Source organism: Leucopleurus acutus (genome assembly GCF_964270905.1).
Source record: "Leucopleurus acutus genome assembly, chromosome: 20".
Lineage (NCBI taxonomy): Eukaryota > Metazoa > Chordata > Mammalia > Artiodactyla > Delphinidae > Leucopleurus > Leucopleurus acutus.
In genome coordinates, this window is record NC_139162.1 from 57,115,071 (window position 1) to 57,187,159 (window position 72,089).

The 72,089-nt window shown below is 46.7% G+C and overlaps 1 protein-coding gene across 4 annotated transcripts; it reads right to left on the minus strand.

Annotated features, from left to right (window-relative positions):
- Positions 1-16,424: 16,424 nt before the first annotated feature.
- On the minus strand, positions 16,425-45,173 carry PEG3 (paternally expressed 3). 4 transcript variants are annotated; one of them, XM_082862980.1, is made up of 11 exons: positions 45,026-45,173; positions 41,505-41,575; positions 31,111-31,189; positions 30,446-30,508; positions 28,225-28,477; positions 27,621-27,704; positions 26,786-26,926; positions 26,594-26,703; positions 22,781-22,883; positions 21,964-22,056; positions 16,425-21,758 (listed from the first exon to the last, which is right to left on the minus strand). In XM_082862980.1, exons 4-11 carry the CDS (start codon positions 30,494-30,496, stop codon positions 17,512-17,514), a joined length of 5,082 nt encoding a protein of 1,693 aa, XP_082719106.1. In that variant the 5' UTR covers positions 30,497-30,508; positions 31,111-31,189; positions 41,505-41,575; positions 45,026-45,173; the 3' UTR covers positions 16,425-17,511. The 4 variants fall into 4 exon arrangements, with proteins under 4 accessions (XP_082719106.1, XP_082719104.1, XP_082719105.1 ...); XM_082862978.1 differs by having other exon boundaries at positions 28,225-28,704; XM_082862979.1 differs by lacking the exon at positions 45,026-45,173 and adding an exon at positions 42,988-43,055 and having other exon boundaries at positions 28,225-28,704.
- Positions 45,174-72,089: the final 26,916 nt, after the last annotated feature.

Sequence of the window (72,089 nt, forward strand, 5' to 3'; positions counted from 1 at the left end):
CACAGAAGAAAGAGGAGAACGTTAGTGCCCTGGGTAGCATCCCCTCTCCCAAGTGTGAGGGCTGAGCACGTGCACTCAGCGGCAGCCCACCTGGGGCTGAATTACAACTTGGCTACAAACAGCTGGGGATCCTGGGGCGAGCGACCTGACCTTCCCCTGCCTCAGTTTACACTTCTGTATAATGAAGTATAAATAAGTGCTTTCTCAAAGGGGAGTCGTGAGGATTGAACAGGATAATCCAAGAAGAGCATCTTTAACAATGCCTGCTGCTTAGTGAGAGGGTTTTTCTTCTACTCAGTGCCCTCATCTTTGCAAAACAGTTCTTCCCCAAAATGGCCTTAGTGTGGGTTTCTCAACATCCACACCACGGACATTGTGGGGCGGGGTCATCCTTTGCAGGGGATGCTGCACGCTGTGCATTGTAGGAAGTTGAGAGGCAACCCTGGCCTCTACCATCCCTGGCCTCTACCTGCTGTACACCAGCGGCATCACCCCTTCAGCTGTGACAGCTACAGATGTTTCCAGACACTGAAGATGTCTGCAGGGGGGCAAATTGCCTCTGGTTGAGAATCACTTCCTCATCCATACTTCTGTTCTCTGAGTTTGGGGAAAGGTAAGGACCTTCTACCCCACACACTCCCATGGTCATGGGACCCAGGCTGGGGCAATTAGGGTCCTGCATCCCCTCAGCTGATGATTGGTTCAGTGGTGGGCAAAGTACCCAAAATGGGCCAAACAGAATGCTGTCCGCTTCTAAGATTTTTGCTTCATGAAAAATGTGTCCCAACTGACCTCTTATTAGCTAGCTGCAGGGAGGAAACAAAATCAGAAAGTATTCAGTAGAGAAATCGGACAAGTATTTCTTCCGAGTACATCAGCAACGATGGCAGACACACCTCGTGTGCACCTAGATGTGATGTCTAGAAAAGGACAGGGCATCACTTAGGTGGTATTCCAGAGATCATAGCTACCCTGAATCTCATTCACGGGGAAATGGTTAAAAAATAAATAAACAAACAAATAAATAAATAAAACAATATGGGGTGGGGTGACTCTGGTCTTCAAAGTTGTCATAGGCAAGAAAGGTTGAGGAGATTTTCCAGATTAAAGAGGTCTAAAGATACATTACTAAGCACAATACCTGGACCAGAACGGACTTGTGCTGTGGGGAAAAGAACGAAAAAGAAAAGGTAGTATGTAGCTAATTCACAAAACAGGAATATGGACATAGATCAGATGAAAGTGTGCATAAGGATAAAAGCCTGAATGTTACAACAGTCCCACACTTATGTAAGAGTATATTCTATATCTAAGGGGATAGACTGAGGAAGGTATATATAAATATATATATTAGAGAGAACATGAAAATACAAAATATTAACAATTGGTGAATCTGGATGATCTTTGTACTGCTTTGCAAAATCTGTGACTCTTACATTCTTTTCTAATAACATTTCTAGGGAGTCCTCCCTGGGACTGCTGCAGGCACTAATAGGAAACGTGTTCTTGCGAGCATCCTCACCCTGTGCCTCCCCTGACCTCTCCCCGTGGCACCCCTGGTTCCCCATCAGGGCCGCTCCAAACTCCCCTCCTACCTGTTAAGAATCCCAGAGACAGAGCAGACGCCTCATTGGCCAAGGTGAGCCACGTGCCCAGCCTGGAACAATCACGGGGGACCTTGGCATTGCCGGCTCTGATTGGTCAGGGGCATACCTGGAGCTGGTCTGAGGATGGGATCAGATCCATCCGAAGGGCATGGAGACAGGTGGTCCCCCAAGAAAAATCAAGGGTGTTAGTAGCAGAAGGAGGAATGGTGTCCAGGTGGACAAAGCCACAGCTGCCTACGCAGGAGGGACCCTTACGAAACTCATTCCCTCACTTAATCAGCCCATGTGTATACGGTGCCTAACGCTGGCTACATCTGTTCTAGGCAGGGGGATATGCCATTGAACAACAGAGGAGGTTGCTGCTCCCCAAGAACCACTCCAGTAGGGAACACAGATGATGAACACACAGACACAGGTGTGCTCTCAGGTAGCAATAATAACGCTGAAGAAATTGAGCAAAGCAAGGGGTTAGAGAGAAATGAGGCCAAAGTGAGCAAGGGAGGCTTCATGGAGGAGGTGACATTGGAGCAGAGGCAGGAATTAGGAAAGAAAAGAAGGCAGGAAAGAGGGCAGCATCTCCAAGAAAACCATCCCCCAGAGCTGGGGCTACATCCTCAAGGGTACAAGGGGCACCAAGCCACCCAAGGGTCTCTGCTGGGCAGAGGGGATGGTGGATGTGCCTTTCCTCTCAGAACCCAGGGGACTCTGGTCAAGCGAGGAAACAAGCAGACTTACCAAGGGACAGATCGGCAGGAGTTTGGGTGACATCGTTCCCTCTGTTTTGGAGGGATTGTTCAGCAGATCATCAGGAACCTCAGAAGGCAGGGCTGAGGGAGGAGGAAAGAGGCATGAGGCCATCTTGCCCTCTGAGGCTTGAGAAACAATAATAATAAAACCTTCATCACGAACCCTTGACAAGAGCTAATATGTGAGGAGTACTTGCGATGTGGCAGGCACGCTTTTAAGCATTTTACAATTATTAGCTTGTCCGGTTGTTCATTATAACTCCCTGAAATAACTACTATTATCATCTCATTTTACAGATGAGGAAACGGAGGCACAGAAAGGTTAGGGACGTTGCACAGCAGTGCCTGCAGACATGCATTAAATTGCATCCTGTAGTCTCACAGGGAACAGACAGGGAATGTCAGTGAGTGAAGGGGCTGGGGTAAGACACCAGGGGTGTCCAGGCCACAAAAAGAAGCTCCAATTCATTCAGCTCCCAGGAGACACTGCTGTAGGCTCTGAACAGGGGAGAGACAGGACGCACTGACATGAGGGGATGTCAGGGAGGTTCCATCCTGGGTGCCCCTCAGGGCCCTCCCTCCCCAGCAGGAGCCAGTGGGAGATATTTGGGGCTGGGATCAGTCTTCAGGGTCAACACTTCCCCATCAGCCGTGCCCTGGAGACCCTCCCCACTGCCACCTGCCCACAGTTTTCCACTCCGTGTGTGTCTCACCTCCTTTCTCCGGCGGCTTGGTCTGCACCGCCTCAGTTTCCTGGCCCTCGATGGTGCTGAGAGGTAGCATCGTGACACCACAGGTGCTCCCTATGGACAGGAGACCAGAGCAGTCAGTGCCTGGGCTGGGGACCCAGATGGCCTGGGTGTGAACCCCAGCACCGCTCTCAGATGTTGGATGGACTCAGGCAGCTCCATCCCCTCCCCAAGTCTCCAGGTCCCCAACATCCAAGGGGAAGTGTTGGCAATGCCTCCCTCCTAGAGTGGCCTCCAAGGCCCAGTGTGTGATGTGGGGAGAGCGATTGCCATGGCACCTGGCAAGGACAAGACCACGGCTAATGATGCCTGGGTCTCATGTCCCTTTAAGAAAAGAATAGAAATATTATGACACAAAGTGCTGGGGCCTGAAGGTGCAGCTCAGTTAACTTTATATCAAAAGGGCCTGTGGTGTCTGACATACAGCAGGCACTCAATATGGGCACTCATGGCCAGCATTCCCAGTGTTGTATTTCAGCTGTGTCCTAAGGCTACACTGCAGCTTGACCAAATGGTTCAGACCAGGACCCCTCTTCCCTGTCCTCGGGGGCCTCTTCTGGTACAGGATGCTCAAGGGATGGCCTCTCAGGACTGCTGTGAAGACGAGGGGGCGGTCCACAGACACCTCACCACAGTCCCTGGGGAGCGGCCAGCACTGCAGCAAGGGTGCCTAGCAGCAGGCTCAGCTGAGGGGTCCTGGGACCCCGCCTCCACCCCAGCTTTACCCTGGGCAGGACTTGGGCCAGTGTGTCTGGAGGGTGCACTGGGGGGTTCCAGCATTCCAGTCACGAGCTGAGAGACCTCAAGGATCAAGCTCGCCAGATTTAACAACAACAAGATTACAAGAGATACACAGCAAACTGAGATTTGAATTTCAGATACACAAATCATACTTTAGTATAAGTAGCTCCCAAACACTGCATGGGACGGGTCTACATAAAAAAACCACCCTTTATTTATTTTGCCAAGTTATGTTTAAGTATAGGCAAGAAATATCTGGGACATGGTTACACTGAAAGGTAATTCTTGTTTGTCTGGAATTCAAATTTAAGTAAGCACCCTGCATTTTACCTAACAAGCCCCGATTCAGCGGGTATTTAACCTCTTGTGCTGTCAGGTGTCCCCTCCATAGACATAAGGACAATGAATGATTAAACAGGAGGGTTGAATATGATTAAACACATGTCAGGTATTGAGAACACAGCCTGACACACAGTCAGGCAGTTTATCTGTTGGATCCAACTCTGTTGTTATTGCTGGGGGGGAGGGCGGTTAGGAGGCCTCTTCCTCCACCTCCTCTCCCACCCCCACCTTCCCTGCATCACTGTCCCTGATGCCAGGACCTTCCAACCTGGCCTCTGACCTCTGATCTCCTGCAGCACCCCTCCCCCACCCATCCAGGCCCTGGTTCTGGGCCAGGTCTTCCAGGGAAGACAGAACCTTATGGAAGAAGATCCCCAGGTCACAGAGCTTCATGCTTCAGAGCATCTGAGGCACAAGGGCCTGGCTGCCAGTTCAAGTGTGGCTGGGGAGTTAGGGCTGGCCCAGCAGGACCATCAGACACACGATGACCTCCCAGGAACTTGGTGATCCCCCATCAGGGACTCACACGCACACTCCAACACCCCACGATGTTCTCTGAAAACCTCTGAGACACCCTTGGAGCCCACAGACCTATTTTTAAAAATTGAGACCCACCAGTAGATACACACACACACACACACACACACACACACACACACACACACACACGCTTGGGACACACACAACGGCAGATGCACAACCTGAAAATACAAGTCACCCTCTCCAACACAATTCCCCTCTGGCTGACACCAAGGGCCGATCCCCAGTCTCACCCATGGCCCAACTCCCAGAGGTGCCCCTCTAAGATGGGCACCCCTGGCATGCTCCCAGCCCTAACCCGCAGCGAAGCAAGTGCACGCGCAGAATCACTGGAGGCTGCACTGCCCTTTGCCAAGTGTCCTTCTCTTAAGTGAATCTCCATAAGCTTCCTCAGGCGCCCCCCCAAAGCCTGCAGGAGGGGCTCCACGTCCCCCGAATGGCCCTCTGGTTATTCTTTTAGGCCAATTCCGTACCTGGCCCCCTGATCCCGAAAAGACCTCTCCCAAAGTATCCCCTCCCCCCATACCCCGGCCTCCTCCATCCAAGTACAGAGTCCCCCATCTGCCCGTCCTACCCCCTAAAACCTCAGGACCAGGACCCGGGCTCCTCCTCCACCTGTCCTGGACGGAGTCCCCGCCACCCCTACTACTGACACCCCAGCCTCCTCTGTCCCCTCCACTCTTCCCTCCTCCCAGTGGCCAGAGGAATCCTGACCTGGAGTCACCCCGCGGCTCACAAGGATCTGAGCATCCCGACCGCCCTCAGGGGAGACGCGGGTTCCTCAAGGGGCCCCACCGCGGGCACCATCGGGTCTCAGGGGCTCCTAGGCAGCAGCTCCTGCGCCCCATTGCTGCAAACGCAACCGCACATCCCCGAGGAGACTCTGCAGCGCGATCCCGCGCTGCCCTGGCCCCAAACTGTCCCCGCCCTGATGACAGGGACCCTTCAGAGCTGTGGCCGCGGGACTGACCTCCCGACCTAGGTTCTGGCTGGGCCGCTGGGCAGGAGCGGGCAGGCTTGCTCAGGGCTTGTCCTCGGCACCGGAGCAGCGCTGGCTCCAGAGATGCCCAAGGAGGCGGTGGACAAACTTGGGTGAATGAACGGGACCGAGTTGCTCAGTGATACGCACAAACCCCCAACCCCCGCCCCCGAACACAAGTCAGGTGGTTAAAACAGTCTCTGACACCAGCACAGGCGTCAGAGTGTTGGCTACAGTTGTATTTTTAGGGGGGAGGGTCGGGGGCCTCTTCCTCCACGAAGGCCCCCAGCCTGCCAGCATCACTATCCTTGTTACTGAGGGGTTCCTACTGGGCCTCAGAATCCGTCTGCTCCCCCAGCGCTCCTCCCCCACTGCCCAGGCCAGGCCTTCCTAGGAAAGGCACAGAGGCTCATGCATCAGAGGCACTGGGGCCTGGGGACCCCTTGGGGGTGGTTGGGGGACAGGGTGGGTCCTGCAGGGTCATCAGGCGCACAATGACTCCCTCCCACGAGGTGGCCTTCTGCCCAGGACTCACACTCCTACTCACAGTGGGATACTTTAGAAACTCAGAGACACCCCTTTGGCCTCGGTGTTCTACTTGTACAAATTAAGACCCACTTGTAGACCCTCAAATACACACAAATGGGCAGTAACACAACCTGAGGCTCAGTAACACTCAGGCACGTGCACGCACACACACACACACACACAAATGTGCATATACACACAGCTTCAAATACTGGGCACACCAGGCACACACACACGCAGGACACACACGTCTGCACACTTAAAGCTCAAAGGGCACCCTATGGGATACTCAGACCACCTCTGCCTGACACCCCAGGGTCCACCCTCAGTCTCACCTGGGGACCCAACCCCCCAGTAGCCTCTCACCTCAGATGCCCCCTGTCACTCCCCTTTGGACCCCCCCAGCTCCTACTCACAATGGCTCACTTTAAACCTCAGAATCACTCCTTCAGCCTTGTAGGCTTGAAAAAATTGAGACCTCCTAGCAGATCAGACAGACAAATATGCAGAAATCCATCCACAGAAATACAGACATGCAGACACACAGACACACACACCTGGAAAATCGGAGTCACCCCCTCAGCCTTGCAAGCCTTTTAAAAACAATAAAACCCACTTGCTCCCCACTTACAAATGTGCAGATTCAGATTCACACAACTTCAAACCACAGGTAACCCATGCAGACACACCCACACAGACATACACACACACACTGCTTTCAGATAAACAGGTTGGACACTGGGGCATAAAGACACAAACACACCTGCAGCCACATCTCAAAACTCAAAATCACCCTCCAGACACATGATTCCCTCTGGCTGACACCCAGGACAGACCCAGGTCCCGTTGCCCAGAAGCTGCCTCCTTTCACATGTGCGGACCATTCATGCTCCCAGCTCCCCGGACAGCCGGACACTTATGTGCATAACCACTGTTGGCTCAAAGGCCGTTTTCCAAAAGCCCTTCTCATTCCCAAAACTTCATATGCGTCCTCCGAGAACCCTCTTTCCGCAGCTCCAACGCCCCCTAAACTGCTTCAGGTATTCCCTCCAAATCATTCAACCATGCCCCCAGCCGGCCAAGTTCGTAAGTGGCTCCCTTAACTCCCAACTGACCCCTCCAGGGTCCTGGAGGCCCCTTAATAACCGTCTGCCACCGCCATCAGATTAGCATGCCCCTCACATAGTGAAGACATGAGCTCCCCAAATTCAGACACACAATCAGACTCTGCTGCAGTCACACACCCACACAGAGACACACACACACCTAAGTACCCATTGACTCCACCTGTCAGACAAAAATGCACACCCTTGGGCACAACTCCGCAGAGTCAGACGCAGACTCACACAGACGCCTCACAAAGTCAGAATTCGTGCTGTGTGGAATCCAATTAAAATCTCCCACCCTGGGACGGACAGACAAGGCCACACACTCCCCGGACCCCCGCAGAGCCACACCCCCCACCTTGACACAGTCACCTGCTGGCAAGCCAGTCACTCACTCACACCCACGCCCAGACCCTTCACCCTCAGAGACACAACAGGTCAGGAAGGGGTGGCCGAGGACCCGCCCGCTGTCAGCCCCATTAGCGCGCAGCCGAGCCATCCCCGCTTCCTCCACTGGCCGATACAGAGCCCTCCCCCCAACACACACACACACACACACACACACACACACACACACACACACACACACACACACACACACACACACACACACACACACACACACACACACACACACACACACACACACACACTGTTCCTCTCCCAACCCACCTCCCATCCTCCCTGCCGAAAACTCACCGCTCGTCGTACTGTCTGCCTTCCCTCCGAGCCGAATGCGGGTGGGCGGAATTCAAACCTGGACCAAAGCGCTCCGAGAGCCGCCCACCGAACTACCTGTCCCAGAAGGCACCGCGCCTCGCCGCGCTAGTCGCTCCGTGTCTGCTAAGGAGCTCGAGCCCGGGTGGCGCTCGAGGACCTCTGGGAAATGTAGTCCCGAGACCGAAGGGGGCGGTCCAGGGACGCCAGAGTGGCGGAGGTGGGAGCAAGAAGTGGCACGCCTCACTCCTTTCACCCCAGCCCTGGGTTCCTGCAGATGGAGGGAGCATGGGGGGGAGGGGGCCTTCACGCTCTGCACCTCATCCCCTTACCAGGAGGCAAAGTATTAAATAGCATAGAGGTCCCTAGAGACCCTGCCTCAAAACTTCCAGCACCCCTCGGCAGCCTTGTGCAGCCAAGAGCTACGTGCATCCAATGAAAAGCAAAAAACAACAAAAAAAAACTGCGTTCAACAAGATCACAAGTTTATGCTCATTTTATATGAGTAATTTAAAAAATAGATTTAAAATAGCACTTTTAAAATAGATTGCCGTTTCTGATGGAGAAATTTGAACACGGGGTATTTGGAGATATTAAGAAATTATTTTAAGCGTAATAGTGGTATTGGGACTAGCTTTTTAATTTTTATTTGTTTATTTATTTATTTATTTATTTATTTGTTTTTGTGGTACGCGGGCCTCTCACTGTTGTGGCCTCTCTTGTTGCGGAGCACAGGCTCCAGATGCGCAGGCTCAGTAGTTGTGGCTCACGGGCCTAGTTGCTCCGCGGCATGTGGGCTCTTCCCAGACCAGGGCTCGAAAGAGTGTTCTTCTTATGTTTTCTTCTAGGAGTTTTATGGTTTCCAGTTTTACATTTAGGTCTTTAATCCACTTTGAGTTGATTTTTGTATATTGTGTTAGAGAATGCTCTAACTTCATTCTTTTACATGTAGCTGTCCCGTTTTCCCAGCAGCATTTATTGATGCTCTATTTTATATTCTTGCCTCGTTTGTCATGGTTTAATTGACCATAGTGTGTGGGTTTATTTCTGGATTCTCTGTTCTGTTCCATTGATCTCTGTGTCTGTTTCTGTGCCAGTACTATGCTGTTTTGATTACTGTAGCTTTGTTTACTGAAAATTTTGAATCACTTGCCCCTAAGTATGCTAATTCTTTCTTATCCTTGATTAATTCTGCTTCTGAACCCCACTAATTAATTTTTCAGTTCAGTTATTGTATTCTCTAGCTCCAGTGTTTCTACTTGGTTCTTTTGCTTGTTTGTTTCTCTTTGTTGATATTCTAATTTTGTTCATGTATAATTTCCCTGGTTTCATTTGGTTGTCTACCCACGTTCTCTGGTAACTCACTGAGCTTTTTAAAGATGATTATTTTTAATTCTTTGTAAGACAGTTCACAGATTTCCATTTCTACCATGTTGGTTACTGGAGATTTGTTTTCTTACTTTGATTGTGCTGTGCTTTCTTGATTATTCATGTTCCTTGTAGGTTTGCTTTGTTCTGTACATTTGAACAAGTAGCTACCTCTTCCAGTCTTTATGGGCTGGATTTGACTTAGAGAGATCTTCACCAGCCAGCAATTCTCAACTTGAGGCAAGAGAGAAGCCAACCCTTCAGGGAGCCCTAGTTGAGTCTCCAGATACATGACTATAACACATGAGTGACTGTAGACAAGACAGCAGAAGATCCTAGCTGGGTCCAATCCAGTCTGCAGAACTGTGAGCAAATGTATGATTGTTGGTTGTTATTTTAAGTCACTAAGTTTTGGAATTGTTACATGACAAGAGATAATCAAAATAAGCAGTGACCGACCATATTTCTACTTGTTAATTAGGGCCAACCTCAGTTATCATCATAATCTTCTTTTTGCCTATTTGTCTAGTGGTCAGAGAGGGAACCCCAGAAGGCTAGGGGACAGTCTAGCTCCAGTTATATGGAACTATTGTGTCTCCAGCTGTAAAAGTTCCCTTGGGTAGTAAGAGTTCTAAATCAACAGGCTCCCTGAAACAAGAATTTGGAGATTGGGTAATGAGATGCAATGGAAGAAAGTACACCTCTGTTTTCAATTCTTTGTTCCTGGACTTTTGTCTTCCAACTACAGACAGTAGGTTTGGGGCATATATCACATTTGGCAAAACAGCTTTCCAAAGTCAGATGGTGGCTTCTCTCATCGAAGACCATGGCTTAGTTTTCCTTAGGATATACCTAGGATGTTTTTTAGGGATTATACAGGTGTGTGGGATATAAATCATGGGAAGAGAATTCCTTGGTTAACAGCAAGGTATTGAGGTTCCATTAATGTCTCTGATTCTTCACTCCTCTCTGTCATGTGCCTTTAACTCCTTTCCTAAAGGTGGAGTATATTCCCCACCCCAAGTGACTTGCTTTGGCCAACAGAATGAGATGAAAGTGACAGTATACTAGTTCCAAGTCTAGGCTTCAAGAGGCCGTGGGTATTTTCACTTGTTCTCTTGCATTTTGCCGCCACCATAAGGAGGTGGTCCACTAGTCTCAGGAGGATGGGAGTTGCTTGAGTCTCCCAACCCCAGCTATTACTGGCCGACGTCAGCTGACAGCCAGCCAATCCTCAGGCACATGAACCAGCCCAGCCAAGGTAAGCAGAGCCCTCTCACCGACCTGATCCTAGGTGTGGGAGAAATAAACATTTATTGGGTGTCATCGAGGTTTTGTGGGTGCTTGTCATGAGCATCATTCTGACGGATGACTGCTACATATGGTGCCTAAGTGCTGTATGCAACACACAGGAAGCCCACAGATGTTGAGAAGAGGCTGGTGGGGAGGGAAAGGAAAATCTAAATCCAGAACACATCACTGTTCCATTGAGGATAAAACATTGCCCTCTCTGTGATGAAAGGGGCTTGGTGTGATCAACCTACCCCCAGATGTCTGGCTGTTTGGAGGGTGGACATAGTACCAGTCCTGGCTTCATCCTCACTCATGCCTTCCCAGGGGAGGAATGAGTTAAACCAAGTGAAGAATCAGGAAGGTACAACTAGGAGATGTAGAGCCCAGTTCTCGGGAGCTGGCTTGCCTGCAGACAGCACATTACATCTTAATTGCTGTTCACCTTGCAATGCTCCCAACCCCAAGGATGAGTGTTTGTTTAGGTGCAACATCCACTGGTCCTTGGAAGGTTTGTTTATCAACAAATGGATTATCTCCATAAGGCACAGGTGTTATGTTTAACAGAGTCCTTCCTCAAGGGTCCCTGGACTCTAGTGACATTGTCTATAAACAGACTCAAGGACGTTGTGACTCCAGTATGGTGGCCCTAGTCAGCCTCTTTTGGACCTAGACTTTGGCTTATTTTGTTATATAAATCCTTTGTGGGGGCATCACATCCATGAATCTGTGTCAGGACTCCCATCCCCCCCAGGATCCGATTACACCAGCCATGCTTCCTCTGAGAAGCGGCCCCCTTTTCAATACTCAGTTTCTTCCCATTGCCAAGAACATCAGAGAGCATTTCAACGGCTGCCCCTCCCACGGGCAGCCCCCACGACTTCCTCTGTGTGGGATGGAAGTGGTGAATGAGGAGTGTTTTCAAGGGTTTGGAGCTTCAGGGTGGTCTCAGTGTTTCCGAGTCTCCTAGACCCACCATTCTGATCGCCAGGATCATGTTTCCCTAGGGCTGCCCAAGCTTTTCACATTGGGAATAGGGCAAGGCTATGGGTTTAACGGACCAAAGTCAGAGCCCTGCAGGTTAAAGGTAGAAACCCACCTGTACCTCTGATCTCGACACTCTTCATAGTCTTTTTTTTAAATTGGAGTAAAATTGCTTTACAGTATTGTTAGTTTCTGCTGTAGATCAAAGTGAATCAGCTATATGCATACATATATCCCCTCTGTCTTGAGCCTCCCACCCCCAATCCCACCCCCAATCCCACCTCTCTAGGTCACCACAGAGCACGGAGCTGAGCTCCCTGACGACATCCTTCATAGTCTTTGGATTTGTTTGTGACAGCTGCCATCAAGCCCTTCACCCCAGGAAGCAGGTGACTCCAGATGACCGACCATGGGCAGTACTTAAATATTTTAAGGCCACATGCCTTGGTCTTTGAGTTTCCCATTCCAAGGCCCAATACTGCATGTTTCCAAGTATCCCAATTTCCCTCAGGGTTTATTATCTCCAACCCATTTCTGCATCCATTTCTGTATCAGTTAGGACTCTTTGGGGTTATAAATAACTATCTATGGCCAAGTAAAGCAAGTAAGGAATAGCCTGGAAGGATAATGGGTACTCAGAGAATCAAAGGAAGAACTAAACAATCAGGCCTCAGGAAGGACAGTTACCAGAACAGCTCTTGGCTATCTCTGTAGCAGGAATTCATGTATGGTCAGTGCTGCCACTGGGATGACTTCTGTGTGCCCTTCTGCTCAGGGAGCCTGATTGGCACAGGGAAGGGGCAGGGCACTGTGGCATTCCCACAAGACTCGGTGGTTCCCAGAAAGGGGAAATGATTTGGGGCTGCTGAAAACAGCAAAACACTACACTAATAACAAAGCCAGCTCAAGTGCAAGGACGATTATTGTAATGAGGCAGGACTTCTTAGGGAACCCAAAGGTAGGCAGTTCAGCCAGGATCCCCAAGGCACTGGGGTGGGTGAAGCACCAGGAACTAAGTTTCCCTCTGGCACGTGGCCTTGTTCACCAACACACCCAGCCCCAGCCTGTGTGACCACCCAGGTGGCCCTCAGTCCGAGTCTGACTGGACACGGGGAACCCATGGGTACCAATAAGCTGAGGCCAGGGAAGGGTCAAACCTCAGGGAATAAACATGGCAGGGGCATAGTTACCCCTGCAAGTGAGGTGCGGGTGGAGAAAAGAATTCCCTAAATGCCCGTCAAGCAACTCCAACGACCCTCACTTCCTTCCCTTCCTAGACTTCCTTTCGTAGTCTTAAAAGAGAATTGACCCTCGCACCCTGACCGACGCTGGTGCCCCTTATCGTAGAAGGATCACCGACGCTGTGACCACCCTGGAGTCAGTCAGGCACCACCAGGGGTAACCATCTAACCTCACGGAAGAGTGAGGGACGGACACTTTAAAGAGACTCCACAACAGCAACGTGTTTTCTATGTTACAGGATCATTCTTGTTTTTGAGAAAATATTATATAGGATTAAAATTTTAAATGCAGACTCAAGTAACTGAAGCATACTTGTTGCGGTTATTATCAAGTTTAAAACACTATTGGAGGGGCTTCCCTGGTGGCGCAGTGGTTGAGAGTCCGCCTGCCGATGCAGGGGACACGGGTTCGTGCCCCGGTCCGGGAAGATCCCACATGCCGCAGAGCAGCTGGGTCTGTGAGCCATGGCCGCTGAGCCTGCACCTCCGCAACGGGAGAGGCCACAGCAGTGAGAGGCCCGCGTACCTCAAAAAAAAACAAACAAAAAAACCACTATTGGAGGGCTTCCCTTGTGGCGCAGTGGTTGGGAGTCCGCCTACCGATGCAGGGGACGCGGGTTCGTGCCCCGGTCCGGGAGGATCCCACATGCCGTGGAGCGGCTGGGCCCGTGAGCCATGGCCGCTGGGCCTGCGCGTCCGGAGCCTGTGCTCCGCAACGGGAGAGGCCACAACAGTGAGAGGCCCGTGTACCGCAATAAAAACAAAACAAAACAAACACTATTGGAATATACGTTTTAATTTTATTCGTGCAGTTAAAAATGTGGGATCGTGTAGTACTAAAAGATCCCTTAGAAGTAACTCTTGATATATGCAATAATTAAAACTGGAATAAGATTTGTAAACTAACCCTAAAGGCCTAAGGAGACGCTAAGTTTTGGGATTTTTAACCACCCCGAACACTTAAAATGGACAAAAGAAGAGACTGAGAAGTATCTTATTTTTAACTTTATTTTTATTGTTGACACTATTACAGATAGATAGAACGACCACAACCATATTAACAAACCAAAAACCTGTGCACAGAAACAAGATGAAGAAAATATATGAAGATGTTAACCACAGTCTTTGGATGATGATAATATGGGCGAGTTTCTCTTCTACACTTCTGTAACTTCCAAGTCTCTGTAATGAACACATACCGTGTTTATAATGGAGATACATGTAATAAAGGTAGGTTCCCAAAACACTGTGAGAAAGCCTGTCCCAGGTAACCGAGACAAAATACTTAACTGTAATCCCACAATGACCACACACCACTTCCTCACTGCTTTCTGTGTCTCTTCCCATCTTTGACCCTCTGCATACTCATCACAAACACCGCAGTCATCAGACTGTGCACAGGTCAAGGTGTCAACAGCAATGGTTGTTGGGTGTCGGGAATATGGATGAATTTCTTTTCTTTTGCTTTGCTGAATCTCCCCGAAGTCTGCCATAAGTATGTACTATATTTGTAATGGAAAAATACATACGTAAGATTTAGTACCAAAACACCAAAGATCATTCAAGGAATCTGAGACAAAACGTTTAACCGTAATCCCATAACGACAATACTCTTTTAATTATTTTCCATATTTTTTTCATTTTAGACTTTATGCACATGTACTCAACACTGTCATAATCACAAGCTTGTGCACTGACATGAGATGGAGAAAACAGATCAAGATGTGAACAGTAGTTGTTGGGTGTTGGGGATATGGGCGGCTTTTCTAATTTATTTTGTGTTTTCCAATTATTCCTCTGGGTACGTATTATGCTTGTAATGGAAACAAACATAATAAGCTTTGTTATCAGGACACTACTGTAAGGAACATCTGAAAACATTAAGATGAAAGTGTTTAACCATAATTCCACAAAGGTAACAGTTATTCTGAGTACACATTTGACACAGTTATCATCATAAACCTGTGCACAGAAACGAGGATAAACAATACAGTGAGGAGTGTATCTGTCTTTGGATGGGGGGTATATGGATTTTTTTCCCTCCACTTTTCTGTATTTTCCAAGTGCCTGATAATGAGTTCAAATTATGTTCACAATGGAAACGTGATTATAAACTTTTTAGTAACACTACGAAGAAGAACATTCAAGGAATTTAAGAAAATAATGCTCGACTATAAGCCTACAACACCACCACCACGACAGCTTTTGACTATAAGCATACATTTTTAAACAGTTATAACTGTAGTATAAATATAATTCTGTGTCCTGTTTTTTCCACTTAGTATTCCGTAAATATATTTCCATGTTGCTACATAACTCTCCATGATTATCATTTTTAAACAGCTGCATTAGGAGTCCACCGACAAGTTCCCTTAATTGTCCTCCTATTTTTGGCATTAAGTTGTTCCTAATGTTTCACTAAGCAAAGGCTGGAACAGACACCCTGACATTTGGCAAGTGGCTTTCTGAAGGGTTCTACCAGTTAATACTGCCATCAGTGGTGAACACAGGTTCACGCCACCGATGCTGACACCGGCCCCCACCTCAGGGTCCTCCTCTGAGGCCGTGCCTCACTGTCCCTCAGCTCTCTCAGGTGTCCAACCTCGGGTCTTCACATGCAGCTGGCCCTCGCCTACACCATGCCATCAAAATGGCCCCTTCTTCTCAGAGGCCCAGGATACCCTGCTCATTCATTCTTCCCATCCTGGCCTTCCCATCCCCGCTCCTGATGTTGCTTCCAACTGCTTCCTCACCCTCCGAGGTCTGGAGACGTTATCAGGACTCCCCCTTCTTTGGCTTACTCTTTTCTGCTTCCTGCTCTCACCCTACCAACCTCCTTCGACTTTGGCATTCCTTCCAGCTGCGATATGCTCTCCCCGAGCCCTAACCGTGCGGACCTAGGAGAGGGAGATTTAAACACATTTCCCCAGCAGGTACTTTAACTTTGCTCGCCCAAATAATCTAGCTCTTATCTTCTGCTCCCTTAGTCTACCAGATCCTCTTTAAAATTTTTTTTTAATTTTAATTTTTTTTTTTTCCAGCCAACTCAAAGCCAAAAAGAGTTCTTAATAGTCATTACGCAAGGGGCGGGGAAGCAAAGGGAGAACAGGTGGTCCACAGAACAGGACACAGGAAACCTCGAGCTGTGAGGTCGACTTGTGATCACACGGGCAACCGAGGCGACTAGACAGACGTGACGCTCTAAAGGATAGGTGACAACTGCTTATTTAGGGGGGCACTCTTTAAGAGGAAGGGACAGATGGCAACGAAACAAATTAAGGCTGCTAGGGAACCTGAGTCCACGTTAAGCTCGAGTTGACTGTAAAGAAAGCTTTTTTTTTAAAATGCAAGTTAGACACGGGGTTTAGGGTCAGACAGGTAAAGACGAGAATTAAGTTTCACGCTAGAAAGCTCTAAGGATACTCGCCCCTGGGCGCCCAGGGTGCAAAAACTGAGTTGTAGCGGCACACACGGACGAAGCCCCGCTGCTACTTGCCGCTTAAGGCAGGGAGCGCGCAAAGGGAGTGATGAGGCAGCAGCCCCGTCCTAACTTACATGAGAGCCCCCACGGTTCTCAACCTCATCAGGCACGCGCGCGATCTAGGGATGGCTGCAACCACTCTTGAAAGGCAAAGACGCAAGATGCACAGGGAGAAGCTTCAGCTTTTGTGAATTCACTATCCTACAGACATCAAGTTGGTTTAAAAACAAATAACAAAACTTGGAACTATTTTTTGCATGAGAACCACTGCAAAGTACAAGGTGGCAACCAATCAATTTGGGGTTACAAAAGGCCAATCCACGTATCGTAAAGGCTTACACAGCATTAGGTTCCAAAGTGTTAGTGTAGACGAAATGGCTGAAAAGGAAGCTCCAAGTACTTCCCCTTTCAAACAGCAAAGCGGAAAAGACATTTTATCTTTCATGCCTACACCTTTACGGGAATATTCAAGAGTAAGGAACAACACAGTCAATTACTCAAAAAAATATGGATAGGATTCAAATAACGCACAATAAATCTTTCTAAGGATCTAAGATGCTTACAAATATATTCTAATTTGTTGCTCTCTTCCTCCTCCAAAAAAAAAAAGAAAAAAAAGAAAAAAAAATCAAAGAGTACCAGGTAAGGAAGGTACCTCTGCAAGTGAACTGTAACTGGATACCATATTAAGTCCCAATATGAGTACTGTTTGCTATGATTTGCTATTCTATATACATCTCAGGAAACATTCATTATGTATAGGTTCCAGGAGTGTCATTTACAGATGTGGGCCATTTCTGTAGCCTTGAAAACCCCTCCAGCTTTCCGTCAATGCAGTTACTCGGGTGGAAGGTAAGACGTGTGCTATGGCTTTCCCACATGCATACGCCGATGTTTGATGGGGAAGAGCTAAGTCCGAAGGAGTCTCCACCTTCAGTTTCTTTCCAGGCTGAGTTGTCTGATGTTCAAAGTCAGGGGTGTATACGCAAAGGGAAGCCTCCTTCCGACATCATCGTGGGTTGGTTCCAATTATCTGTAGTTTAGTAAGGGTCCAGTCCTAGTGAAGGTTTTCCAACCTTGACACCCGAGTCCTCAGCCGGTGTGGGTGTTCTGGTGCCTGGCCAGGGACAGGCGGTCAGTGAACACCTGCCCACAGACGTCACACTTGAAGTACTTGTCATCAGCCCTGCCGCTGTCATTGCTGCTGGTGCTGGCGTGCTCGGTGTAGTGGGAGCTTTCCCCGTAGATGCTTCCAGGCTCGAATATTATCACCCTGGCATGGGTTTTCAGGTGCTCACCATAGGCCGAGTTGGAGGTGAAGGTCTCGCCACACTCCCTGCAGTCGTAGTAGGGCTCTTCCACTTGGATCTCCTGGTCGTCACCTTCCTCTTCTGGGTCCTCGATCCCTGCGCCGTCCGGCTCATCCGCATCTCCCTCTGGCTCTTCGGCTCTTTCCTCTGGGTCTTCGATCCCTGCCCCGTCTGGTTCATCAGCATCCCCGTTGGGCTGTTCGGCCTCCCCGTTGGGCTGTTCGGCCTCCCCGTTGGGCTCGGCGGCCTCCCCCTCCGGCCCCTGGGCCTCTCCGTTGGGCTCGGCGGCCTCCACGTTGGGCTCGGCAGCCTCCACCTCCGGCTCTGCGGCCTCCACCTCCGGCTCTGCGGCCTCCACATTTGATCCCTGGATCCGCAGAACTTCCCGTGGAACGAGGACGTTGGCTTCAACTTCCTGGGCGGCTGCTGCTGCTGCTTCCTCTTCCTCGAGGTGCAGCTTCTGATGCTTCGTGAGGACTGTGTTGTGGATGAAGGACTTGCCACAGTCCTTGCACTCATAGAAGGGTGAATCTCTCTTGGGGGGCTCGGTGAGGAAGGAGGTATGGACGAAGGTGGCCCCATAGTCGTAGGGCTTGTCCTTCTCGTGAATCCTCATGTGCTCCCGGAGGTCGGCCTGGCTGGGGAAGGATTCTCCACAGGTCGCGCACTCATAGTGCTTGTCCTTGGCCTGGTCTCTCTGAAGGTCTGTGGGGGCTGAGCCTGGGCTGACCGCATCTGTGCTTCCCTGGCCCTGCTCCAGCAGGCTGTCTCCAGCGTGGACTCTCATGTGTTCGTTAAGGACAGAGCCGTGGATGAAGTCTTGTCCGCACACTTGGCATTGCAGGGACGTCCCAGCAGGAGGACTCTTCTGTGGGGCCCGAGGCCGCTGCGGGCTAATGACCAAGGGCTGCATAAAGGGTTCATCATACCTCCTGTGGCCGTAAAACTGGTCTTGCTCATGGATCTTCTGATGCTCGAAAAGGAATGAGCTATGAACGAAGGATTCCCCACATGCCGGGCACTCGTAAAGCTGCTCTCCAATGTAATCTTTCTGATACTCGCTGACAGAATGGGTGTGCGTCACCGAATGCGCGTACTCGCGGCTGTCGATGAGGTACTCTCTGCCGTGCACCTTCTGATGGTCCTTGAGGTCTGTGCGATCCACGAAGCCCAGCCCACAGTCCTTACACCCATAGATGGTGTCTTCAGGCTCGTCTGGCTCGTCTGGCCCTTCCTGCCGAGGCTCTTCCTGCCGAGGTCCATCAAGGCCCACACCCTGAATCACAGAGTCTCCAAACAGCTCCCCACCATGGAATTTCTCTCGGGCATAGATTTTCTGATGTATGCCAAGGTCTTCAACAGTGGCAAAACACTCCCCACACTCCTTACATTCATTGCGGACTGGCTGTTCAGCGTAACTGGTCTGAGCTGGTGGTTCAGCGTAACTGGTCTGAGCTGGTGGTTCAGGGTAACTGGTCTGAGCTGGTGGTTCAGCGTACCTGGTCTGAGCTGGTGGTTCAGCGTAACTGGTCTGAGCTGGTGGTTCAGCGTAACTGGTCTGAGCTGGTGGTTCAGCGTAACTGGTCTGAGCTGGTGGTTCCGCGTAACTGGTCTGAGCTGGTGGTTCAGCGTAACTGGTCTGAGCTGGTGGTTCCGCGTAACTGGTCTGAGCTGGTGGTTCAGCGTAACTGGTCTGAGCTGGTGGTTCAGCGTAACTGGTCTGAGCTGGTGGTTCAGCGTAACTGGTCTGAGCTGGTGGTTCAGCGTAACTGGTCTGAGCTGGTGGTTCCGCGTAACTGGTCTGAGCTGGTGGTTCAGCGTAACTGGTCTGAGATGGTGGTTCCGCGTAACTGGTCTGAGCTGGCTCTTCAGCGTAACTCATCTGTGCTGACTGGCCCGCATAACTGGTCTGAGGATCCGTGGAGGCTATGCTGCGAATGACAGATCGTATGTAGTTTTCACTTCCAGAGGGCTTCTTTCTATCGTGAATCTTCTGATGCTCAGTGAGGTCGGAGCTATGAACAAAGGACTCTCCACACTCCGGACATTCGTAAAACTTCTCTCTCGGGTGAAACGTTTGAGGTTCACCAAAACGCAGGGAGTGGATTACAGAGGTCTCATAAATCCTACGCTCGATGTTCTTCTTCTTAGCACGAGCCTTCTGATGCTCGCGCACATCTGACTTGGGGACAGATGGTTCACCATCCTTCTTCCATCCACTGGGGCCCTCCCCAGCGAGACTGTCCTGAGTTACGGTGTGGGACGCACCGTGCACAAAAGAGCCCTTGAAGATGTTGTTCTTACCCGCTGCATAGGGGCTCTCTAGGGCAAGGGTCTTCTGCGGCTGGCCACAAGGGTCTGAGAGGTAAGCGGAGGACTCCTGCTGCTCGTCACAGCCAAGGAGCTCATTTCCACCGCGACCGGGGGGAGGCCTGAAAGCAGCTAGGCTGTGGATGACGGACCTCTCATACCCCTTTCTTTCAGAGGTACTCTCCCCAGCATGGACTTTCCAGTGTTCGGTGGCACCCGAGCTCTGAACGGTCGCCTCTGCTATCACTCTCGGTTTGCTGTGACTTTTATGAGCCCCAGGGAAGGCTGAGCTGTGAATGAAAGACCTCTCATAGGGGTTCCTCTCGTAGGACAGGGCTTCCCGGCTGTCATCAGGATTGGAGCTGACAGTGAATGCCTTCTCGTCTTCCTCGTCCTCAGGTGGCCTTGTTATAGTGTGACTCTTCTGAGATTCGGGGAAGGACACACTGTGAATGACAGACTTCTCGTACCCCCGGCCTTCAAAGAGGTTCTTCCGAGAATGAATTTTCTGATGCTCGATGAGGTCTGAGTTTTGCCTAAAGGCATCCCCACCATCTTGGAAGTCGTAGGCCTTCTCTGTTGGGTAGGTTTTCTGGCGTCTTTTAAGGGACTGACCAGGAATGAAGGTTTCCTCACACACTTTGCCCTTGTTTTCAAATGGGTTTCCTCGGGTGTGGATCTTGTGGTGCTCTTTCAGGGATGCGCTGTGATGAAAGGTCTCCCCGCACACCTTGCACTCGTACATTTTCTCTTTCCCATACATCTTCTGCAGCTCGTTAAGCACTGGGCTGGGTTTGAAGGCTTCCCCACGCTCACTACCTTTGTCATCTCGGCCATGGGTTTTCTGGTGCTCGATCAGGGCAGAACTATGAAGGAAGGTTTCCTTGCACACCCTGCATTCATAGAATTTGTCCTTCCCGTATATCTTCTGGAGCTCCCTGAAGGTTGGGCTGGGCATGAAGGGCTCCTCGTACTCCTCGTCCTTACACCCCGCAAGGCAATCTCTAGCGTGAATTTTCCGATGCTCGGCCAGGGCGGCGCTCTTATTGAAGGGTTCCCCACACTCCTTACATTCAAAGCGTTTCCCTCCGGCCTGCCTTTTCTGAACCTCACTGACGGCCACACTATGAAGAAAGGACTCGCCGTACTCATACAGATTCTCCCTGGTGTGCGTGATCTGATGCTCCACAAACCCCGAAATCACGCTGAAGGACCTCCCGCACTCATCACACACATAGGGCGTTGCCCCAAAGTCGAAGGGCTGCAACTGGGGGGCGGGCGGCGCGCCAAGGCTGCTCCCGCTAGCGGCCTTCCTCACCTCGCTGCGCTCAAAGGGCCGCTTCCTTGCACCGCCTCTCCGACCGTGCATGGAGCCCTTCCCATCTGTGTCAAAATGATAGCGCCTTTTTCTCTCAAGAACTCTCTTTCTGGAAACAAGGTTTGAGTTCAAATTAAAGCCTCCTCCCCCAAAGGCATTCCCTTCATGGCCCCTCTCCTGAATCACCGACTCCCTCTTGTTGAATGGAACTTCCTTCCAGTCACTGTCTGGCCTCCTGGGGAACCTCTGCAGCCGATCGCTAGGTTCCCTTGCCCTTCCCGACTTGGAGTTGCGCGAAACGTCCTTGATGAACTTTTCCATTATCACCCCGTGGGAAGATTCATCTTCACAGATCCCCCGCCGATGGGCTGACTTTTTGGTTTCAGGCATAGTTTTCAGACCTGAAAAGAAATCCCAAATGTAAATGCTCCCTCGTCCCCGTACTTGTGCAAAGTAACACTGGGACCTCCGTGACGGTGGTGTGGAGATAAACTGTACAATGCTTGTGTCTTTGTGCATCAGTTGTGTATCATCATGTGTCAGTATGTGCGGACGGCTCCCATCTCACTGGTGCAAGCGCCACTCCACGGGGCCTTGCGCGCTCACCTCGACTGGTGCTCGGGTAGGCACTTCTCTTTGACCGTGACGAGTGGCCCTGGGTCATGTGCGAGTGGCCGTCGTCCTCGGCAAGCTGAACCCCTGTCCACAGGAAGAACACAACATCTCACAATCGAGTTGGGGACCAAGGCTCATCACCATAAATGATGTCTGTCTTTCTGTCAGCCACGAAGTGTGAAGGGGCCCATATCCAAGCCCTACCATGTCTTCTGTCTGCAGTCTCATTTCCTTTATTATTCATTCCTTAGCCTCTGCTGGTCTGAATTTTAGTTAATGCTCCTGACTCCACCTAGAAGTTTGTACAGAGGCCTCCGAGTGCCTTCTAAATTTAGTGCGTTCTTTTCAGTCTTCCCCTTCTCGTAACCACCTCCTCAGTCCTGACATCCTTTCACTGGGCTTCCTGGCTCTCCTCCTACTCGTGCCTGTCTTCCCCACCTGGTCTCCAAACACGGGAGCTCCTCAAGGCTCCACTGCCCACACAACACTCCTGCAGAGCCAACCGCCTACTAGGACCTGAGCCAGATGTCTTCCAGGGAAATCCAAACTGGAACTTGGAACCCCATCCGAAATGAGTATTTAAATTTCCAGGGTCAGCACTCTTGGGGGCAAGAGTTGTCTCCTGGGCTCCCTGACTCCACACTATACACTCTTCCCCCAAAGCCAGAGGATTCGTAAAACACAGCCTCATCGTTTATGCCTCTGCTGGGAGCCGCTTGAGGGCCTCTGACCCCTCGAGTCCACACACACTGCGGACCCTGACTCCGTGCAGCAGCCTGAGGGGCCAGGCCGGGAGAGCAGCGCTCACCCAGCGAGAGCAGCTTCCGGTAGTTCTCCATGTTGTCCTGAACCGGGTTCTGGGGCTTCCGGTCCTCGGTGAGGGCCACCACATCCTGGTACGACACCGCATCCTGCAACAGCAAATGCACACCTCTCCTCAGTGGAGTCCACTCCCGTGGGTGACAAGGACAGGACAACGCTGGCGGCATGGGAGCCACACACATACGCGCACACGGTGTGCAGCAAGTGCTCACACCGCTTGGGGTTCCGAATGATCCAAGTCAGGTTCTACCAGGGACCTACTTGGCACCTACCTTGGTGCTACACTCTGAGGAAGCTCCCAAAGACGTAGGACACATATTCCTTGCCCTCATGCAGCTTATCATTTGTTTGGAGAGAAACAACCAGAGAACAGTAAACAACAAAGTGGGGTGCAGAGAGTCAGCGCTAAGCGGCTTTAGCGGGGGGACAGCTCAGGGTGGGCTGGGACGGTGAGCAAAGACCGCAGAGGCCGTGGGTGGGGTGGTGAGTGGTGGTGGGACTCTGGCCCGGACAGGGGTGGGAAGCTTCAACAGGCTCAGTGTCAACTGCACACAGCGTTTCCAGATACCTGGTCAGCAGAGTGACCGGCTTCCATCCCCAGGCCCGCTGTGTCCTGTGTCCGCCTCCACCGTACACTGTGGGCCCTTCTGGGTATGGACAAGTTCTGAAGAACCCGGGGGTGACCTTAAGCACAGAGCACCTTCCTCTCCCAGCTGCCTTTTCTGCTTTGATGCACATTCCCTTGCAAAGCATCTTCGGAGTCCCCACATCACGCGGGACAGCCTCCTGCACAGGACCTCACAGGACCTCTTCTCACTGCTGCACTAGAACGTCACTAGTTTCGGGGAGTCGTGGTCCCAGGGAGCCTGGAGACAGACTCAAGGAGCGAGGTGGAGCCGTGGGAAGCCCGCAGGCTGTGGGGCCAGAGAAGACTCCAGGGTCAAAGGAGCTTATGCACCGTTTACGACCGAGCAACCCTGGGAGCAGACGTCTTTCCAAACCTCAGGTCCTTCATCTGTGAAATGGAGAGAAGGGCATCGGCCTGCCCTGTAGCACTGTGGGAGTGGATGTCCTGCGATGTGATTTGTTGTTTAAGCATGGAGAAAAATCGTGTAAGGGAAAGGTAAATTGTTGTCACTACTGAACTATTATGTAAAGATATTTTGATATTAAATTTGCTACAGTTCTGGAAAGTGGCACAGATATTACAGCCATGCACAAATGCACACACACACACAAAAAGACACAATCAGGTGCATCGCCTACTGAAAAAAATAAACAGGCATAGGCACTGGGGTCTATGAGGAAAGCCTCATTTGTAAGACAACTGCCAATGTGCAGTGATTAAAAAGCAAAAGGCCACCACCAACACTAAGCAGAACTTCAAAAACGAACTCTTACCAGGCCAGGCCTTAGGATTTTTAGGACAACACACTACAAAAGATCAGGAAGCACTCACTGCAAAATCGGCTGGTACCACCACCGGCCACCCTTTCTGGTGGGAGCCTGTCTCCTCCCGTCAGAGGGCGTCTCCCCAGAGCGGGCACCCCGCTGGGCTCGGGGCCGATAGTGCCTCCATCCTAAGGCCTCAGCCCTGGATTATTGCAAAGCGGGAGAAGCCCGCTGGGAGCACAGATGTATTTGTGGTGGGAGAGGGAGGGAACCAGAACTCCTAACTTGCGGGCTGCCAGAGAGCAGATGAGGTCAAGACCCCGGGGGGCTGAGGGTGCCAGAAGGGCACCAGCCCTGGTGCTAACAGACGCCAAAGGGCGATGGCAAAAGGGAAGGGGCATTGCTCATATATTTCTCTCCGCTTGCCTAATCTGAGTAACATAAAGGTAATGTATGTTAAATTTTGGACTACGTTGTTGCTAAGAAAGAAAAATGCTGCTTTGACTTAAATTAAGTTGACCTATTCAAGTGGGTAGCCCTAAGCAGCTGTTCTCTTTGTATCTGTGATCAACCACGGATCTAAGGTGGCACAAGCCACCGCCACGTTCCCTGTTACAGATGCTGTCCGGAGAACAGCACCCACACTGCTGCATCCTCACATGACCTACACACACGAACAATGCGTGCTGAAGGAAGATGAGAACTTTGTCTGTTATTTCTATGACACCAAGGGAGGAGGAACCAGTGGCTCCCAGACCTCTGGACCACACACAGGGGACCAACGCTTTCCAGTAGCGAGGACGGGCATTTGAAAAGCAAAATAAGACACAATCCCACTGCCAATCTGCTATCACCTTCATTTCATAAGAGTACTTTAACACCCCCAAATAAGGACACCCGCAGTTCCTGTTTTCCCTGAAGATGAGTGAATGCTTGGTCCCAGGCTCACAGAGCAGTTAACTGGAAACCCCTGACATCCATCACTTCGTGGGGGCAAATGCACACTAAAGAGGTTTCTTCTTCAGAGTTTCTACGATTTAATGTTTTTATCTGGATTCCTAAAATTTGGTCAATTTGGTTTCTCCAAATAAGAAACCAAAATTAGTGACAAACTAAGTGTGTCCCACACAGAGAGGCCTCTCCCTGCGACAAGGTCATAACACACATCTGGAGCACCGGGGTCACCTCCGACCCAGCCCACCCTCCACATCCCCTCCCTCCCTTCCACATCCCCTCCCCCATCGGTACTGCTGCCGCAGAAGCTCTGCTTTCAGTAACGGGATGCCATCCCCCTCCTTCTCACACACCTGTGCGTTCTGGCTTGCCTCCAGGACACAGGACAAATGACAAGAGTTTTGGGGGTAGAATTCAGAGCCCTCTGTCGCCTGACCCCACCTTTCAAACCCCGCCACAGGGAGTACCGTTACCGCATCTCGGGGCACTGGGGACAGACTGCACCTCTGCCCTTGCATTCCACCCACTCTAGCTTTCATCTGGTGCCGCTTCGGGGCTTGCGCCGGGCTCTCCTGAACACCTGGGATCCCCCGCCCCAGGGGGCACCTGGTCAGCTGCTCCTGTCCCTGTGACAGCCCGCTACCCTGTCTCTTCCTTAAGAGCGAGCTGGACAGCCAGCGTCAGGCACAGCATCTCTCTCTACAGAGACTCCCCGCATGCTTGCTGAACACCCTCCTGTTACAAGACAGGAGGCTCCCAGGACGGGTCCCGCCTGGTCACCACCATGCGCCCAGGGCCGCAGGCCCCGCACCCTCCTCCACGCTGCCGTGTCGCACGTGACCCTCTCTCTCAAGGCCCGTCTTCCCTGTACCCACAGCCAGTGATGCCCTGGCGCCTCCCTCGTGCCAGGCATCGCACTGCGCCCTTTCCATCTACGTGTGACTCTCACCCATTCCTCACAACAGCCCGCCCACTTCACAGATGAGGAAACCGAGGCTCGGCTTCGTTAATGGTCTGAGGCTGCACAGCTAGCAGGTGGCAGAGCCAGGCTCCAGACCCAGCTCTTCCAGGCCCCGGGGCCTTCTGCTCTCCCCCAAGTCTGCTCTGTGGATGTGCAACTTTCCTGGCTCCCTACTGAGGACCAGAAACACCTGCAGGGTCGATGGGCTTCCCTGGCCCAGGAGGAACAGCCGCTGCGGACGACGCACCACGTGACACAAACGCTGAGCGGAAAAGCGCTCCTCTGATCCCGTGGATGAACCAGAAAACAGGCAGCAGTTCCCCAGCCACCAGTCACCCCTGGGGACATGACAGGCTCCTGGGGAGTCACTGGGGCTCTCCCCAACCCAGGTAGGATTCCAGCAGGCAGATAACTCAGCCTCTCGGGAAAGAAAGGCATCTCTGCCATGAAATGAAGACAGTCTTCCTAGAATGAGTGGAGACCTAAGCATACCTGTGATCTTGTCTCGTAATCCATCACAGAGTCCCGACGTTTGTGCTCTCTTTCCTTTGCAAAAGCCACTTTCTCCATCAGAGGAAGGGAAAGATCCCGCTGATGAAACCCTGGAAGACAACAGGTGTCATGAGGGAACAAGGCACAGTCAACCTGGCACGCGCACTGGGGAGCAGTCGGAGGAGGACCTACTGCTCCTGGGGCTCCGGGCGTACGGCCAGCGGGCCCGGGACTCCAGGTCCCTGCCTCTGCCCTTCCGGTGCTCCCGCTCGCGGGCTCGCTCCCAGTCTCGGTCCCAGTCTCGGTCCCAGTCCCGGTCCCAGTCCCGGTCACCTGAGGAAGCAGACATTTCAGGAGCTGACCACGTGTCCTGACACGAGTGCGCTCACTTCACGTGCACATACCCCTCTGGAAGGGATGCTAGGAGACGGATTCTGAACAGGGGTCCCAAGTGCAACCCGACACCCGGGCCCCGGACCACTGTTTCTGGGGGCCTCGCCTAGGTGGGCCTGGTCTCAGTCAGGGCTAACACTGAGCTGAGGAGCTGGTTCCCCCTTCAGGTTCTCCTGGTCTCCCAACTCCCACGTGGTCAGGTCCACGTTCGGGAATATGGACTTCAGACCCTCCACCGCCTCGCTTACCCCAGTCAGTCTTAATGTGCACGTAACTTCACCCCAAAGAAATGAAACACCCACCTGCCCCAAAAGCAACGCTCCTTCAAAAAGTTCACCGAAGAACCTTTAACAAATAAAACAGCTTTGGAGGCAAAGGGGTGATGAACTCTGCCCCTCCTGGGAGGCTGTGGACACAACCTGAAACAGCCTACTGCAAAATTCACATAGCTTTAAACATTTTCTCTCATCATTAAGAGAAACAGTTGTATTTCACGCCACACACGTGTCTGCTTCGACGTAAGAACGACTCCTTCCATCCTCACTGATTTCCTTCCCCCTCAGACCTCTGAGCAGCAGCCCTGCCCCAGGGAAGTCCTGCGCGGCCTGGATGGCGCGGCGACCGGGCTACTCACTGCAGCAGGCGGAGTGTGGCGGCGGGGCCTCTGCTGCCTTCCGGCTCATGCTGCCTTCGCTGTGGGCGTCACTGCTGGTGTCGTCTGAGAGGGCACCACAGACGACTTAAGGTCTCGTCCGTGCTCGTCGGTCCCCTCTAAGTAGCCCCCCCCGGCTGGCCCCCACCCCTTGCTGCAGTGGTCAGACCCTCTCGCCCCGCCCTTCCGCCCCTGCTGGGCAGGAACGAGGCTGTGACCCTCCCGATGGCAGCGCCAGGTACAACCTGCTGGGGTGCCCCCTGCCCCCGCCCCGGTTCCACAGAGCCTGGGCCAGGGCGCGGTGTGTGCAGGCTCCCTTCCAGTCAGAGGCCCACGGTCTCCTTCCCTCTCGCATCCTAACCAGGAGAGATTCTGCTCCGCGGGGACACGGGGCTCCGGCTCTCATTGGGCTGTCACAGCTGGGGAGGGAGGTGCAACTGGCACGCTGTGGGCAGAAAGGCCGGGAGGCCACCTACGTCCTATGGCAGGGCAGTCCCCCACTCCCCGCGAAGAGGACGATCGGCCTAGAACATCAGGGGCACTGCGCGGGGCACCCCAGGGAGCTCCGCCTTCCTCTCCCGCTCACCTTCCGGTTCGTACATCTCCTTGTAATTTTCCAGCAGAGTAACGAGCTTCTCGCAGTTCTCTGGCTTTTTTGCACGCACCCAAGGCTTGATCTTTTCTGGAAGGATGGTCAGGTACTGCTCGAGGACCAAGAGCTCGATAATCTCCTCCTTGGTGCGAGTCTCCGGCTGCAACCAATCGAGGCAGAGGTTTCGGAGTTTGAGCAGGGTCTTCCGAGGCCCGACAAATTCCACGTAGAGGAAGTTCCGAAACCTCTGATGAAAGAATTCAGAGTCAGTGGCGGCTTCTCCTATGGCGGCATCCGGCTCCTGAGACAAGTCACTGTCTAGCTCACACAGATTTGGGGCCCAAGACCTCTTGGGTTTGGTGGCAGACAAGTACTTTGGAGGCAGCATCTCTCTAAGGAAAATTTTCACTGGAGGAACCCAACATGAGTCAACAGGAAAGACGCGGCAGCCTGGGACAGTCAGTACTCAGGGACCTGCGGATCGTAAGGAGACATACACATGTCCCAGAAGTCGAGGACCAGGCAGCAGTGTGGGGCTGCCCGACAAGGGCACCAACAGTGCTTTGTGAACAGGCCAAGGGCAGAAGAGAGGCATCAAACCCCAACACACAGACACATGCACAGGCAGGCGTTAAAGCACCACACACACCCGTGTGAGGAGTGAGCTCTGCTACTAACTGGTTCTGTGACCCTGGGCCACACAGCCCATGTCCTGCAGTCTGTCCCCTTATCTACAAAATGGGAACAACAGACCTACACCCCTTCTAGAACTGTGAGGCTTAAATAAGCCAATACACCTAAAAGGCCTAACCACCCAGCACACAGCACATGGGGATGCCCAAGGTGCTGGCCATTACTAAAATGGGATGTCGGTATTTTTTCTTAGCAAAAACGGAAAGGGGGTCGTGAGGGGCTCAATTCTGCCATTTCTGAGCATTTCTTCCCCTAACATGGTTGTTAAAACAGCATACAACACGTGAAAGGTAGAAGACCACATAAAAATGTTACAAGTGCTCAGCTCTGGGTAATGCGATTGCAAGTGCTCTTAATAATTTCCCTGAACCCGCGCTGCTGTTAAGTTAAAATTCAACGAAATTAAAAGTTCAGCTCCTCTGTCACACCAGCTACATTCCAAGCGCCAGTGGCTACCCTACTGCACAACACGGAACATCGCCCTCGTGGGAGCAAGTTCTATTGGCCAGAGTGGCTGGACAGCATCTGAGTTTGCAGGAAAGCTCAGGACCCCTGCGTCAGCAGTGCCCACCCTTCTGAGGAGCGTCTGCCCCACAGCCCAGCCTTGGGCTCGTGCTAACACCACGTCCTCTGGGACCCTTCCCGAGACTCACTTCCTCTACTAGTGTTCCAAGCACTTGCTGCATTTAGTCTTAAATATTTGAGCTCACGTGCCTATGCCCCCACTGTAAACTCTGGTAAAGGGATGAGAGACGAACTTTTCCATCACTGGAAGAGTCAGGTATCAACACTGACAGAGCATGTTGAAGATAATGTACGCAAACCCATTTTAAAATTGGTTTTAGACACAGGCATGCATTCTTACTACAGGCCTGCAGAAGCAGAGTGCAGTTTCTGGGTTAAGCTCTGCAGCACTGTTTCCAAAAGAACACCCTGGCATTTCACTTACCCTCACCTGCCCACTTTTCTACCAGTCCCTTCCCGGTATTCCCAACAAACAGGCATGGGAAGCACTGTGCGGTATATGTGGAGCTCTCTTACAGCGCTGCCTAGCACCGAGGGGGAAGGTTAAAGGAAGTACCAGTGAACCCACAGAAACCCTACACAGGTGATAAACACCTATTATTCATATCAATGGTGAGAAAGTGATCAAGCAACCACAGGACTTCTTCACACCCCTGCACATCTCCTGCTTTTATCAATCTTTTCAAATATCTAGCTTGCCTCCACAGAACCAGCTTTCTACTTTGATAATCCTCTGTATCATTTATTTCCTTACTTGTCTTTTAGTATCTGCTCCCTCCCTTCTTAAGAAAACTTTTTAGACCAAGTATAAAAGCTGATTTTCCCTTTTCCTTTTGTTCTAACGTAACCAACTAAGGCTATACGTTTCCCTTCACCTAAACCATTTTAGTTGCATGTGGTTTCTATTATGTAGCCTTGTTATTAGTGGTCAGCCACAACTGGAGCAAGAAAGTAGGCAATACAGGAAAGAAATCTAGGTTTGGGTGAATTAACTTACCTGACAGTTTTGTACTTCTGGCTTTACTTCCAGAGAAGAACAAAACCACATGCAGCAAAAATTCTTTTTGTTTTAAAAGGAAAAACAAGTAAGTTAAAAAGAATTTTTTTTTAATGTCTAAAGAGAAAACAAAAGGTGTTTCAATTATTCAGTCTCAAAGTAGCCTTCATCGTTTGGGCATGAATGCAGGGGACTCTCTCCAGACAGTGGTGGGCTCCGCTCCGCCCCGTGTAAACTGCCCTCCCGCTCTCTCTGCATCATCCTCTGGAGCTTCAGCACCAACCACACAGATGCACCTCCATTCGGAGACCCTGGAGACCCTGCCACTCCCGCCCTGCCTGCCCTGCCCTCCTCGATGACAAACAGGACACTAGATAACACCCTGCTGGGCAGGGGAAAGAAAGGGCAAGCGTCCAGGCTCTGGAGAGCTGATGAGACAGCTGGGACAAGAGAACACAGTCGAGTTTACCCAACAACTGGCTAAGAGGGACTGCCGTGACAAGAGCAGGGCCCTCAAAAGCCAGCAGGCCTGTGCGGGACAGAGGGGAGGGCAGGGAGCCCAAGCCTGCTCTGTGGCATCCAATTCTAGAGAGAACTCCAGTCCCCTAGATGACAGCAGCCCCACCTCTCAGAGGCCACAGGACACCCTTGGGTATGTAAATCACCTGTTTGGGAATAGGATCCTTTCTGGAACTTCAGAACAAGTGTTCTTATCCACAGGAACAGAGTCAAAATGCCAGGGACCTGCAGACATTTTAAAGAAATACATGGACAAGTAAACATGGAAGAAATGTAAAGAGTGTCAGAGAATTCACTCTCCAAATGGCTGTGGACCGAGATAGCATTGGGAGCGAGGCCTTATATACCATATTCAAGAAAAGGCCCATTCCCATGTCACATAGACCAACCAGAGACAAGAAGCAGAAAGCTTTCAAATTTTCTTTATGAAACCAGAATAATCAAAACATCTAGGACAAAGAGAGCACGAGCAAACTGCAGACCAAACTCACTTATAAAAGCAGACATAACAGTCTTAACACTGTGACTAATGAACATCATTCTACAGAGTTTCAGCCAATTACAAGAAAATCTGGGGCATGAACAAAGAAAGATACAAAACTATCACTCTCTTATGTAAGACCGTCCACTCAGATATTGCAAATCAGTGGAAACAGACCTTATAATAGTAATAATAATTTAGTAAGAAACCCATGTATAACAGACTCCCTAAATACGGACCGACAATAACCAATTTGAAAAAATGGGAAGAACTCCATTGTAAAAATACAAAAGATTTAACAGAAGAAGACAGCACCCATAGGAACAAACTTATACATTATATGGCAATAGAAAAGGCAATAACCAGAGAGACACAGGCTAATCATGGAAGTATACGGATCTAGCATATGAAAGCTCTAAATACCCCCTACACTACCTAGTGGAATTCCAAAGAATATACATGTTGGGGAACTTGACAATGGTTCTAAAGTTGACCTGGAAGAATTTCACTTGGATCAATATTTTGAAAGTTCATACATCAAAAGGCCAACAAACCACACACAAAAAAGAAGTATCTTAATATAATCTCAGGGTTAAGAAAGTTCTTTTCTAGTATGATGCCTAAAGGCAGAAAGACGACAAAAAAGTAACAAATGATGTTCTTGCCTATACCATCAAAGCCAAAGCAATAAACCAACCACCTAAAAAAGCACCAAAAGAGACAAGAAGACTGATTCATTTAAGAATTGTAATATAAGTTTACTGTATGTACACAATTGAGTATGTAGAACTCTATGAAAGTGGCATTAAAAAATAGTAAGGAATGTATATAGACTACTTCAATAAATAATAATGGTAACAGGAGATCTAGCCAATCATTCACTTGGGGAAAGAGGTCACAACATATATGAAAATGCTAAAACGAAGATCAAAATAAAATAAATAAAAGATTAATTTTTATAATCCTGGAGTAGGGACGGGATCTTCTAACCTGACAATAAAATTGGGAAACAGGGACAACTTTGACTTTGTATACATACTTCTCTAATCACATTAATTTTTCTTCCCACTAGGCATGTGTTTGAAGCATAAAGCACCAGTAGGTAAAAATTATACTTAAGAACTGTAAGGCTTAAAAAGTTTGATAAGGAAGCAACAATTTTGCTAAGAAAATATAAATATTTGGTAAACCTGACTCAGGAAGCAGAGGAAAATCCAGGGAAGAAATTTAAAAAGATGAAATGACCGAAGGAGCAACTTCCCATAAAATTTCCATGAGCGACGTATTTCCCATGTTATAAAAACCCTTCCAGAGCACAGAAAAGAGACGGAGGACTTCCTGCTCATTGATAATATGACCATGTGAACACCCATAAATATCCTGTCACAAGGTAGATGCCAACTTGTATGCTGAAAATTCACCTATTCCTTTTCTCAATTCAAATTCAGGACTAGAGTCAACAAATGTGATCTCTGTTAAATGTGCTCACGATTTTCTGACCAGGCCGACGAAACAGCCCTTGGTCTGCAAGGCCGTTGAAAAAGAAAAGATTTTTAATAGAAAAACCTGAAAAACAGTTGGACCTTACCTACTCCTTCCCACAATGGCAGAGGAAATTCATTTGAGAGTAAGAAAGGGCCTTGGGAACAGAATAATCATAAAGATAGATAACACATATGTTGTGTGAAGAAAAAACTGGATACACATATCCTGCAAATTTTATAAAGGGCAAATTGGTTACTTATCAAAATTAAAAAATGTAATATCCTGTCCTATTAACTCTACTATGAATTTATCCCAGAGATATGTAATGACATATGTGCAAAAATATATTCATCGAAGTACTGTTATGACAATGGGCAAAATATGGTATGTTTATATTATGAAACCTTTTAAAATAATGCGGCAATTGTAAATAAATGGATATGAGACGACCTCTAAGGCAGTTAAGTGCAAAATGGGACACACCAATGTGCACAGCATTCTAAGGAATTATAAAAACAGATGTCATTTACTTAGACGATTTCTGGAAGGACACAGAAGAGACTGTTAATAGTGATTAATAGTGATTGCCCCTGGGGAAGGGAACTGGGGGCCAGGGGAGGAAGGGCGACTTAACTTTTTCATTGTATATTCCCCTTTTGTTTTTATTTTATCATGACGTGTATTACCTAGTCAAAAAAATAAATTCACAGTTAAAACAAAACGATAAACAAAAGCACTAGTGGAGGTCTTTCGAGACCGTGCTGCCCACTGAGTGGGTACTGGCAGCACTACCACCTTAACGCTGAGGGGTCTCCTCCCCTCCCTGTCCACCACCCCACCCCACCCCCACCCTGGTCTGAGTCCAAGGTCACACCCTAAACTGGACGTTTGCAGATGATATGATAGGCAATTTAGAAAACCCCCAAAAATCAACTTTGAAACTCCTCAGACCCAAGAAGTACTTAGGGACCCTGCAGCTCCAAGCTGAAACAGCACTCACAACTCTAGCAACTATTAGTACATAAATGCAATGCCATTCGCTATCCTGGCGATTCCACTTCTGAACTCGAACTGACAGACCTATGTGCCCATGAGCACAGAGACACAGTTCACAAGGGTGTTCACAGAAGCACTGTTTACAACAGTGAAGAACAGGGACAGGCAGGAGAATGCTCGAGCAGATTCCACGGCAGAGACCACTGACTGCTACGCAGCAGACGTGAAAATAAAAACGGTACACATTTTCCACGCTATAAAAACTAATCAGAATAAAAGCAAACCAGAAAAGGAGGGGGAAAAATATTTTGCAGCATAGATGACAGTTAATAGGTCTTAGAAAGCAGTGAGAAAAAAGTAAGTGGCTCCTCATGAAAATAAAGGACATTAATACACAGCTCCTAAAATCAGTGACAGGAGCCAACATCTGTATCAGAAATCAAAGAAATGTAAAATATTACGGTGAACACGTTTTACGCTTACCAAATGGGCAACTATTTCAAAATAAAAATCAGTGTTGGTGGGAAGCTGGCTGGTACAAGTGTGAATCCTATTTCTGGATATCATTTTGGTATATATCTAAAAAACATTAAAAATGTCTATTCCTTTTGAAACAGCAAGTCTCCACTTAAGGACAAAGACAGTCAAGTAGATAAAAATATAAGTTAAAAAAAAAAAAAAGCTACAAAGTCAGTTGCCCACCACCACTAAGTCCTTGTATGTACATCTACTCTCAAATATGTTGCAGGAGTGATGGCAGGTGACATAACGTCACCCAAGGAGCACATCCGGGAACGTGCTATTATGCAATGGCGGCCCTAACACAGGGCAGATCCCTGCACAGCAACCAGAGGCAAAGCAGGGAAAGGAAGCACTGGTCAATGTTCTCCTACAGGCTTACCTGACTGCAGGTGGCCCCTCAGGAGGAGCCGAGTGACCCAGCCTTCAGCCCCGACTCACCCTGTCCTCCGCTGGCAGCCCAAAGGGCACCCAGGAATGAGGCCATTGCTGAGTTAGCACCTGCCAGGACCCCATACTCACCTCACCCTTTGGAAGACCCAGGTGAACTCCTCCTGTGACAGCGACTCTGGCCAATCGAAAGCATAACTGCTCTTCCCACTTCGCCCCCACTTCCCCAGTCCAGCTCCTGCCTCCATGGCAACAGCCATGCCTACCACTGAAGAGGACAGAAGATACGTGTCGGGTGTGGCTGAGAGGAAGAAAGCATCAGGGAAGAGTCATCCGCGGGCTTGCCTGGCATGACCAAAGGCAGTGTTGAGGCCGAGGGGGATGGCTGTCCAAGGACGGCCCAGAAAGGCCATCACAGAATCAAGATGTGCTGGGGGACGCACAGCCCAACAGAGAAAGGGAGCACCTGTACTTATGCCAGGCCTCAAAGTCCCTGAGGCAAGGACTACATCGCCTTTCTCATCACTGTATTGTTACCTTCACAGGACTGGCACGTAGAGGGCGTTCAACAAACTGTGTTTGGGTTTTTTTCTACTTAGATGCAAAAACATTTAAATCCAATCTAGAAAAGTCTAAATAGTAGCCCTTGACCATGAAAGGTTATTCCAAGAATACAAGGATGATATCCCATTAGGGTAGGCTGTTATATAAGGGATTAGAGGGGGAAGGGGATTCCATGAGCATTGTTGCACATTACAAAGCATCTGCAAACTTCAACCTTTCCTTGTATGTCCCTAGCAAAGAGTAAGAGTAGGAGACCATCTAAACACAATAAAGACTCATCTCAAGTGCAAGCAAGCATTAAACACTAAAGGTAGGGAAGCCCTCCACCATACCCACCATTCAGCACTATTTTGGAAGTCCTAGCTAATGCAACTGATAAAAAAGAAGTGAAAGGTATAAATGTGGAAAAAGCATTATTTTGAATTCAAAAACCTTGGCAGTTAATACAGCAAGAAAAAAAATTCCAGGAATAGCAAAATAAATAAACCAATTCTCATTAATAAATTCAGTGAAGTATTTGCAACTCCAAATAAAATTTTTTTAATGTACAGAAGGACACAGAGCAGGTCCTAAATAAATGAAAACATGTTTTTGCACAGGACCATGAAAATTGTTGTCAATCCTCCCTTGAATATAAGTTAAAATCCAATAAAATGTGGGAGTTTTGACAAACTGAGAATCCAGTTTCTCCAGAAGACTAAATGTACAGAAATATCAAGACAATTCTGAACAAGAAGGTATGTGTGCAGCAAGGGTGGGGGATTGTCTGTAAAGTGACCCAAACATATAAGAACACGAAGTATTCTTTCCAACACAAGGATGGGGGTGCAATGATAAATACACTGATGGAACAAAATACACTCCAGAATCTGACTCGTGTGAAAGTATATACACATGTGGGAATTTAGTTTATAGTAAAGAAAGACTTTTAAATCAAGAAAAGCATTAACTGTTTAAATACGAACTAGGAACTTCCTTAGGAGTAAATGATAAAGGGTCTTTTTAAGGAAAGTGGCAAGAAAAATCAGCCAACACTTCCATTTCTGACCAGCTATTCGAGTATGGATTTCTAAGAAGGTTGGAGCAGGCCTCTGTCTGACATTAGGAAAGACCAATAACATCAGTGCCGGTGTCTGGCCTCTCCTCCAAGAAATTCGGTATTTCATCTCTAGAAGGCAAAGGCCACTAAGGCCAATGACAAACATACTTTGTTTTCAGAAAAATAAATCATTGCCTTCAAAAGACAGCCTTCCTCCAAAATTTCATCATGCAAGAAGAAATGAAAACAGATAGAATCTTTAAGAAAATGTCATGTAACATTAAGTCATGTTGCCAAGAAACTTTGTAGCTTTATTTTCTGATTACAAACATAGAAGACAGCACAACATTCAAACATTACAGATTATCCAACGTAGAAACTGCAAGCCACATCCAGTGATCACATTTGTTCCTATACTAAACCTTTTAAAGTCTGTACATATAACATCTTATGTTTACCAAAATGAGATCATACCAGGAGTTCTGTGTGTATTTTTAAACCCAGTAATTTTTGATAGACATCTTTCCAACCAGTACATATAGATTTATATCATTTTTTCTAAAGGCCACATAGTCTTCCATTCTATGGATATACCAGTTTATCTACACTTGATGGAAATGACCAATGTAAAAAATGTCTAAAGCATTAAATGAAAATACAAGGGCATAAAATTATACAGCATATGTGGCATTCTTACCGCAAATATACTCATTTATATGTACACAGAAAACAATGAGGATGTCCACACAATGGAATAAAGTGAACTTTTAGAAATCAAAGCTGCAGATGGAGATGTATTTATACAGAAGTTATTGTAGATGTTGTTAAATAGCTGCACAATATTACGTTCACACACACAGAAACATGCATATAATGGAGACTGTAAACGTGATGGGCACGTGATACGAGCTCGCCAGGTGGCACACCACGCACTCCCCCACAACCAAATATTACTGCCTAACACCCCACATACTTCACTCTGGTAGCCTGAGTTTGAAGTGTTAGTGAATTGGGCATGATCTCATTTACGTAAAAAAACCCCCCAAAACAAAAAACTACATAGGTACTTAAATGTATGGAAGTACATACAAAACCAAACTGGAAGAAAACTTCCATAAAAACTTGTATGAAGACCATGCGTAAAGCGGGGAAAATCGAAAAAATAAATGATTAATAAAAGGTACTTCATTTTGCATTTCAACTTAGAATGTTATTTTAAGTTCACCATCAGAAAAAAATACCTGAATATAAATTTGGAAGTTCAGCTGCTGTCTGTCTGTCCTCTCCTCTACGCCAGTCAGTGCGCATCGGCACCCCCTCCCCTGCGTGGCTCCCCCTCTCTCCGACCACCCACAGTGCTCCCGTGGAGTCCTCCACTCCCCACACACCCTTTGGGCCAGAACACCACTGCTGGGGCGCCACACCTAGACCCTGACCTCACTGCCAGCTGTCCTCTCGGTCTCACCGTTCACACTCAATTCTGGCCACGTGGCAAACCCATCAGCTTTGTTTCCGGGCCTGGAGGTGGGCTCTCACACACCCTAGTTACTGAAGCTCCCACATCTCCCTCCGCACTCTCTCTGCAGCAGGAGTCCCAGCATGAGTCAAGTAGTACCCAAGGGCAGGATTTTAAAAGCCAAAGGTCTGACCACATTCAGAGGATGGGGGCGAAGATGGGGACACACAGGGACCCAGCCTGACTCTGGTCGTAGGGGCCAAGGGAGGCCACTAACTCCAAGGAGAGGGAAGGAGAGGAGACAAACAAGGACAGCTAGTCAGAAAAAGGTCTTACCCTCCACACCGGGCAGAGGGGCTTACGGGGTTCCAGCTGTTCTTCAACCTCCAAAGACCTGTTCTTAAATACACGGGACATCTAAGCATGAAATGTGTGTGTCGTAAGCACTGTATGCAGAGTTAGTTTCGGGCAAGAGCTGGACCCCAATCACAGGGCAGTGGTCCTGCCTGATGGACAAGTGTTGCCACTGTGGTCCACGTGGAGGTGTTCATGCCATTCTCTGAGTATTTTACAGCCCTTTACTTCTATTTCACAAAAATGCATAGAAAACAAAAGCACAGTCTCACAATTAATTCATCTGAAACAAAGATGGAAGTCATCAGGCACCCCTGCCACAAGTGGGGGGGTCTTTGGCCTCAATCAAAGGATCAGTGGGTCAAGTGTTCAACTGAACTGGAAGGAACTCAACTAGTGGTGGCTGGAAATGTGGCCGGATGCGTGAGGAGAGGTAAAGAAATTCTGTGGCCCCCTGTGTGACCTCAGGTTCCCCACATCCCACCACGAGTGAGAAAAGCTCATGGTCTCTTCTCCAAGCCCGTTTCTACTTACTTAGTTTGGTGCTCATCACGGTGCACCTAGATTCAGCCCCTCTCTCGTTCTACCTACCTCATCAAAGGGGGCTGGAATTGAGAACTTTAAAGTCACGAACCGAGGACGTTACTTTCTTCGCTTCTCAGGGACAGCAGGGTGTGCGGTCTCGTCTCTGCTCTTGTTTGCTCCTTTCTCCTGCCTCTTTCTGCAAACCGACATTCTCTCCTTCAGCACCACGTGGAGGAAAGTGCTGTCCCAGCCTGGGCCCGCCTCACCTCCCAGCTCAGGTTCCCAACACTAGCAGCTGGGCTAGCCCGTGCCTCTGCTCACCCCCACTCCGACATTATGAGTGCACACTACAGCTCGATGCCTTCTAGGGTGTGGTTCTCAAGCCTGGGGTGACTGGGAGAAATGCACCAGCCTTTCCGGGGTGGGTATTTAGGAGGTCTGTGGCTCCCCAGGAAACAGCCATCCAGGAAGCACGCCAGGAGCTGTACTCTGAGAACCACTGCTCTAGGCTGATGTGTCCAGTGTGGTCCAGTCAACCATGAACAGGTACATGTGGACAATAGAGGCTGTTTGGGTAACAATTTCACAGGGGAATGTGAGCATGGAGTAAACAACCACTACCCCTACCGTACCAGCCACGACTCCACCCTCTGGACTCTCAGGTGGCTCCTCGCAGATAATCGCCACGTCGCCCTGGGCTTACCTCCAATCATATAAACTGAGCACTTACCACTCTGCAGCAAAAGTTCCTTATCGTTGTCCATTCTGGAGGAATTTCCCCAAAAATTTCAAAAAAGAGGAAACAGTAACTAAGAGTTTAGGTTTATGGTCAGCCCCCAAATGATTCAAGAAAAAGAGTTACTTTAAAGAGATAAAACCTATTCTGTGCCAGCAGGACATATCTGAGCAATTTTTACATCAGTAACTGGCTGATCAGATTTTTTTTTTTTTTAAAGGGGTGAGGGCATGAAAAGGCAGACCACAAAGCATGGTTCATTTAACCATCTATAGGAGAGAGCACGCTACTCTGGTCAGACCTAATGTGAATGGAGACTGGGGAGAGCGGGGGCTGCAGACAAGGGGCTTCTGGTGTCCTGGTGACCCTAGCAAGAGCTTCACTGCAACCAGATGGTATCCCCAGGTGAGCTTACAGGCCAGCGCAACCGAAGCTTTTCCACATCCTCTCATTCTGATTCCATACTCACCAAGCGAGCTCTCACTATGGTTTCCTTTCCCATGTAGGTCTGCCTACAGGGAGAGAATGTGCTGATCATGCGTACCTTTGAATATCTAGGTTCCTGTGGTAGTGCTCTCCCACCATGAATCGATTACCAAAACTGAGAAAACAGGAACGTCGTATTTGGTCACACTATTTTCCGACATAAACCAATAATTCATTATGGCTTAGCTTCGTTAACGTGGATCTACTGATGTAAGATGAGTCCTCAGGTGAAGTAGGGCCTCTGAGTCTCCAAAGGCTTGAGTGCCAGACACTGGACTGCTGTCTGAAGCATTCACCAAGGCCAGAAAAAACCAACCCACCCCCGGTGGCTCACTGGGACAGCATGTCAGTCTTTCCCTGGGTGGTAACATGCCATCAGCATGGCCACCAATCTTGGTAAGCATGTTTTCTTACTCTCCACTTAACTGGAGTTCTCATTCAATAGACACTGAGACCAGGGATTATGTCACTCACTTCCGGAGACCCGAAGTCCAGCATGATCACGTCCCAGATCAGGCACAGTATCAATGCTTGCTGACAGAATGAGCAATATTTGGCTATTTTGCTCACTTCCCCCCATGATATGATTCACTGAGTATGGTCTGAATCAGTCAGCAAACCATGAACAAAGAGTACAAGACCTACTGAGTCCCCGGTTCTTCAGTACCTCTCTCAGATCCATCCAATTCACTTATCCCTCTTCTGTGACCCTAACCCAAGCCACCATCTCTCACCCAGATCCGAAGTGGTCTTCCTGGACCCACTGTTTCTACCCTCCCCTTCTGAACCCTGCAACCACATGATATTTTTAAAACACAAATCTGATTATCATGGTGCTGCCATGGCTTCCCATGGTGCTTCCGATCAAGCCCAATTACCTACCACGGATTGCAAAGCCTTTCACAGTGCAGCTCCACTTTACCTTTTTCTCATCTCAAACACCATTCTTTTCTTTCCTTTGTTCTAGGCTTCTAGTCTAGACTAGATCCTGGACTCCCAGCTCCCTTAAGACTGCTCTTCTCACGACACACTACCATCCACCACGCTTCAGGGCTCAGCCTTAATGTCCCTCACTTTCTCAGGGAGACCCTACATGGCCTCTCCCAGATTAAGTTAACTGCCTGAAGTGAACCTTCTCTTTCAAAGGTGTGAATCACACAATTATTTTTTCAATGTCTTTCATTACCCAAAAGACTATGAGCTCCAGGAAAACACTTCCTTTTCCACTTGAGGCCATGTTTGATAGATGAATCAATGAATTTCTCATGTTTCTTTATTCACCCAATAAGAAAGAAAGGGCAGGCCTGAAGGAGTAGCTGAATGTTGCGAAGACCAAGGAGAATCTGGTGAACACGTGACCCACCAGAAGAGCCTGTGCATTCTCAGAGAGCACACAGGGTGCTCGTGTGGCCATACGGAACACGTGTACAGTAGGAAAGTGTCAGGTTGAGGAAGGATGTGCTCACTCCAAGGATGGGTGTGGCACTGCGAGGAGGGAATTCAGCTCACCTGGACACCGCCACCTAGCGTTTGGACCTAGTCCCTCTTCCTCTTGCAAGTCGTCTCGGAGAAGGGTAGAGCTGGGGAAGGAAAAGAAAATGTGAGCCACCGAACTTACTTCCCAATTACTGAATTTCCAGGCTGGAAATGACCCCACACAGCTGCATCTTTGCCTCCTACAGTGGTAGAGGTAAAATGATACCAAGAAGAACAGCTTTTCCTCCCAGGGTGGAAGGGCCATCGGCATTGCTCCCTGGGGTGTATGTTGTACCCTGGCTATAATCATAGCTTTTTTCCAGTGAGGGTATGTCAATCGTGTGCAAGCCAATCTCTGAGTGTCTTAGAAACTTCTCTAATAAGCAGAGCAAAACAGTAAAGACTTGGGATTGAGAAATCCTATTTAAGACCCCAATCTCCCACTTATTAGCTATGCTGCACTGGCCATCCTTCTAAAGGCAAGGGACACACACTGCAGGTACAAATTGGAGGGAAAAAATGGCTAAGAAGGTAGTATTATTTACTGCTAATTAAGTGCCTCATACAGTGCTTATTAGCACCTTACTTTTAGCATCTCTGTTAATTCCCACCACAACATTATTTTCTACTTATTTCACACACAAAAAAGCAGAGGCTCAAAGAACTCAACCTCAGAACTCATGGCAATTACAGATCAACTAACGTCTTTTTGGAAAACAGTAATCTACAGACATTTTTCATGGAAACCTTGTGGAATAATGATATAGGCACCCCTTAGAAAGGTGAGTAAAACTCCAGTTCTGCCATGCGATAGCCAGTGATGCAATGCCAGAAATTTTACTGTGCTGTACACCTAAGTAGCATGAAAGACTAGCTTATATTACAATCTTAATGCTATTATCATCAACATTACTAGTAGATAATGGTATCATTACTTAACCTTACACAATAGTTGAGGCTGTCAACATGATCCCCGTGGACGACACATGTTTCAAGCCCCACTGTGCCTCAGAGCATGCGTTCAATCAATCAGAGGCCCCGAGGGGGATGCACCTTCAGGACTATGGCTCTGGTTTATGTTAACGCTATCAGTCATGGGCAGATATATAACTAGGTCCCGCCCACAAACAAGGAATCCAGGGCTGCTCCCTCTCGCCCCGCCCCTCCCAGCCCCGCCCCACCTGCCAGCCCCTCCTCCGTCCCATCATTTCTCATGCCACGCCTCCCTCATGACCGTCCGCGCTCCGCATTCTCCAGGCTGTCTACGAGGTTGAGGCCTTTTCCTTCACGTCACCTCCCACCGCCCTCAGAGCCTGCCACCCTCTCCTCCGCCTTCTCACTTAGATCCCCCCCTTCCCCAAATCTATTAAAATTCCCACTTTCCTATGTGACCCCCGGCCATGCGCAGTTGAAACCCGTCCCACAGTCCCAGGGACAAGGCTCTGCACGCCCTCCAGGGAACACGACGCCGTCGCGCGGCCGCCAAGATGTGCCGCAGCGGCAAGCAGCGGTCCACCTGGAGCCTGCGCAGCGAAGACGGCGGGGTGAGTTCCATCTCCCAGGACGCCATACACAGCCCGCCCCCCCAGTCCTACTGGCTCTCAAAATGGCGCATGCGCAGAAAGCAAGGGCCGCAGGGCTCCACAGCCCCGTCCTCGGACCCGCCCCCTGTAGCCGGCCCAGTGTCAGTCAAGATGGCGCCTGCGCAGTAGGCCTCGGCTGCCACCTGTCGGCCGGCAGAGCACTAGGTGGGCAAGGGTCTGCAGCCCCTCCCTCGGGCTGCCCCTGCAGTACCACCGTCATTCAAGATGGCGCCTGCACAGTAAGCTTCAGCTACCACCCCTAGGCCAAAGTACACAGCGCTAGATGGGAAATGGTCTGCAGTCCCCTGTTAGTCATACAAAACATAAAAGCCCCTCCCTTGGGCCCACCCCAGCAGACAGCACCGCTGTCATTCAAGACAGCGCCTCCACAGTAAGCCTTGCTCGCCACCTGTCAGTCAACAAACAGCACTAGAGTGGACAAGGCTCTGCAGCCCTCCCTCGGCCCGCCCCCTGCAGCCCCACAGTAGTTCAAGATGGCGCCTGCGCAGTAAGCCTTGGCGCCACCTGACGGCCAACACAGTGCTAGAGTGGGCAGGGCTCTGCAGCCCCTCCCCTGGCCCGCCCCCTGCAGCTCCGCCCTCATTCATAACAGTGCCTGCGCAATAAGCCTCGGCGCCACCTGTCGGCCAACAAGCACTGGATCAGAGTGGGCGGGGCTCTGCAGCACTGTCAGTCCCCAAAGACGGCCCGTGGCCCCACCCCCTCAGCCCAGTCGACAGGGCACCTGCGAAACACGGCTGGGCGGCACCCCCTGCCCCAGCCCTCCCCCCCCCAGCCAAAAGATCTAGCCAGAAACATCCCAAGGTGAAAGCAGTCCAGGAAGGCAACGACAGGGTAAGGGGTGATGCTCTGCAACCCCCAGACCAACCAAGGAGAAACAGCGGGCATAATGATAGCCCATAGCCCTGTCCTTCAAGACAGACAGCTCTCCAGCAACAACAGTGTCGGCAAACTCTGGGCCACATGGACCCTGCCGATAAAACAGCCCCCCAGTCACCAGCCGTTGCCCAATCTCAAGTCAGACCTCAAAACCTACGCTAGTCAGGGTGGCACGTCGCGGCAAGCGTCCGCGGCAAGCGTCAGCGGCCAGGCCCATGACCAGCAAAGAAAGTGTGAGGTAGCAGGACCCCCGCAGCCTTCAATCACAGCAAAGAACACAGGGCACCGCTACCCTCGGCCCCGCCCCTGCGGCCACCCAGCCAAGACCAGGCCGCGCATGCGCAGCGAGCCTCAGCCGCCCCCATCAAAGATGGCGCTGAGGTAGGCGGGGCTTGGCCAGTCGATCTCTTTTGAGACCTGCAGTCAAGACAGCCCTTGGCCCCACCCCAGCCCGCACCAACCAATCAGGACAGCGCCTGCGCAGCCACTCTTATCTGACACATCAAAAGTGACGCCAGGGTGGGCGGGCCCGCAGTCTGTCACCGCCCAGAGAAAAACATCCCGCAGCACGACTGCCCTCGGCCCCGCCCCTTAGCTCCTCCCGCCGCCACTGCGGCAAGCAAGTCCCGCCCCCAAAGACCGGCAAGGATGCAGGGGCGGCCGGAGCGGACCTGGCCAATCTGGGACCCCGTGGGATGGGGTGTCCTCTGCAGACCCCCGACCAAGCTGAGGAAACGGGAGGGCGGGGCGCAGGGGGGGGCGCGCTGAGCCTTCCCACGCTCGTTAGGGATGGCCCGCCACTTCTCCGGCACCCACCCCAGCGGACTGCGGTGACAGGAGCCCGCGGCCTTCCCGCCCCCTACCCAGGACGGCCAGCCATCCCTGTCCTCCACTATGCCCAGGAAAGGTGGCACGGGAGCCCCCACCGCAGACTCCGGCCGGCAGCGCAAGATGGCGCCGCTGCGGCAAGTGCAGCAGCCCCGGCCCGCTGACCAGGGTCCCGAACCTGCGGCATCCCATCCCCGCGCACCGTCCAGACGCGGATGTGCGGGCCGAGGCGGCCGGACTCACCTCGCCACACCGCACCTCAAGGCACCGCCCCGCCCCTGGCCGAAGGTCAGCCACGGCGCAGCCCGTGCACAGTCTACTGCCCCCACACAGCCCCGGGCACCCGGCAGCGCCACCAGCCCATGGTGGACATGTCCACTCCTCTGCTCCGACCTCGTCCTCCCGCGGCTCCCGGCGTCTGCACCGAGCCCCGGCCCGCGACTCCTTGTCAGGCTCTCCGCAGAGGCGGGGCCCCGGCGCGGGCAAATCAGAGGCAGCGCTACACGCCCTGGGCCCCCCTCGCCACGCCCCCAAGCCCTGCCAATCAGGCCGCAGTTGCCGTGGCGACGGCTTGGCGCGAAGGCAGGAGGCTGACGTCAACGAAACCCATGCTAGGGGCCCTGAGGAAGGGTCTGGAAAAGGGGGAGGGGGAGTGAGTGTGCGACCCCCAAACAAAGAAGGGGGGTGACGCAGAGAAAGGCCCGCTAGCGACTCCCAAACGCAAAACCTCTGAAGAAAAAGAAAAAAAACCCCATACATTTCTCTAAGAAAATGAAAATGCGGCGGACAAAAATATGTATGTTGAAGTTAAAGACAAACGAGAAAGTGGGAGACGAGACTTTTCCGCCTGGGACACATGAAAGACACGGGGCTAACTTCCCTAATAAACGAAGACCTCTTGGAAACCGATACGGTAAAGACCAAACTAAGCCAGAAAATTGGGCAAAAGGGAAGAAACTGGTAATTCACAGGAAAATACAAATGGCTGACAGACCTACAGGACAAAACTCACGACCTGACTCCCAAAGGAACGTAAAACTGAGAGCCCGGACCAGCGCGGTTTAGCGGATGCTCTCCTGAGGCGGCCTCGCGCGTCGCCGCCTGGGACAGGCTGGGTCAGTCCCACCCGTGGCCACCCGGACCGTCGGCCGTGCAGGGCACACAGACGCGTGAGGAAACCCGTATGCGGCGGGAAACGACGAGGTAGCGCCGCTCGGGACGAACGACGGCCGAGGAGGACTCAATAGAGTTAGTCAAACACTCAAGTGGCCGAAGTTTGTAGACATGACCCGGTAAGTGTTTTCATTTGTTTGTTAAGGATGAACACACACACAGGTAAAACCTCTGGGAAAGTGTACAAGAAACTGTTAGCCGGTTACCTCTAGGGAAAAAGGATGAGGGGAAGGAATATGGAGGAGGGATCTTTCCCGTCTCCAGTCCATACTGTTTGAATCTCCTGGCCAGAAATATGCATTTCTTTCCCAGTAGTAGAATCAATGAATTACAAAAAGCTCACTGATGCACCCTTTGATCCAACTATTCCACTCTCCAGGAGCTAAGGGAAACGAACTAAGCTAAGAGGTACGAAAGATTATATGCAGGCATATTCACGTAGCATTTTTTATTAGAAAAATGTACTCTGCGGAAGAAATAAATTGTATTCTGGCAAAGCCATACACTGCAATTTTATGTAGCCAATTAAAATGTAATTTTTTAATTTTAAAGGAAAAGATTCATAAGATACAGTTAATTACAAAAAGCAGGTTACCTAAGCACAAAGAACATGATACCCAGATTTAAGTTTTATACTTAATAAGTATAAATATTTATAAATCAGTGGTCGCTGGGTACATTAAGAACTACTGGCTTTTGGGGTGGGGGATGTTTGAAACTCCCCAAGTCTTCAGCAGTCTCTTCTCACCCAGCAGTGCCACATAAACATAAAATCTGAATGAAAACATTGTGTTTGCTCTGTACCTTTGAAAATTATTCCCCGGGAAATTATAGAATTTCTATAGAAATTCTAGAGGCACCACTAGAAGTGAATGTGGTACTACCCTTAGGTCAGAGGTTTTCAAATCTGGCCGCACATTAGGATCCCATGGGGGAGCTGTCAAACATTGCAGGTGCCCAGGGTCCCAGAGAGGTGTTTGTTTTGGAGCTCCTCAGGGGATCCTCAAGTCTGGTTATGGTTTAGGAGGTGATTTTAATGCAATTTAGGGACCCCATCCCCTCTTTCCTTCTCAAAGACCTCTATCTGCAACACAGCTTTTTCTCTGGATCCCAGGTCGTTCATTCCCATCAAATATCACATGCTCTCAGAGCTTCTCCAGCTACTACCCCTTTTCTCAGCACTCTCTCCCTGCCCCCACCAAAAAAGCCCTCTTGATAGAGTGGCCTTCTGTCACCGACTCAACAGCCTTACCGCACATTCTCTCCCCCTAGCATGCCACACGGGCTTCCATCCTTTCCACACCCCTGAAACTGCTTGGCAATTTCAGCAGTTCTCCATGTGGCTAGGAAACTTGTTCTTAATCTCACTTGATCTTTCAGTAACATTCAACATCCTCATTAAAACAAACAATGATAACAAAAACTATCTTATTTTCAGAGACACTATACTGCCCTGGTTTTCCTCCCATGTCCTCTTAGCTGGCTTCTGCTTTGTTCAACCTCCCAAGGCTCAGAACTCAGTCACTAGCCTTCTCCATCAACGTCTACTCCCTAGGTAGCAGTCTCACCTAGCCGTATGGTTTAAATAGCACCTGCATGCCAACAGCTCCCTCTGCCCCGGAACTCTCCACAGAGGCCCAGTCTCATATACCCAACTATCTGCTTAACAGCTGACTGTTCTACCAGGATGCCTAATGGGCAACTCAAAACATTGAAAACAAATAGTAATTTCCCTTTTCCCCATTTCTATAAACAGCACCAGTTGCAGTAGCCAAAAATCTCGCAATTGTTCTCGATTCCCCTTTCCCTTACCATCAACATCCAATTCGTCAGCAAGTCCTGCTGACTCTACATCCAAGATACATCCCAAATTTTTCCTATGTTTTTCCTCTGCATGATAGTCCTAATTACCATGATTTCCCCTAGATATTAGCCCACTCATTTGACTACCTGCTTCCATTCCAAACCCTTCCCTCCAATATTCTCTAGACAGCATCCAGGGTGATCTTCTTTAACTGAGAATAAGACATCATGTTGCAGCTTGAATTACCTCCTATTCCCTACCCCAATCACACTTCAGTATAAGTCTAAAATCCATATAAGGTTAAAAGGCGTCAATATCTTTTGTCATGGAAGAATGTTAAATATTTGTGCTGTAAAATTTAATAATCTTTTCCTTCAGATTTCTGCATTTTTTACCTTAAGAAATCCCTCTCCACATTGAAGTCATAAAGATATTATAATAGCCTTAAGTTTTACTTTTTTAGGTTTAGTTTTATATATGTTCTGTGGTATGGATCTAATTTTTCTCCTGACATATGTCATGTTTCTGTACAAGTGGACCTGCTCCTAAACTCTCTAGTCTGTCCCACTGGCCCATCTGTTTATCTGTATGCATTTTACACATCATATTAATTATTGGAGCTTTACAGTATCTTGATATCTGGAAGGACACTTGCCCTAGCTTGTTTTTCAAAAGTGTCTTTGGTTATTCTTAGCCCTCGACTGACATTTTACTAAATCCATAGAGAAATTTAAAGAGAACTAAAAACGTTTTATCAACACCTCCCATCTTTGCCTATCGTCTATGCTACCCATTTATTCATGTCATCTACAGCCATCAACAGTACATTGTAATTTTTTTCCCTTTAAGATCTTATTTGGCTTTAGGAGATCTTTCTTCCTATTACTTACCTAACTGGTTATTTTGGGGTTACAACAGTAGTATAGCTTTTTAAAAATAACTTATTTACAGAAAAGGTGCAAAGATAGTGTAAACATTCCTTACCCAGTTTCCCCTGATGTTAACATCTTACCTAACTTTGGTACGTTGTCAAAATGAAGAAATTACCATTAGTACAAAGCTAGTAATTAAACTACAAACTTTCCATAAATGTCTTCCTTCTGTCCCAGGATCCCATCTAGAACGCCACATTACATTTAGTTGTTATGTCTCCTTAGACAACTCCAGGCTGTGATAGCTCCTCGGTATTTCCTTGTTTTTCATAACTTTAGCAGTTTTGAGGAGTACTAGTCAGGATTTTTAGGAAATCTCTCAATTTGAGTTTGTCTAATATTTTCTCATGATTTGTCTTGGGTTATGAGTTTTTGAGAAGAATTATCTGCTCTTGCCTTTTATATGTTGATTTTTTTAATTCAGTGAATTTGCTGACCTCTCCTTGTTAGTTCTAATAGTTTCTCTCAGATTTTCCTGGATTTTTAAAAATGTTAAACTGTTTATTAATGACAATTTTTAATTTTTATTGACAATTATATCTCATTTCTATCATAATGCGTTCTGGGGTGATACGGAATAAGTCTTGTTCTAGACTTGAAAGGGGATACTTTTCTTTCAGTATCAAGTAAAAATGTTCACAATAAGCTTTTTTGTAGAGCCTCTTTGTTGGGGGTTAAGGAAATTCCCTTTAATTCTAGTTTTCTAAAAATTTTATCATGAGTAAGTTTAATTTTTATATAATGACTTTATTATCTATTGGGAAGATTATACTTTATTTTATATAATCTGTTAATGTGGAGAATTAAGGCAAATTTTCTGATGTTGAAACATGTTGCGTTCCTAATCCCTACTTAATCATGATTATGAGGGTCTGATTTATATACACATACAGGAGGATTTTACTGGGTTATATTTTACTTCTGTTTTTGCACCTAAGTTTTTACTTTATTATACTTGTTTCATTTCAGTATCAAGGTTACACTATCCTTATAAAATTATTTGGATTATTACCTTGCTGCTTATATTCTCTACAACAGTTCATAAAAAATAGAGATTCTCTGATTTTTGAAAGTTTAATATAACTCACTATAAAATTGTCTAAATCTGATGTCTTTTTGCATGGAATATTTTTGACTTAGTTTCCTTAGCTTTGTACTTATATTTCTGCTTTGTCTTGAGTCAATTTTAGTGATTTATATTTTCCAAGAAAATTGTCCACCTCACTTAAATTTATTAGCACATAATTATTCACAGTATTCTTTTGATTTTTAATCTAGTCCTCATTGGTAATTAATAATTTGTCCCCTTTTCTGTTACTAATATCATTTAATCTATTCTTATTTTTATCATCAGTTTCACTAAAGATTTGACAATTTTATGTCTTTTAAAGTGCTTTTGGTCTTTTGACCATATTCTTTCTTCTTTTCCATTTAATTAATTTCTGTTCTTTATTTTATTATTTCCTTCCTTCTATTTATTTGAGTTTCTTTTCCTAGCAACTTAAGTTGCATATTTAACTCATTTACCTTTAACCTTTCTTAATTTTTAACAGGTACATTTAAGGCTGTAACATTCCCTTCAAGTACCACTTGAACTGCATTCCATGTATTTCATTGTTGTTTGGTACTATATTCCATTGTTTCAATTAGATTTCCTCTTAGTCACATTAAGGAATGTGTTTAGGTTTTCAAGTTCTTTAAAAATCTTTTGATTATAGATTTCTAATTTAACTGCATTATAGCCAAATGATATGGCCTATATGTTATTACTGGATATTTGTTAAAATTTCCTTTGTGATCTTAGGATGTGATCAATTTTTAATTGTTCAATGTATTAGAAAAGAATAAGCATTCTCTAACTATCAGGTACCAATTTCTATTTATGTTCATAAGAGCAAGCTTTCTTTGTGTTTACATTTTCAGTATTCTTATTAATTTTCTGTCTGCTTGATATATCAGTTCTAAATAATTATAATAAAATCTCCCATTATGCCTACGGTTTCACCCATTGCTCCTGGTAATTCTTTTAGCTTTTGCTTTATATATTTCAAGGCCATGTTTTTAGGTAGGAACAAGTCCATGATTTCCTCTAAATCAGATATCAAAGAAATTAATCTAGAAGTCTGCCTTTAATAGGGGAGTTAATCGATCACATTTTAAATTTCTGATATAGTTGCTTGTTAAATATGCCTTTTCCTTTGCTTATTTTCTCCTTTCTTGCCTTCTACTGAGTTGATCAAGTTTTCTTTACTTCTCTTTTTCCCCTTTGCTAATTTGAAAGCTTTGAATTATATTTCAGTTGTTTTATTGTCTATCTTTAAATTCCTAATTTATATACAAGTACATATTTTTTAAGAGTATAAAATAATAAAGGATTCTGGCATATCTTAGCAATTCATTGAATTTCCTATACCCACTTTCCTGGTTATTGTCTAGAATTTTAGCTATATATTTTTAAAACAACTAAAAGCACAATTTTTACAGTCAATGATTAATTATATTTATTGATATTTTGATAATTTATTCTTGTTTCTTGAATTTTACTCCTTCCCTCTAAGTTCTTTTTTTTCTCATTGTAATAAATCCTTAAATAAGCCTTTCAGACAGTCTATTTGTATTTCTAACAATGGCTTTAAAAGATATTTTTTGAATGACGGTTTACCTAGGTATGGAATTCTGAAGTGACCCTTATCTTCTCTCCTTATTTTGAAGATATTATTCTATTGTCTTCAACATTTAACATTGCTGATGAGGTGTGCTATAATCTAAATGTTCCTAACACTGGTTTTTCCCTCTGTAGCTTTTCAAAAGGTGTTTGTTAGATATGGATTTATTTTTGTTTATCCTGCTCAGGAGTTGTGTGACCAATGAAGGTCTTTCTTCCATTCTGGAGAATTCTTGGCCAATATATTCTGTCATTCCAACTCTATTCTATTTTTCTCAAACTATTAGAGTATATTGGCCCTTCTTAATCTATCCTCCATTTATCTTCTCTATTTTTCATATTCTTTTCTGGGTTGTTTTCTGAGTAACTCCTCTTTCTAACTGCATCCAATGTACTGTTTCCCTTGATGTGTTTTACAATGGCTATTTTGTTTTCATGTCTAAGATTTTTAATCAGTACTCTTTTATATCCACCTTTCTCAAATGGATGAACATTTTATTCATACTGTTCTTTATCTTTCAAGAATCTTAAAGTCAAACTAAAACTGTTAGAATGGCATTTTGTCAGGAATGAATTCATATCCTGACTGACTTTGTTGTCTTATTTATTTTAAGTTTTCCTATGTTTAACTGAGTGCTTTGCAATTTTAATTTCTAAGTGTTTCTCCTATGGGATATCTCCCCCTACCCCACCCATCTCTTCCCTCCATATCTAGCCTTTTTTTTGGGTAGTGTCTGCTTTGCCTCTGAGAAACTTAGTCGTGAGACAAGTCTTATATCATCAACTGGGGGCTCTGTGCCATGTGATAAAGGGGTAATATTAGTCACTGAGCAAAATTTAAGCTTAGACTGGGTCCACTCTGCATGGCCATGTTTTTATCTCCTGCCACTGCTCATAATATAAGCTGGAGCCCTGAGTAACTATTACTGGCTTTTTGCAGTCTCATTTCATGTCAGGAGAATATCACCCCAGCCCCTGTTTGACACAATGAGCCTGGGACCTCAATAGGCACAGGGTACTTCTGGACCTCATTAATCCACAGCAGTCAAATTGTTAACTACCTCTGCCTATTTAAAGATCAGAAGTCCAGCAGGTTCATGTCTTTAACCCCACAAATCCTTGTTTTTCTGTTCAGTTTTTGATCCATACAGATGTCATATATATCTAGATCATTACAAGTTTATATTTAAAAGAGGTTGGTTTGAAGTGTGAATGCAGAACTCACAGCACCATCTCAATCAAAAATATTATCTTCTAAATTGTCTATAGCAGTAGTTCTCACTTCTTTCCCAAGTGTACAATGGAGTTTTACTGGGGCTATATGACATGTGGTATCATGACAGAGTGAATGCTGAAGCAGTTGAGAATCTAGCTGTTTTCATTTAAACCAGATGTTAAAGAGATTTGCAAAGATGTAAAACTATGCCACTCTTCTCAGTAATCTTTTGTCTTGGGAATTATGTCTTTTTTTAATTTAAAAAATGTTGCTTCTATTAACATGTAATGGACTACCTATTTTTAAATTAATTAATATACATTTTAAATTCTGTTTTAATTTCTAAAACTATGTATATTGATAGGTATAATCTACATAAACAAAAGTTCTTTGGAGTCCTCAATCATTTTCAAGAGTGTAAATGGGGCTTGAGACAAAAAAGTTTGAGAACCTCTGGTCTACAATAAATCTATACTAGATTGGGCTACTATCTGGGTGGTATGATCCCATGGATTAGCACGGAGCTTAATACATGTAAGTCTCTCAATGAATGCTTATTCATCCATTCTTTCAACAAATATTTGACTACCTACTGCATATAAGGACCAGTGCTAGGCCAGGTTCTTGGCTCATTGCAAATAAAATTGAAATGGCCCTTGCCCTAATTCATTTATTTGATATATATGTCTTTGAGCTTCAGTCTAGCTGGGAAGATACATACATTAAGTTGACAAAATAAACCTTTAAAAATTGCGGTGTGGACTTTGAAGAAAAAACCAGGATGCTGAAATGAGGTGGGGAGGGGGAGGGTTTTATATGGTGGTTAGATAGGGCAGTCAGGGAAGGCTTCTCTGAGGACAAGGAGCTAAAACTAAATTGTGAGAAAGAGCCAGCCCTGGGAAGAGCAAGGGGAAGAACATTCTAGACAGATAAAATAGCAATATACAAAGACCATAAAGGAAAAAAATGGAAAAGACACCAGAATGTCTGGAGGATAGCAAGAATGGGGTAGAAGGGCATAAAATGAGGTTTTACAGGTATGCAAAAACCAGTTCTTTAGGAACTGTAGGCCAAGATAAAGATCTTGAATTTAATCCTAAATGTGATAAGGAGCCATTAAAGACTTTTAAATAAGGTCTGACATAATCCACTGAGAGATGATTCACGTTGCTGTGTGGAAAACTAGAGGACTAGAGATAGGAAAGAGAGGAAGCAGGAAGACCAGTTAGGAGGCAGCTGTCCAGGCAGGATGACAGTGCTCTGAACTAGCATGGTGGCAGTGGAGACAAGGAGAGGTGAACAAATACAAGACACAAAAGAGACAAAAATTGCTGATAATTTGTGTATGTGTGGCAAAGGAAAAAAGTATTGCAAATGATTCCTACATTTCTGGTTTGAGTGACTGGGTAGATGGAAGTGTTATTTAGTGAGTCTTCGAGTCTCAGGTTTGGGCAGGGGAAGAGCAGAAAACCTACAGCTCTCTTTTGGATATGTTATATTTGAAATGCTTATGCTCAAGCAAGTGAAGATGTTGAGTGGGTATTCGGGAGAGGTCTGCTAGAGCTCTAACTCTGGAAGTTTTCCGCACAGAGCTGGTTTGTTGCGTGAATAGTCAGGTTAAGATAAACACTACTTTACAAAATAAATTTAAAAATCAGTTCTTCAGGGCTTCCCTGGTGGCGCAGTGCTTGAGAGTCCACCTGCCGATGCAGGGGACACGGGTTCGTGCCCCGGTCTGGGAAGATCCCACGTGCCACGGAGCGGCTGGGCCCGTGAGCCATGGCCGTTGAGCCTGCGCGTCCGGAGCCTGTGCTCCGCGACGGGAGAGGCCACAGCAGTGAGAGGCCCGCGTACAGCAAAAAAAAAAAAAAAAAAAAAATCAGTTCTTCAGTATTTAGTACTCTTGCGTACACATTCAGTGCTGGATAGGTAATTATCTTAGTATACAAATTTGTATAGTTCCTCAGTAATGCAAATCTAACCAATTTTTTAAAGAGTAAACTTACTTTTATTTGTTAACCCTCTCAAGGAATTTCAAGATAACAGAAAACCAAACATTCACATTAAAAGCAACCAACTATTTCACAAAAACTGCTTCTAAATTCAAATATTAAACAAACAGTTAATTACACATAAGATTAAAGATAGGCAAAGGAGAACCCTGTCACAAGTCTGATGTTAGAAAAGAAAAATGCTATGTCAAGTCTGGCAGATGGGGTTAAGGTTCAGAACTACAAGAGTTCCTGTATGCCAGGAAGGCTCATCTACACAAAGTTCTACTCACATGTCCCTGTCCAAGAGGACACTAGGCACCTTCTCTCACAGGAAGCAAAATCACTCAGAAGTCAAGTTATCACATGCTAATCAAAATACTTATTTGAAAAATACAGGGTTATTCACATACTTTTTTATTTTTATTTTTTTTTTCCGGTACGCGGGCCCCTCACTGTTGTGGCCTCTCCCATTGTGGAGCCCAGGCTCCGGACGCGCAGGCTCAGCGGCCATGGCTCACGGGCCCAGCCGCTCCGCAGCATGCGGGATCCTCCCGGACTGGGGCATGAACCCGTGTCCCCTGCATCGGCAGGCGGACTCTCAACCACTGCGCCACCAGGTATTCACATACTTTTTTCTCACATTGGTTTGCCAACCAGAAAGCTCTAATCCTGAACTGGCAAAATGGTAGACACTCATTTATTCAACCATTCAATAAACAGGTATTATCAAATACATCCAGACACTAGGGATAAAATGATAAAGGAGATGCAGTTGCTGCTTTCATGGGGTATAGGGTTCATGGATGACACCAAACGATTAAAAATAGCCACACAAATAAGATGAGTGACAAGCAGTAAATGTGATGAAGATGCACTGTGCTATAAGCATGTATAATTAGAGAATCTGATCTGGACCAGGTGCTGAAGAAGGACATTCCACGCCTAATTAACAGTACGTACAAAGGTTAGGAGGCAGAGAGGAGTATGGAGAACCATGCAGCTAGAATACAGACTGGCTTAAGACAAAGGATGGAGCAAGAAGTCAGACCTTGCAAAGCCCTGTAGGCCATTTAAGGACTGGAGATCCCTGACAACCACAGCCTTTGATGCCACAGGAATTGCCCGCAGGGGTGACCAGCCAGCACTCAAACCTCACACAAGTCTCCTGAAAAGTGGCATGATTTCCCCACATACTCACATGTCAACACCTCAGAACGTGATTAGAATGTTATGGAGAGGTGATCTGGCTTCCACAATGCAGATTGTCAGGCCAGGAGAGAACATGCACTCTTATCTGGTTCGTTTTGCCAAAGGCCCATCAAATATAAATCTAAAGAGAACAGGAAAAAGACAATCATTGAGATTAAAGTAAAACATGAATAAGAAAGCAGAAAAAGAGCTGGAGATAAAAGATACATATTTTATAAATTATACATATATATACATATACATAGAATACATATATATTCAGTAGCCGTAAAAAAGAATGAGAAATAGCTTATGGAATGATTTCCAAGATACATTGTTAAGTGAAATCCAAGGTGCTGAACCTTGAACACAGTATGCTTCATTCGTTAAACTAAAAGGCAAATGCAATATATACATATTTGCTTCAATATGCGTGAAATACCTTTGGAAAGATAATTCACAAAATTAGTGATGCTGGTTATCTGCAGGGAGGGAAACTGGTGGCTGAGAGAAGGGATATGGGAAGCAAATTTTCAGTGTATACCCTTTTCTCCGTTTTGAATTTTGAGCCACACAAATAAATTACCTATTAAAAGTTAAAGCAAACACATTAATATTAACTTGATTAATATTAGTCAAAGTTCTAGACTAATGCATATGAAGATTTTAATAAAAATGAACACTGTCAAGGAAAATAAAAATTACCAAAACCGACTAGCAAAGGAATAGGAAAAAAAAGTAGGAAAAACCTTACAAAGAATTCCTATGTACTAAGACTCTCTAGAACATTTTAATAGCCTAGCACAGGGATTTTCAACCCCACAGGCTCTATGAGATTAAAAACTAATATTTACTGAGCACTTCCTGTATGCAAGATACAGCATCAAGCATTATATGTATTTGCAGCTCCTCGTAAAATATCTCTGAGATACGTGACCTCATGACCTGTTTTACATGTAAGGAAACTGAAGGTCATGGAGTCTCACTCAAACCTGCATACCTAGCAAATGACTCCAGAGTCAGACTCTTCAACCACTATGCTAACATAATTTTATGCCAACAAATTGGGAAAACCTTAAAGAAACGTATCACTTTCTAGGGAAGCAGAAATTACTTGAAATCTCAGTTTGACTGGAAATGTCCTTCAGATGCCCAAGCAGCCAATTATTCTTAGTCTGTACAAATTGTTCCAGAGCATTTAAAAAGACAGAAGGCTTGCCAGTTTATTTAACTAAATTAGGAGTGGCCTTCAAGAACATATTTCTTACAATGAAATAGCTGTCTTGTATGAGGCACTTGCTCTATGTCAGGCTTTGGGTTAAGTTCTTTAAAAATGATCCGGGTAGGACTTCCCTGGTGGCACAGTGGTTAGGAATCTGCCTGCCAATGGAGGGGACACGGGTTCGAGCCCTGGTCCAGGAAGATCCCACATGCCACAGAGCAACTAAGCCTGTGTGCCACAACTACTGAAGCCCATGCGCCTGGAGCCCGTGCTCCGCAACAAGAGAAGCCACCGCAATGAGAAGCCCGCTCACCACAACTAGAGAGAAAGCTCGCACGCAGCAACAAAGCCCCAATGCAGCCAAAAATAATAAATAAATAAAAATAAAATTAAAAAAAAAAAAGATCCGGGTGCTGCTTGGAAAACAGTCTGGCGGTTCCTTAAAAGGTTAAGCAGTTACCACAAGACCCAGAAATTCCTTTTCTGGGTGAATGAAAACATATGTCCACATAACAACTTGTACATGAATGTTCACAGCAGCATTATCATAAGAGCCAAAAAGTGGAAACAACTCAAATGCCCATCATTTGATGGACCCATTGTTTGATAAATGGATAAATAAAATGTAGTATATCCATACAACAGAGAATTTGGCAAGTACTGATACATGCTACAGCACTGATGAACTCTGAAAACATTATGCTAAGTGAAAGGAGCCAGTAATAAAAGCCCAGAATATTGTGTGATTCCATTTATATGAAATGTCCAGAGTAGGCAATGACAAAGTAGATTAATGGTTGCCTAGGGCTGGGGCAGAAGGGAATGGAGAGTGAGGATTTCTTTTTAGGGTAATGAAAATGTTTAAAAATTGACTGTGGTTATGGTTGCACAACTCTGAATATATTAAACACCACTGAATTATACACTTCAGGTGGGTGAATTGTACGGTATGTGAATTAATTACAGCGAGATAAAATTGTTATTTAAAAATATGCATCTGGTTAAATTCTCCCAATAATCTTAATGAAACTAGAACTAATATACTTGTTTTATGGATGAGAAATCTGCATCTCAGATAGGACGTCATTTACTCAAGGTCGTAATCTAACTGGTTGAGAAAGCCAAGATTCACACCTAGGTCTTTCTGTCTACAATGCCTACTACTTCCCAACACAATCCTAATGCAAATACAGTGAAAATCTTCAAAAAATGGCCCCCTTTTTTTGAAGACATAAACTGATGGCTAACAGGTTCACAAGGGCAATCTCCTAAGAACAAAAAAAATTCCTGTATTATTAAGCATTCCAAACCTACAGTAAGAGAGAAGGCTGCCCATTTAAAAACCTGGCAAATGGTTTTCCATCTCAAATGGGTTTTACTTTAAGAGTGCCCTGGAGGACAGCAAAAGTAATAGCTATCATTTATTAAACTTTTACAATGGGCAAGGCCTGGCACCAGGCACTTTATGTGTGTTAGTATGTTTAATCTTTATAACAACTCTATGAGGTAGATACTATTATTATCCAAGTCTCATAGATCAGAAGTGAGCATTGGGAGATTAGGATCTTGTCCCAGGTTACATGCTAGTAGTTGGTAGAGTCAGGAATCAAACCCAAATCTGTTAAACGCCTGAGCTCTCACTATCACTGGATACATTTCTAGGCTATTAAATTTGAAAGCCATAATGAAATGGATCATTCTTGAGAGGAAGGCAGATAATAAAAACTTGGCAAATATGAAGGGAGTGCTTTCCTTAAAAAGTGCTGTAAGCCCTTGCCATTTACCGGCAACTTTCTTTTCATTTCCAAGAAACAAATCCTGTGCCTTATAAATTGTACCACTCCAGGGAAGAGAGACGAAAGTCTTTCATTTTAACAACAAAGCACAGGAGTTTTAACCCCAAATATGTCTTATTGTGAAACAGTGACAGCTAATATTAATTGAAAATTTATATGTGCCAGAAATTTTTCTAAGCAGTTTATGAAGTGTTAGCTTACTTAATCTTCAAGACAATTGTCTGAAGTAGGTACTATTATGATCCCTATTTTAGGGATGAGTTAAGGGAGGCATAGAGGTTGGGTGACCAGCCCAAAGTCACATGGCTAATAAATGGCCAGGATTTAAACCCAAGTCATCTAGCTCCACCCTCTAGCACTTATTCTATTTGACTGATTCTCAAAAAAGAATGTGAGATAGCTAATATTTGATTCACTAGACACCCAACATTATGCAAGGCCTTTCACATGTATTGTATCAAATTAACAACCTGAGGAGGTAGGTATGTTAGCATAATACCTGTTTGTAAGATGAGGAACATGAGGCTAAGAATGCTGGTTAACTTGCCCAAACACAACCAATTAATACATATCAGAACCAAGTCTTTCTGACTCCATATCGTACCACTAGTCACTGTGTCATGAAATTCTATGGGGCCAGCAGACTACAGCCTTCAGGCCAAATCTGGCCCGCTGTTTCTGAACAGTCCACACACAAAATAGTTGAATTAAAAAGTGGCTAAGTGATGGGGAAAAAATCAAAATAATACTTTGTGACACATGAAAATTATATGAAATCCAAATTTCAACGTCCATAAATACAGTTTTATTGGACACAGCCACATCCATGTTTATATACTATCTACGGTGCTTTCACAATACAATGGCTCAGCTAAGTAATTCCGAAAGATACCACATATCCCACAAAGCCTAAATATTTACTATTTGGCCCTTTACAGAAAAGGTTTACGGACACCCATTCTTTAGTATTAAATTTAAAACTCTTAGTGAAATGGAGGGGGAGTGTGTAAAAAGTACTCCCCAAAAGGAAGAAAAAGCATGGCTTTAAAGGGTGACTGGAGTAGGAATGGAAACTTCCAACTATCAAGGAACAAATTTCTCTGTTCCATAACGTGTTCCAAGGCCTCGAAAACAGTGGAGGGCTTCCCAGTTCCTTTGAATTAACTGGTTCACAGAGGTTTACAATCCCTAAGCTGTTTTAATTGGAAAGAACTTTGCATAATGAAAATAACAACAGCTGATAGTTATAGAACTATCCCTACGATTCCAGGTGCTGTAACATAAGATTTCCATTTAATCCTCTGACAACCAGGGAAGTTAGGGTGCCATCGTTATCCAATTCTGTGGATGAACTGGAGCCTCAGGAGGTTAAGCACATTGCCCAAGGAACTAAAGCTGGTAAGAGCTCAGGCCTCTAACCCTGGCTTCTGCCTTCAGAGACTACACTCTTAACAAGACACCACTTAATTTTAGCCTAATAAATCTGCAAATATTGAGGACATGCACAATTTCCTGAGAAAATGTAAAGTACCAGAACTATCAAAATACCGTTGGGGGGGTATACATAAACTTCCTACCAACTCCCAGGGAGCAAATAATTGTGTGCCACAAATTGATCTGAGGGTGTGGAGAGAAGGGAGCCCTCCTACACTGTTGATGGGAATGTAAATTGGTATAGACACCGGAGAACGGTATGGAAGTTCCTTAAAAAACTAAAAACAGAGCTACCGTATGATCCTACAACCCCACTTCTGGGCATATATCAGGAGAAAAACATGGCCCGAAAGTATACATGCTCCCCAGTGTTCAGAGCAGCACTATTTACAATAGCCAGGACAGGGAAGCAACCTAAATGTCCATCAGCAGAGGAATGGATAAAGAAGATGTGGTGCATATATACAATGGAATATTACTCAGCCATTAAAAAATAAAATGCCATTTGCAGCAACATGGATGGACCTAGAGAAAGTCATACTGAGTGAAGTAAGTCAGAGAAAGACAAATATGAATAACGGAATCTTAAAAAAAAAACTTATCTACAAAACACAAACAGACTCACCGACTTAGAGAACGAACTTATGGTGGGGAGGGAAGAATTGTTATGGAGTTTGGGATTAACATATACACACTACTGTATTTAAAATGGATAACCAACAAGGACCTACTGTATACCACAGGGAACTATGCTCAATATTCTGTAACAACCGATTCTTATCGAAGGCCATTTCCTGGACTCAGTGCTACGCGTCTCACAAGCTTCCTCTTATTCAAGTCTATGGTAATCACTGGGAATCCCGAATTCAGAGGAAATACTGCGGTGGAACAGACTTAGGGAGGCGGGCCCGGGACTTCAGCAGCTGTTCGTGGACAGTTTCTCGGTTTCTCGCTGTTTAAAAGACCCGGGGGCGAGGCTGGGGGTCTTCGCTGGGCCCAGCTGAGAAGCAGCCCCGCAGAAGGGAGAGGGTGAGGGAACCGAGATTGTGCGGTCACCGGGGAGCCCATTTCCTACGGCCTGAGTCCAGCACGAGGCCTGACGGGGACGCCAGGAAAGTTGCCGCAAAAGAGGGGAATCCGACGCCCCGAGAGACCCCACGACGCTAGCTCACCGACTTCGCAGGCCCAAACGCCCAGGACTGGGCCGTATCACTTCCCACGGCGGTTCGAGATAGTGCCGAGGGCCCGAGGCCCTCTGCGCATGCGCCTTGGGTCGGCCTTTCTGTTGGGCTCACGACAGAGCGTCGGAGTTTCCGGGGTTCTCCTATGGCTGTGGACTAGTTGCCCAGTCCCTCGGTAGAGAACAGTCAGTAGAACTATGACCTCCAGACACTACTGTCTTAGAGTCACAGGTCTCTAAATTGAGCCCTACTCACGGATTAGGACAGGGATAGGACCCAGGAATGGGTGTTTTCTTGGTCAATGAGTAGGAACTTTGTGCGCAGACGCGCCGTAAGGGCCCCTTACTCCAGGGCGCCTAGGAAACCGTCAGTAAAACGAGACGAGTCTTGCCCTTAAGGAGCTCACGGAGGAACCGGAAGCAGATAAAAAGCAACGGGCGAATGTAGGGTATCCTTTAGCTATACCCAAGCGTCTGTTATAGAGCTTGGTGAGCTGTGTTTTGAGACACATTACTTTCATATCTTGATCTAGGCAGTGGATTAATCTTTTAAAAATAAATTTCAATTTTAGAATTCCATGAGATCATATTTTGAATAATTTCATTATGTTCTGGGGAAAAGAGAAATTGCATGACAGAATGAAAACTGAGAGAGCAGGCACTTGTCAGTACGAGTATCCACCGCACCTAAACGGTGCCTGGGACAGAATGGATGCTCAGTGAATAGTTCTCAGATCACAGAAGTCTTTAAAAGGGCGTGCTGCACCAAAAGTTAGAGTTCCGGGTAAGTGAACCATCCACTAGATTGGCTGATAAAACCAAGTTTTCATTCGTCACAAGGTAGCCTAGTGTGAGAAGTAGGGTTGCTTGATTTAGCAAATAAAAGTACAGGATAACCCAGTTAAATTTGAATTTCAGATAAACAACATAAATTTTTTAGCCTTATTATGTCCCATACTGGATTTCCTATATTTTATCTGGCACCCTAGCGATAAGGCAACGTGTTAAGGTGGGGAGAGAAGATGATTTCATTCCTCTTAGAGCATTGGAGAAGGGGGAAAAAAGCACATCTGGAATTTATAAATAAATGCCTCCAATTATGAAGCACGACTGAAGACCGTGCTTGAGAAACTTTGATATAAAAGTGCCTAGCCCTGTGCTAAAGATTGTATTTACATTATCTTAATTGAAATGTCCCATGCAGTAGGATAATTATTTTTATTTTACAAATGAAGAAAGAGGTTGCTTGTCCAAGTTCCCACATTTTCGTTCAGTCACCCCAAAAATAGTTATTGAGAATATTTTTTGTGTGCTGGTCTGGTATTTTTATTCCACACACAGTCTGCCTCTGAGTTTGAAAATTTCAGTCTCTGCTCACTCCTTAGGCTCCCCGCCGCTTCCCCACTCCAGCTGCAGTTTCCATGGTAACAAACTGAGCCCGCCTCTATAGCTAACTAGAGATGAGAGCTCTTGAAGGGGAACAAGCCGGAACCATTGACGTCAACCTAACCTGGCTGGGGGATGTGGAGGACTTCCTGAAGCCCTAAAGCCGGCTCCTTCAGTGGTTTATGAAATATGTATGATGTGTTAAAATCTGTCCTTGGACGGGGTCTCTGCAGAAAAACAAAAAGTTGGCTATGTGAACCTCTGCAGACTCCACAGAGTCATAGGTTTTCAGTTCAGAAGCTGCTGCAAGCAACAGGGAGATTAACATTTTGCATGTTTAACACTTATTAATTCATTTAGTCTGTTGGTTGATCATTTAGTCTGATCAACCAATAATTACCAGAAGGGACCTGTTTTTTTTGTTTGTTTGTTTGTTTGCGGTACGCGGGCCCCTCACTGTTGTGGCCTATCCCGTTGCGTAGCACAGGCTCCGGACGCGCAGGCTCAGCGGCCATGGCTCACAGGCCCAGCCGCTCCGCGGCAGATGGGATCTTCCCAGACCGGGGCACGAACCCGTGTCCCCTGCATCGGCAGGCGGACTCTCAACCACTGCGCCACCAGGGAAGCCCGAAGGGACCTGGTTTTCTATGTGTCAAACAGTGCTAGATCCTGAAGATACAATTGCTATCAAAACACTTACGGTCTCTACCTTCCTGTTCCTTAGAGTCCAGCAGGAGAGACTTATTTATTTGTTTGTTTTTTATGATCTTTTTTTAAATTGAAGTTTAGGCTTTCCTGGTGGCGCAGTGGTTAAGAATCTGCCTGCCAATGGAGGGGACACAGGTTCGAGCCCTGGTCCAGGAAGATCCCACATGTCGCAGAGCAACTAAGCCTGTGTGCCACGGCTACTGAGCCCACACGCCACAACTACTGAAACCCATGTGTCTAGAGCCTGAGCTCCACAATAAGAGAAGCCACCGCAATGAGAAGCCCTTGCACTGCAACTAGAGAAAGCCCGCACGCAGCAACGAAGACACAATGCAACCAAAAATAATAAAATTAAAAAAAAAAAAAGAATAAGGCCACACAGTAATTTTGGCCCTTGAGATCAAAAAAAAAAATTGAAATACAATATTATATGTTACAAGTGTACAATATAGTTATTCACAATTTTAAAAGGTTATACTCCATTTATAGTTATTATAAAGCATTGGCTATATTCCCTGTGCTGTACAGTATATACTTGTAGCTTAGTTTATGTGTAATAATAGTCTGTACCTCTTAATCCTCTACCCCTATATTTTCCCCTTCCCCCTTCCCTCTTCCCTCTCCCCTCTGATAACCACTAGTTTGTTGTCTATGAGTCTGCTTCTCATTTGCTATATTCACTAGTTTGTTATATTTTTTAGATTCCACATATAAGTGATATTATACAGTATTTGTCTTTCTCTGTCTGATTTATTTCACTTAGCATAATCCCCTCCAAGTCCATCCATGTTGTTGCAAATGGCAAAATTTCATTCTTTTTTATGGCTGAGAGTATCCTATCGTATGTATGTACCACATCTTCTTTATCCATTCATTTGTTGATGGACACTTAGGTTGTTTCCATATCTTGGTTATTCTAAATAGTGCTGCTGTGGACACTGGGGTACATGTATCTTTTCAAATTAGTGTTTTCAATTTTTTCAGATATGTACACCTGAGGAGTTGAATTCCTTGGTCAAATGGTAGTTCTATTTTTAGTTTTTTGAGAAACCTCTGTACTGTTTTCCACAGTAGCTGTACCAATTTACATTTCCACCAACAGTATACAGGGTTCCCCTTTTCCCATATCCTCGCCAACCTTTGTTATTTGTGTTCTTTTGTTATTTATTTGTTTCTTTTGTTATTTTATTATTTGTTCATTCATCACTATATTCTGAGAGCCCATTATGTGTGAGACATATTAGAATCTGGGGGATACAGAGTGAATTTAAAAAGCAGAACAGGGCTTCCCTGGTGGCGCAGTGGTTGAGAGTCCGCCTGCCGATGCAGGGGACACGGGTTCGTGCCCCGGTCCGGGAGGATCCCACATGCCGCGGAGCGGCTGGGCCTGTGGGCCATGGCCACTGGGCCTGCGCGTCCGGAGCCTGGGCTCCGCAACGGGAGAGGCCACAGCAGTGAGAGGCCCGCGTACCGCAAAAAAAAAAAAAAAAAAAAAAACAGAACAAGATGCTGTGCTGCATGAAAACAAACCTGGTAGGATTGAGGTCAGGTATTAAACAGATAATCACAAACATGGCAAATATTTACTAAGTACCTACTATGGTGCCAGGCACTGTTTTAGGCAAAGGAACTATAGCAATGAACAAAATAGACTTGGTATCTGTTCTCATGGAGTTTACATTATGGTAGGAAGAGGGAAATATATGTAAATGAATCAATTAGTGTTCTTTTTCTTTCAGTTTCAACATACAGGATATTCAACTCAAATTGACTTAAATAAAAAGGAGAATTTATTGGCCTAATTAAATGAAAATGCCAGAGGTATAGGTGGTGTCATCTATTTAGAAACATAATTTATATCATTGCAGATTCTATGCTTTTTTTGCCCAATACTCCCTCCCCCAGCTTCTTGCCACAGAAGCCCTCTGTTCTACGGAGAACTGGTTATTGTTTGACCCAGGCCTGGTCACTCTATTCTATTGCTGTGACCACTGTGATTGGCTCAGGGATGAACACATGACTCCAGGTGAGCCATTCAGAGACTCACCTGGAACTTTTCCCTGAGGGCTATAATGAATGACATTCTCTTTGCTGGGGTGCTAAACTGGTCTTGTCTGCCTATTAGGGAAAAAAGCAAGAGAGTTAGGGTGCCCCCCCCAACTCTCTCTTCTGATGCTTAGAGGAGATAATGTCTGTAATGGACTTAGTGCAAAGTAAGCTCTCAATAAATGTCAGCCACTTTTGTGAGTGAGTTACAAAGGGAGCATGAGAAGAAATTCTTTGTAGGGACTGGAAGATTGTGGGTTTGTTGACCACTTAAAAATAAAGTAAATCAGGAGGTTTCTTGGAGAGCATAGAATGAAACAAATGTAGATGTACTGTACAGAGGAATATTTCCTCCAGGCCATGATGAGGTTTTATGAGCTGTCCAGGATTCACTGCAGGACACAGTTGCCTGGAGGCAAAATGCTTGGACCAACCCATTCAAACTTTGACTGACACTGTCTTAGTCCATCAAGTCTGCTATAACAAAATACCGTAAACTGGATGGCTTATAAAACAACAAACACTTATTTCTCACAGTTTTGGAGGCTGGGAAGTCTAAGATCATGGTGCAAGCAGATTTGGGGTCTACTGAGGGCCCATCTTTTAGCTGTTTCCTCACATGGCCAAAGGGTTAAGGGATCTCTGTGAGGCCTCTTTTATAAGGGCACTAATCCCATTTATGAGAGCTCTGACTCTCATGACCTACCACCTCCAAAAGGTCCCTTCTAATACCGTCACCTTGGGGGTTAGGATTTCAACATATGAATTTTGTGGGAGACAAACATTCAATCCATAGCAGACATCTTCCCTGGATAAGATTCTACAGAAGAAAAGATACATAAGACTTGATCCCACCCATTAAAGATTTTACAATGAATAGGGTAGCAGAGAAGGCAAGAACCAGTAACAATGCAGGTCCTCTGAGCTTCTACAACAGCCTCCGTTTATAAGGCTGGAGGAAGATGGGGCAAGCCCCATCTGCACATGTATTTACATAAGGAATATTTTTTACCATATGTAACATGCCGGGCATTGTGCTAGGTGCTGGAGATTTTGTTTTGAACTAACTTGATGTCTTTTTCTGATTGGAACCTATAATGTAGTGGTCAGCGAACTTTCAGCGAAAGAAAAACAAAAACAAAAAACCCAGATCAATATTTTAGGCTCTGTGGGCCATACAGTCTCTGGTTTAACTATACAACCCTGACATTTTGTGCAAAATCTACCACAATCTGTACGTAAATGCACGTGACTGTGTTCCATTTTATTAGGGACACTGAAATTTGAATTCCACATGATTTTCCCATGTCACAAAATATTCTTCATTTGATTTGTTCTCAACCATTTAAAAATATTAAAACCATTCGTCACTCATGGGCCATACAAAAGCAGGCAGTGGGCTGGATTTGACCCATAGGCCATTAGTTTGCTACCTGCTGGCCTCATGAGAAACACAGTTAACAGACAAATAAATCAGCAATTAATTACGTTGTTACAAATTTCTCTTGCCTTACTGGGTTCACCACTCCCTTCATGAAGTATCTGGTTTTTCCTGGACGGAGGGTTGAATGGACGGATGGACAGACATTGTGTATAAACTGAGTATTATAAATACTCAGTTTTGAGCACACACAGTCTTATGTCTTACTGGGCTGGTTTCCGCCTTCTGGATGTGCCCCCTTGCTGGATGTCTGCATCACCAGCCTGAGAAATTCATGACCTTAAGAATGTACTATTAGGGAATTCTCTGGTGGTCCAGTGGTTATGACTCTGTGCTTCCACTGCAGGGGGCACGGGTTAGATCCTGGCTGGGGAACTAAGATCCCGCATGCCACATGGTGCGTAATAAAAAAAAAAAAAAAAAAGGTACTATTACTGGGCAAGAGTGAAGGAGAAAACAATGAAATAATGAATGATTCAAGACAGGACCTTTGTCTCAGGATGTTAGATAACTTCTGTGGTTTCTATAATGTCTTGTTCATTGAGATTCGTCCTCCCAACTAGATGGTAAAAACCTTAATGTTGAGTTCATCACAGCTCCATCCTGGACCAGCTCTTCTCCATCCACACTAGTTCCCTGGGAAATCTTACACACCCATACGGCTTCAAGGGCCACCTGCCTTTCACATCTCTATCCTCAACCACAAACTCTCTTCTGGGCTCCTAAACTGTATATCCACTTATGACCTGGGCATTCTTCCCAGGTGGAACTGATACCTCAGACTCAAAAAAATTCAAAATTGATCTCATCAAGCCCATCCACCCAACTCCACCCCTCCCCAAATCCACTTTTTCCAATTTTCTCAAACTCACAAAATGGTGCCACCAGCTGTAAAGACCAGGAATCTGGATAGTATCCTTGACTCTCCTCTATTCCTCAACTTCAGCATCAAATCCATCAGTCCTGTCTCCAACATGCATCTTCAGCTTCCCCTCCTCCTTCCTATATCACCCTTGATTCCTGCCACTTCTGTTTCATCCGGTCCCACCTCCCTGGTCGATTCCTCATTTCTCTTGCGTAGGCAAGTGTATTAGTTCTCCAGGCTGCCATTAAAAAATGTATCCTAAACTGAGTGGCTTAAACAATAGAAATTTATTCTCTCTCTGTTCTGGAGGCCAGGAGTCTGAGACCAGGATCTTGGCATTTGTTTTCCTCTGAGGAGTGTGAAGGAGACTGTTCGTGCCAGTATTCTAACTTCTGGTTCTTTGCTGGAAATTCTTGGCATCCCCTGTAGAACACCAATGCATGCTTGTAGGTGCATCACCCAGATCTCTGTCTTCATGTTCACAAGGCATTCTCTCTGTGTGCGTGTGTCTCTGTGTCCAAATTTCTCCTTTTTATAAGGACATCAGTTATATTGGATTAAGGGCCCACTCTCCTCCAGTGTGACTCATCTTAACTAATTACATCTGCAACAACCCTATTTTCAATAAGGTCCTATTTTGAGGTGCTGGGGGTTAGGACTTCAACATAGGAATTGGCGGTGAGGGGGTCGGGGGGACATAATTCAACCCATAACAGCCAATGTACCAGCCCCTCTGCTGGTCTCCCTTCCTTCCATTCATTCCCCAACCTGGACAAGAATGAACTTTATAAAATGCAGCAACTTTATAAAAAGGAGCCTGCTGGAGTCTTATTCTTATGTGTCTCCTTTCTCCTCCCCTCGCTCTTCCTTCTCAAGGACCCAGTTCTCCTTTGAGAGGGGGGCGCAGGGGAAGGGGGGAGGATATGGCCCCCACGTACCCCCAACACTTTCTCAGGCATGGCCAGTGTAGAGGGTCCAATGGTTACCCCCCAAAGATACGTCCTCATCCAAATCCCTGGAACTTGTGAATGTTAACCTTTGGAAAAAGGGTCATTGCTGATGTAATTAAGTTAAAGATGTTGACACGAGGACATCCTGGATTGCCTGAGTGGACCCTGAATCCAAAGGCAAAGGTCCTTATGAGAGTGAGACAGAGAGATGAGATAGACAGAGGGGAGACGATGGGGAGGAGGAGGAAGGGTGCCCTCAGTGGGCAATCCGACGGGGGCAAGACTCTTACCCTCCCCTGATTCAGACCTTTGGAAATGGTGCATCCATCCAGTTATGGAGGAGAAGGGGAAATACTTGGTTGGCTTCCCCGCCCTGACCAGGGCACGATGCTTCACTCTGGCTCAGATGGGAAGAGGAACGTAGCAGCTGGTGGGCTCTGCACACATATCTGAATCACGGAGAGGGCTCCCAACTGCCTGGGAGGGTCTGCACTAACCCCACAACTATCCCTGTACCCAAGGGGGCAGGGCATCAATTAGCAAAGGGAACATAGCAGGACGGGTCATGAGCGAGATCATGAAAGGAAGGAAGGAAACATTATATTTTAATACTCTCAGTGCACACTTTTTCATGCTTTTCGGACAATTTTCATTTTACACTGGGTCCCACGAGCTGTGTAGCCAGCACTGCTTTCAGGAGGTAATCTCTTTCCTCCCAGAGGGTGGACACAATTGGCTCTACCTCCTTCTAGAATTCCTCTGCCCAGAAAGGCACATTTAGACACGGTCTTGGTCCTACAGGGGTCCCGCCCTCCACAGACACTGTACGGCAGTTCTTCTCAGGGGCCAAGGCAGGAATGTGGGTAATGTCCTTGTCAGTCTCCCCTCCACACCTGGCACATACCATCACCCGCCAGCCCCGCCAGTTCTACCTCCTGAAATAGCTCTTTCCTCAGACCTGATCTCATTGTTTCCAATACAGTGAAGGCCACCACTACATTAGCTTGGGTCCCTGAAATCACATCCTATCTCCCTGGCATTTTACCCCCTGGAATCCATTCTCCATAGCCTTTTTAAACAAATCGAAGTATAGTTGACTTATAATATTGTGTTAGTCTCAGGTATACAGCAAAGTGATTCAGTTATATTTTTTTCAGATCCTTTTCCATTATAGGTTATTACAAGATATTGAATATAGTTCCCTGTGCTATATAGTAGGTCCTTGTTGCTTATCTATTTTATACTAATATATAGTAGTGTGTGTCTGTTAATCCCATACTCCTCATTTAACCCTCCCCTTTCCCCTTTGGTAACCATATGTTTGTTTTCTATGTCTGTGAAACTGTTCCTGTTTTGTAAATAAATTCATTTGTATTGTTTAGATTCCACATATAAGTTATATAATATTTGTCTTTTCTGACTTACTTCACTCAGGATAGTAATCTCTAGGTTCATCCATGTTGCTGCAAATGGCATTATTTTGTTCTTTTTTATGGTCGAGTAGTATTCCATTGTATATATGTACCACATCTTCTTTATCCACTCCTCTGTCGATGGGCATTTAGGTTGCTTCCATGTCTTGGCTATCGTAAACAGTGCTGCAGTGAACATTGGGGTGCATGTATCTTTTTGAATTAGAGTTTTGTCCAGCTCTATGCCCAGAAGTGGGATTGCAGGATCATATGGTAACTCTATTGTTAGCTGTTTAAGGAACCTCCATACTGTTCTCCATAGTGGCTACACCAATTCACATTCCCACCATCAGTGTAGGAGGGTTCCCTTTTCTCCACATCCTCTCCAGCATTTATTATTTGTAGACTTTTTGATGATGGCCATTCTGACTGGTGTGAGGTGATACCTCATTGTAGTTTTGATTTGCATCTCTCTAATAATTAGTGATGTTGAACATCTTTTCATGTGCTTTTTGTATGTCTTCTTTGGAGAAATCTGTATGTCTTCTTTTGAGAAATGTCTCTTAAAGTCTTCTACCGGTTTTTTGGTTTTTGATCTTGTATATTTTGGAAAGTAAGCCCTTGTCAGTGGCATCATTTGCAAATAGTTTCTCCCAGTTTGTAGGTTATTTTTTGTTTTGTTTATGGTTTCCTTTGCTGTGCAAAAGCTTATAAGTTTGATTAGGTCCCATTTGCTTATTTTTGCTTTTATTTCTTTTGCCTTGGGAGACTGATCTAAGAAAATATTGCTACAATTTATGTCAGAGAATGTTTTGCCTAGGTTCTCCATAGCCTTTTAAAAATGAAAATCTGACTGTGTTTTCTTCTACCTAAAATCCTCCAAAAGATTCCTATAGTTCTTGAACTGAAAACTCAACTCCCTCCTCACCAAGGCTTGCATGGAGCAGAGACTCCAAGTTCTGTTTGGAAGATCAATGGGGTGGCAACTGGCTTAAAAATAGGTGAACACAGGGTGTGCCTGAATTCTACTGGAAGCTACACTTGCATCCCCTTATGAATGTCTACATCTTATTACCATTCCAAAAAATAGACAATGTTCATCAATACGTACTTATGTTTTGGTGTGTGTGCGTGCGTGTGTGTGACACAGAGAGAGAGAGTATAGACACAATGAGCTGACAAACAATAACACTGGAAATATTCCCATTCTCTTATGGTTACATTCAGGATATGTTTTGGAATTTAGTTCCAAATGGCAATAACCAGGCCCTTCCTCTGTGCTGGTCATGGTCAAAGAGCTTCAGGACACCGAGCTGTTTTATTAGAACATGAAGGGAAAAGACTATCAGCCCCTGAAAATGGGAATAAAACTGGTGAAAAGTAGGATCCAAGGATAACCAGTGAGACACACTGCTCTGGACGACCCAGTGATATGCCTGGGTCCCGTTGCTGGGCTCCTCCCTCTTTCGTTGCACCCTCTCGCCCTCCCCAGGAGAAGTCCTCTCCCTGGGAGCATGCTCTTCAAATACAATCCAGGGTCCACACACCCCTAATTGCTCCCTTGTCCGCCTCTCACATCCTGGGCCACCTTCCTCTGCTCTCATCACCCCAGAGCCAGGTACCAGAGGACTGGGGACGTCCCATGGGCCTCAGAACCTGCTGAAACCATTCCAACTAGCCACTCCTAAGCTGGCTTCCTCTAGTCGCCCGCTGCCCCGCCAACCCGCACCCGCACCCGCACCCGCCCGCCCTTGGAAACCACAGCAAAGGCTCTTGCTCACGGTCCCCCCTCGCTCCCTCCGCCTCCTGGGCAACCTCGGTGCTTCCCTGTGTGGCCTGCCATGGCCCGGTGTGCCCCCTCCTCTTGGGATCTGTGAGTCACAAACTATTTTTTT

Coding starts and splice junctions, on each gene's coding strand:
- PEG3 (XM_082862978.1), bottom strand. CDS start 28,618: ATGCTGCCTCCAAAGTACTTGTCTGCCACCAAACCCAAGAGGTCTTGG. Junction 27,705..28,224: donor GGAGATGTACGAACCGGAAG/GTGAGCGGGAGA, acceptor GTGCCCTCTCAG/ACGACACCAGCAGTGACGCC. Junction 22,057..22,780: donor CCGGAAGCTGCTCTCGCTGG/GTGAGCGCTGCT, acceptor TCCTGTGGACAG/GGGTTCAGCTTGCCGAGGAC.